Source organism: Melozone crissalis, unplaced genomic scaffold (assembly GCF_028551555.1).
Source record: "Melozone crissalis strain CALT ecotype California unplaced genomic scaffold, PUWL_Pcris_2 ptg000033l_1, whole genome shotgun sequence".
NCBI classification, from domain to species: Eukaryota; Metazoa; Chordata; class Aves; order Passeriformes; family Passerellidae; genus Melozone; species Melozone crissalis.
Window position 1 is genome coordinate 15070892 of NW_026535811.1, and position 70462 is coordinate 15141353.

Below are 70462 nucleotides of genomic sequence, written 5' to 3' on the forward strand. Positions count from 1 at the left end.
GAAAAATAGGAATATCAAATGCTCTGTCACAGATCCTCCAGACAAAGATTCTCTTTGGCAGGCTTATTCAGCATTTACAAGGGTCACACTTCAGCAAGCAGAATTAATAGTTTTCCCATACCATTCCTTCCATTTTGGCTTTCCAAAACCTCATCACTAGAGCTTGTTGGTTCATTTCAGTATCAAAGACTAATTGGTTCTTCTGATGACAAGTTTAGATGCAATCCTCTGAAGACTGAAAACAAACATTTCAAAAGTAAAAAGCAAAAAGCTGAGTTATTTTCCTAGACATTAGTGGCAGTTTCACCCAAGTGCTACTATATTAAATGGAGTCTTCATGCTTTGGCAAAAATACAAGGCATAATTTTTATCACCAAAAAATCTCAAAGTACATGCAGGATGTTTGCTTAAGAACTGTTGGTGTTCCTTGTTGGTAGATTTACTGACTGAAGGAAAATATAAAACTAGTATAGGTAGGTAACACAGATTTTTTCACACACAGATGAGCATTACAACTTCTAAAAAGGAATAGCTCTGCCACTACACCTTTCCCAGACAGAATAGTGTTAGAGCACTTGCTTTTCTGGGACCAGAGTTTGATTTCAGTTTAAGGCCAGCAATGTAAAATGAGCTGTAACAGGATTATTCCAGCTCCTTCTAGAGGAATTTACATCCTTCTTTTCTAGAACACCAAATTAGGTCACGTTACTTGCATGATTCTTCTTTAGAAGCTGCTGGCAGAGGAAAAGAAAGTATTTGACAGTTCAGCAAGAGATGTTTGCTGGGTCACTTACATGGCTTCCTGCAGCATGCAAGACTTGATAAAAATACTAAGCTGAGTCTGTTCATTACACAGTGACTTTACAATTATCATGAAATAGTGAATATTCCTTTGGTACTCTGTGAGAATTTTAAATTATGCAGTTTCCCCAAAACAGAGCTTTTCAATCTTTGCCTTTATTAAGCTAAATAACATTAAAAAAAAACCAAACTGTGAAGACAGAAAATGATTTGGGTAGTAATTGGCTTCCAGGTTCTCCAGTTTTCAGTGCAGAATTCCAGCAGTACATAGGAAGAAGTTTCTGATTCAAAGCCAGGTCTGCCAGGATCCCCATGATTCCCACAGAGCAGGACTGTGGATTTGGAAATCCCACTACCTGGAACCCTCACCCCTACAGCTGCTTTGCTGTGAGCCCAGTGCTTCTGACAATCCTGAGAATCCCAATCCTGAGTTCCTGACAGGACTTTCCCTGTGCCCATGGAAAAGCTGCTTCCAGCTCCTGAGTCCACAGCTGAGTTCCAAGATTGTCCATGATGGGGGAAAAGCAGCTCCAGGGTCCCCCTTATCCCCCATCAGTGGGCTGCAGGAGGTGTCTGATTGGGGTTTTTTTTGATTGGATTCAAGTTTGTCCCAAGAAATTTCATACCTGCATCTTGAGCTGTCTCCCTGGCATTTTTGATTAGTCATAAAATGTTAATGAATAAGCAGCAAATTTTATCTGTATAACAGCGTCCAGAACACTTTAGTGTTTCTATAAAGTTGTTCATATGATAAACTTTTGAATGCAAAGTCTGGAAATAAAGCAAAAAGTATAAAAAAAGGAAGACCTAAACTTCAAAATTTCTAATTGTTGCCACAAGTATATATTAAGTTTTTAAACATTTCCACCATCTACAAAATGCAACAGGGTAAATGTTTGATTCAAGTCTTTCATTTTGCAGCAGTAAAATGAGGCAGTAATACACTTTATTCCAGGGTCACTATGACAAATTCCAAAGGTTATTGTGACGTGCTCCATATTCTTTTAAAAGTCACTAAGACAATTCAGCAAATGTTTGTAGAAGGCAGAAGACCCCAGTCCTAGCATAAGCTCTTATTGCTAGTACCTATTTTTGAGAATCACCTATATATTTCTGTAGATTTCTTACAAGTTATAATGAATGACTTTCAGATAAAGGGTGAGGAATTCATCATCAATTCTGTGCTGAAACAAAACAAGAGGCCAAAATCAGCTGCTACCAGCCAAGAACAGACAACATTTATCTTTTATTACAACACAATTCTTGAAATTGCAACAAATGCCACTTTGGGGCCATGAGTCCATAGGAAAGAGACGTCCTAGTCCAGAATCTCCTTAATCTCATCCTCTGCCAACAGGATACAGGTTAGTGCCTCACAGAAATCAGTGCTTGGAGGTCAGAGTCAGTGTGGAGGACACCCTGAAGATCTGTGGCAGCATGTTACTCAGCTGGTAAAACATTTCCTCTGAAATTGTCTGGGGAAAAAAAAACAACACACAGGTAAGCTTTGTCTTTTTGTAGTTTGGAAGAATTAAGTCTCTCTCAATTTTGTTTCTTGGTATTTAAGAGAATTGCTGCTATTCAGAAGACAACAAAATAATTTTCAAACTATGTTATAATCTGACTGAATTCAGTTAAAAGACTGACCTAAAAAAACTGGCTGTATATTTATGTGACACCCACATAACCATTTCCAGTAGATTTCTTGTTTCAGGGATTGATTACTTCTGCCAAACATAAGCAGGACAGTGCTGCTTGTTATCTACGGACTCCTTCGTTCTGCATTTCAAGACTACCTTCAAATTTAGAATTTATTTGTGGCTTCTTCCTTGCTCAGCAGCTTTTAATTTGTCAAGAAATACATGTTACTCCTTTCCTAACATTAATTCTACTTTTACTGCTTTTTAGAACAAACCTCATGCTGGGCATCTTTGGATAACTTCCTGTTTCTGAAGATCAGCTAGAACTCCAAATTAAATAATTTCAGAATCTAAATCAGAACTAACTTCAAATACCTGGAGTAATTTTTTTTTTGTGAAAGCATAACTGAACTTTCTGCATTGCAGCTTTCCATGCTGTTAGACAATATGACTAATAAACAACTCAAGTTATGTAACACAAGGCTAGACCACTGGAGTAATTAACAGAAAAATGTAATTAAGTAATTAACAGAAAAAAGTACCTTTTTCAAAGGTGATGCATTCACTACTTGTAAAGGTGAATTTCCCAGTTTGAAATTTTAGCATAATCTCAGAAAATACTAGCGGGTATTCAAAACTATAAACTCACCCTTACTCCTCTTTTATAGGCAAGGAAACAAAACCAGACAGATTAAATTAAACTCACTCAAAAGGGGCAGGCAAAAGCAAAAAAATTACAACTAGATCTGCTGACATGTGACTTCTTACCAGCAGGCTCCTAGATTGGGTATGACTTTGGTTTCACCTACCTGTGGTACCAGGAATTGTACAGTCCGAGAAATTCCTCCGTCCCATGAGGCCATTTCCATCATGAAACCTAAAAAACCAGCAGTGACAGAGTCTGGATAACCTGTGCAATACTTCCCAGCAGTTACAGCAAGAGCAGGCAGTGAGGGAGCTTTCACACACAAGTAGGATGGGAACTGCCTTCATTAGGGATGTCCTCAACTACCTTTAAATCAGACCTGGGCAATCTGAATGAAACTTAGAAAAATCTAATGATGAGTTCTGCAGAATAGCTACACTGAGGACAGAATTATCAGTCCTTCTGTGCAGCACAGTGATGCACAGCAGAAGTGAGGGTTGCTCCAAACAGCGTGCCAGAAGTTCTTACCATGGCTTCCTTTCACTGAGAAACAGGGGTGACCTCACTGTGGCCTCCCAGTGCCTGAAGGGAGCCCACAGCAAAGATGGAGAGAGACTCAGAGACTCTTGACAAGGGCTTGGAGTGACAGGACAAGGGGCAATGGCTTTACAGTGACAGAGAGGAGGTTCAGACTGGATAAGAGGAACAAATTGTTCCCTGTGAGGGTGCTGAGGCCCTGGCACAGGTTACCCAGAGAAGCTGTGGCTGCCCCTGGATCCCTGGCAGTGTCCAAGGCCAGGCTGTAAGAGGCTCTGAGCAAGCTGGGACAGTGGCAGGAGTCCCTGCCCATGGCAGAGGGTTGAAAGCTTTAAGGTGCCTTCCAACCCAAACAACTCTATGATTCTATGATGATTCTATGAGGAAAAAGCTCAGCACTAATTTATTGCTCAAGTAATGAACTGCCAAAGGCCACAGGAATCCTCTCATGGCACGTAAAGACACTCAGAAAAATACTTGTTTAATAGAAGTGGATGATATAGATAATATATCCATTGTGAACTACTAAAGGTCAGTTACTACAGGAAGAGGTTCCTCAAGCAGGTGGTTGAAAGAAAGTGACTGGTTCAACTATTTAAGTGCAGCTCTAAAAATGCAGAAAGTAAAAACAACACTTGGAAAGAGAGAAAACCATGCTGAGTCATGAGGACTATTTTTTCCTAATATCCAATCTAAACCTCCTCTCTGTCAGTGTGAAGCCATTGCCCCTTGTCCTGTCACTCCAGGCCCTTGTCAAGAGTCTCTCTCCATCTTTCCTGTGGGCTCCCTTCAGGCACTGCAAGGCCACAGTGAGGTCACCCCAAAGCTTCTCTTCTCCAGGCTGAACAATCCCAATTCCCTCTGCCTTTCCTCCCAGCAGAGCTGTTCCAACCCTTTAATGAGTTCATGTCCCTGCTCTGGCCAGGCTCCCCAGATCCCACTGGGGCTCCACTCCCCTACCTTTGACGCACTTGAACACGAGCTCTGCCCTCTTCAGGCACCATGGAATGGTCATCTCCTAAATGAAGAAATAAAAAGCCTCAATGCCCCACAAATCTAACCAGCAACAATAGCAGGAGAATTATTAAAAGCAATACATTTTTTGCTCTAGAACATAATTTTCAAGCAGGATTTGGGACCTAGTTTTCCTAATATTCTAGGCAGGTGTACACACCTTACAGGCGACCATAAAAACACCACCACTCCTTATTGCTAGGACAGCCAGTGTCAGAACAATATTAAACATTTTTAAACTGAGGTGTTGAATAAAAATGTTGTCAAACCCACTGGAAACTAGGCTGTTTGATTCCCCTGTGGAGCTCCAGAAAAAGTCTAATGTTCAACTGATAATTGCCAGTTTCATGCTTCAGCAAATCAAAGGCAGGCTCCTGATCACATCTTAAAAGCACAATGATGACTTCTAATTTCTTGATTTTGTTTAATATTTCTTGGCATACCCACAACCTTCAGTAAAACCTTCTCTCTAATACTGGAACTGGAAGAAGTCCTTCCTCCTTTAGATGCATTTATGGTAAGAGGGAGAACAAACAAATCATCTGCATGTGATGAAGGAGTTTCAGATAGCAACAGCCAGCAAATCCTTACCTAAACTTAAATAGCAAAACATGACATGAAAACTACAGTGGTTTAAGATATGGCTACAAGCACTGGGGTAAAATTATTTAAGATTAAAGTTCATGAAACATTTTTTGGCTGTATACTAGAAAGCCAATTACACCATGATGATGTAATTCCATCAGAGACAGAATGACTCACTGCAAACACTGCTCAGGAAGAAGAAAACAATATCTGTTTGTTTCTGCTGTACTCTTCAACATGAAGATGAGCACCTCCTACTCTGAATACAGGAATATAGATGTAGAAACTCATTTATCATTCCAAGTACCTTTTCAAACTTAAGCTTTACATATTTTTCTATTCACTAAAGCCAGTCTCTATTTTGCAATGTCAAACACACAGTGCAATCTGCTGTTATCACAAAGTTTAATTTCAGGATTAAAGAAAGTTATTTGAGATGCAAGGTTATCTAAGAATGCTCAGTGATAACACAACTGATAAACTGGATGTGTGGCTTCATTAAACAACTACTGAAAGCCAAAGTTCCTCCTCAGGTGGGAGGATCTCCTGCAATCCCCCAAAATACACTGTATGTTAAAAACTGGGTAAGTTTGAAATATCTTTTCATAAATCTTTCATTATATAATCTCATGCTGCTTTTAGGGTATACACCACAGTAATCAGAACAGTGATGGACAAGTTTGGGTTTGTACTTTTGTTATGGCTGCCTTTTGGCTTTTTTAATTTTTAAATATTCTGGAAGCAACACTTGGTGTTTATTATGACTCATCTGCTCATGTGTGCTTTCTGTCACAAGTAAGGTTTATAGCTGGTTTTGATCACTGCTTTGGCTTAGTAAAAAACAAGTAACTAAGAAGAACATTCACATTCCCTCTCAGGAGCACCTTGAGCAATCAGTGATGGGAACTGAGCCTTAAACAGACTGATCAACACAGCAGGATATGACACCATTCCTTGGACTATTTGAGAGGAACAGAGTTTAAATTTTGTGGGCATCCAGGGAAATAACAGAATGTTGCTCCATGCAAGCCACAAGAACTGAAAATGACATAGCAGTGATTCAATTCTAATCCATCTTCACACACCAAAGTTCTCATGAATTCACCACATCACCAGGAGTTTTCTCTGGTGGGGAAATGGAGGATCAGCTAAGCAACAATGCAAAATACAGAGAAGGACATTAGAAAGCAAAAAAGCAAACAGCCAACCTTTTAGAGGGAGTTTGGTATAATAGCATTCAAGAAAGTTTAAAAAAAAACCCCACCTGGAACTTTGGGTGTTTTTCACTAGCAGAGACACTTCAACCCTTTTTAAGATGCAACAATTTTGTCCAATTAGGATTTCTCTGACTCATTAACAAAAAAAACAAAAAAAAACAGAAGAGAGGGAAGAGAGACCAGCTTCACTGGTCTTTCACATATTTTTCACAGTGAGAAAGATATGCTGCAATCCTTTTGATTTTATTTTCATTTAATTTATTATAGGCTCACTACATAGGTCTGCTTAGGGCTTGAGTCTTTGCAGAACCATGTAGTAATCAAGTAAGTAACACAGTAACATCATGTGGAAAAATATTTCAAAACTAAAATTCAGTGGGTAATTTCAGTAAGAATTAGCAAGGTATTTAACTTAGTGCATCTGTGCAAATCCTAAACACTGGATGAGCAGATTAAAATTTAAAGCCAGGAAACTCAGATGAGAAACATCTGAGATCAATACACCCATCAGTAACCTCTCTATGGACATAAACTATGTTCATAAATACTTGTTACACAGCTTACAGTCCTTTCATTTCTACTTTTTCAAAAAACAGTTTTGTCTTAATTTATGGTAATAGAGATAACTGGACTGAGATCACTGAAGAGTCAAATTTTTGTCACTGTTGCTATGTGGACAACAGCAATGTTGAAGCTACCAAGGGAGGGTACCAGCTCTGGCATTTTTAGCTATGCCCTGCTGTTAGAGCCATTTCATTTCCCAGTTTATAGCAGATTCCAGTGATCAGTAACACCTTACTTGGCCTGAAATCAAATTTATCTGCTTTTGCCTTTCTCAGGTATCAAATCCAGTTTCCTTCCTTCATTTAATTTAAGAGAGATCTGTTTTGGTTGTTCTTGCCGTAAGAAAAACAGAGGAAAACAAAACTCTTGATTTTTTTTCATAGAAATAATGAAATCTAACAGCTTCTTTGAGATCAATACAGTCAAACTGACAGACAGCAGGTTTAGATTGGAGGGTGGTGAGGTCCTGGCACAGGTTCCAGGAAAGGATGGATGGAGTTTGGAGCAACCTGGGAGAGTGGAAGGCGTCCCTACTCATGGTGGGTGATGGGACAGGATGAGCTTAAAGTCTCTTCCAACCCAAAGCAGTCTGTGATACTGTAATTACTTGTGTGAGGCTATAAACACCACTCATCCATCTACATTAGGAGAAAACCTTTGGAAAAAGCACAGAGAACGCTGCTAATGAATGCTTGTCCCAGGGAAGCATGGAAACATCTCTGCAGCTGGGCTCCTGGTTAACCACCTCACAAAAATGTTCTTCTGTGGGTGGTAAATGCAGAGTCAGAACTGTGGCTGCCAAAGGCACCGAGTTCAGGGCAACTTTCAGAAATCTGTCATTACTCACTTTTCCCTCAACAAGGAGTTACAGATTTGTGTGTTTCAAAGCAGGTCAGCCAGCTGCCAAGCACTGTAATAAGCAAGCTGCTAATGCAAGTCATACAAAGCACTTGTGCCTAAACACACACAGTTACCATCCAGCTCACCTTCTGCTTACTCTGCTAAGACTTAACAGCTTAATACAAAAGGTAAATTGTTTTACCAGGACGTTTTAAGAATCCAGCACTAGACAAGAAGGTAATGCTTCAGTTTCACACATCTCAAGGCATGTTGAACACTTGGTCATGTGCTTTATTTGTAGTTTAAAATACAGATATGCAAGCAGAAGCTAAAACTAGCCAGGTTTAAAAGAAACAAAAACCAGAAGAACATAATCAGGTGGCACCTCGATTAAGAAAAAGGTCAATATATTTAATAAATGTCTGAAACACAGCAACTGGGTCCCATGAGTGACCCAGGCTGCTGTCCTGCATGTTGATTACTTGTATTTGTGTCCAAATAAAGGTCTCAGTACAACCGATGAAAAATGACATAAATAATCTAATCTATTCCTAAAAGTCTACTTTTATGTATGGAAACACAACCTTTAGAAGCTTCATTATTGTCTTTTTACCTTTTCACTATGATAGACCCTGATCCTGCAAAAAAGGACGACTTCTACTCTGTGTTCCAGTAAATTCTATTACAAAACCTGTCACTGTTAAAGGTAATCCACTGGCGAGCATTTATCTGAGTCAGCCACTCTCCACAAAGGAAAGGCAACATTGAGTCTAAAAGTGAAAATCAAAGGGTTATTTAAAATAGAAACCTCTCCAACAGACTGAAATTATTACTGATATCCTTGCATGGATGACAGAATTATCTTCTTTTTCTCATTTCTTTAGGTTTACAGCTCTTCAGGATAGGAGGCATATGGCTGTACTCCCTGCCCATCACTTCTTTCCCTGCCTTCCCACCCCTTTTCTTCCCTGTGAGCCAGGTGTGACAGAGAAAAGAGGCTGCCAATAGTTTTAAATTGCTGTGCACTGAGAAACGTTACAGCTGATTGAGAGACAAGCCCTACACCAGAGTCCCACTACAGAAGAAAATACAAAACTCAGCACAGTAAGTAAGAACACAGAGCATCAGCAATATGCTACCTCTTGCCCAACCAGTATTTGAGGGGACTTAGAGAGGAAACAGGGACAGAAATTAGGCAGCGAAGGAGGAGAGAGTTCAAAGTGAAGGTGAAATTTGGTTGTTCCTGTGTAGGGCTGAGGTGGTAGAAGATTTACAGAACTCTAAGCCAAGCGTTCTGCTGCTCCCAAAACTTAGTTTTAATGTTTGCAGCTAATGATAATTAAAAGAAGGGATCTGGTATCACTACTGCATCAGCAACTCTGAAGGTACAGTTTCTAAGCAAGAACTACCAGTTGTGTAGTCCCATCTTCTATTAATACTTGTACCACTGCAGTGAGATGGATCTAGGAAGTGAATTGTCCAAAAGGAAGGGTTGGAATAAAAACTTTGAGTCATTCAGCTGGCTGAGATGTTTTTAATTGGTCTATTAAAAACATGGCTCCTTAATTTGGGTCACCATGTATATACAACTACCATGTGGTGTGGCAGAGGCCTGTGAGTGAGGAAACCATCCCATTTGGCCTATATCAGCATGAAACACACCATCTGCAAAAATCCAAGGATATAAAACCAGCCCAAACGTTTCCATTTACTTACTTCTGACATTTCATGCACCAGCAGGAGGGGAATGCTGATGGTGGTGATGTCGTGTGTGCAGCACACCTTGAGGATGTTCCTGAGCCCCATGATGGCCGGGTCCCGGGCAGTCACGTTCACAGACCTGACATTGTCATCCACGCACAGGTGAAAGGCAACGTGGATTTCTGAGAGGTTTGAGTGCCTTGTGATGTAGAACTCTCCTGCACAGTAAGGCAAAGCAGGAAGGGAAGAAATCATAGTAGTGATGTGTACTGAAATCCAATTGTTTGGAAGTGTAAGAAAGATAAAAGGCAAATACAAATATACAGCAGAGATGAGGACATGCACAGGAGATCTAAAAATCTCTTGGACTGTCACTGTTTTACATCCATCCCACACTCTCTCCCCTGCTTTAATGGGTTCCACTGGCATCATGGCCACATGGTGTAATGAACCATAACAGTGCCAGTACAGGATATGATCTCTATATAGCACAAAACAGAAAAACAAACCCAGAGGAGGTGCAATACTCAAAATACACAATGCAAGCACGGAATTGCAGACAGATGTGGGAGGCGGAAAGGCCAAAAAAGGATGGGTTCAAATAAAGGATGCACAGAGCCTGTGGAAAAAGATAGCGGGTTATGTAACAACTGAGATATGGCACTGGAACACAAAGGGATCAGTGACCATTAGAATTTAAAATAATTCAGAGTAGTGGGAAGGTGAGTTACAGAGTTGTTTGAAAAAAGGAACCAAGACATCTTGTTGGGGATATTTTTAGATTTAGTATTCATTTATCGAAGGTGAGAGGCAGTGAAATCCAGGTCTCTCCATCGGTCCTTTGCACTGGAGATCCAAAGTCTACAGTACAGTCAAGGGAAAAGCAGGTGTGCAATGCCCCCACTGTTTCAGTCAACAAATAAACATCTTCCTTCAAACCTATTCCCACTGGCCACTGAAGTTAAGATCTTTTCTTTGAACTGGAACAGCTGCAGAATGGGTCTGTACTCCTTCTGGATGACTGAAAAGCAGGCAGGAATCCCCAGCAGTGACCATCTACGAGCAGTAACACAAGCCACTGCTACAAGACACCTGGATTTATCTGGTCCAAGTTGATTTATAATCCACTCCCACTAAAAATATTTAAGACAGTCATGAAATCAATTTTAATAAGCCCTCACTCAACCACAGGTTGTACGGACTTAACTCCTTCCCCAACTGCATATTCATCTTCAAATTCAACAGCAGCTTTCCTTACTAAGCATCACAATATACACAGAAGATACTTCCCCTGAGAGAGGGATTTCTGAAAGCTAGAAAATCCACTCAAATCTGCTTTTCTCTACCACAGCAGTGATATACATATAGCCATTTTCAAAAATAAAATTAGCTAATAGTATTAAGTTTTACCTTTCCTACAAGATGCTCAGAGGTTTATTTTTTTTCACCCTCAAATTCCAAAAGGAAATTTTAGGCAAAGAGAAGTGATTTGTCCCATGCCATGTGATGCAGTGGCAAAGCTGGGAATAGAAACCAGATGTCCTGACACCCAGTTCTCTGCCTCAGCCACAGGAACATCCTTCTCCTCTGATTGAGGTCAGCTTGGGTTCAGTTTATAATTTATGTTCTGACTTTAGAGCTAAAAATGTGGATGGTATAAAACACAATTTGCTTCAGGAAGAGGGGGTCAATGCCACACAACTCACCTGGCAAAATGTTCGACTGGTTTCGTTCGATATTCTTTAATTTATCTTCATTCCCACTGATTTTGTTTTCTGCATATGAACACACGGAACAAATATTAATCATATCCTCTGTTAATTACACTTGGGCATGAAAAGGTTCATGTACTGATATCTGGCTTGAATTTTGACCATGAAGTCCTCAAAATGCAAGGGGGATGGGTAGAAGAGTTTTTGCTGTCTTCAACACAACCCAAACAGAATCCTACCTCAAATCCCTGCCTTTCTTACTTACCATCCCATGATATTTCTTCATTTGGACAACAGCAAACAGTATTCTCAGACATAACAAGAAACTTTGGAAGCTGCCCCCACAATCATGTAGTATCTTGCTATCACTCTTAATTTCAACAAATTAAAACAAATTTGTTCCTAAGAGATTTACATAAATCAGCAGCATAAAACCAGCTTTCACCATTTCCCCTGAGATGCAGCCATATGCAGGTTCTCAAGGGGACTTGTTTTTCTGTGTACTCATATTTGTTCATGTTCTAGATGCATTTAGATCACATAAGTAGCTCTCTGGAGGGAAACCAAAGTTACATGATGTACAACTGCACTGCCTAAACACCATGTGGTCAGAGCATTTCCCAGCCACTTGCAAACACAAATGTAAGGAAAACCATTCCCAAACTTTGGCCAGCACAAGAGAGCTAAATACACATTTAGTCTATTTCTTATTTGGTTTTCAGCATTCACTTTAAAGTAAGGGGGGAAAAGTAGTAAACTCCTTTTTCTGCAATTTTTATGGATTTAAATGTAAATGGCAATAAAAAGATAAAGACAGAAAGTTTGTGCTGCTACAGGCAGTTCAGGAAAGCAGAATGGCCTGATGTACTTCCCATGCTGTTAAAATGTAACTTTTATATGTTGATTCATTTTAAAGGAGCAGCAAAGACAACACTCGAACACCACATTCTGTGAATTTCACACAGTTTCTTGATGAACCCAAACATTCCATTTTACAGATGAAATAACTGCAGAAGAGCGACATGGACTCTGCCCTGCCCACAAACATCCCTCTGACCACGGTTCTATTTCAAGGAGGGTAATTTTGGTTGTCACTGACCGTGGTGTCTTTTTGTCTTGCTGCTACGCTGTGCTCTGGCCTTAAGTACAACCTTCTGGACAATTTCAAGTTGTTCTTGGATTCCAGGAAAATGGAAATCCGTGCATTCTTGGCAAACGGTTGCGAAATCTAGGAAAAAAATAAAATTGAAATGCATGTCCTGAGGTTGTGCTCAGTAACCTTATGTAATTCTACTCTACCGATCAAGTAAATCCAGCTATAAAGGCAAACTCTCCAAAAGTAGATAAAGCCCTACTGGATTACTCTTCCAAAATTTATTGAGGGTTATATTTGACAGATTGTGACATGGTCCCAATACTTTCCCCTCTACTGTGGCTACAGGACCTAGTTGGTGGCTACAAGATGCAATTTTGTGTTTAATGGCATTATTTAAATTTCTGTCTTCTCTCAATGGATAAAATTTAGTGTAAAACCAGATACTCTCCTTTTGTTATTAATTTAAATACTTAAACAGTTAAAGTACCTGCAAAACAAGTACAAAATATTATTATTACAATTAAACTACTTGGAAACCATCAATAGCAACCAACAAATGCAACTGCAGTTTTTCCTGGTTCACTTCCCTCTCCTTCTTGCTACAAGCCTGATTCCAACTGTTTCCCGGAAATATCAAGCACCATTGTACATTTTTTTTATGGCATGCAAGAATAATGACAAGTAATAGTCAAAAAAAGACATTCCAAACATATTTGTCACAGCATATGTCACAGTTGAGACAGCCAGGATACACAGAGTACCACCATACAATTTCCAAAGGCTTTATGCATCAGCCCATAGAGGATAACACCAGATCACTTCAGAAGGCTGCAAGCATCCTCCCTTCTTGTTCTTCAGCCCAACCTTTCATACTCCTCACGTTCATGCATTGCACCTGTGTGCCCTCTGTTCCCTTTTGTGACTGGTCAGCACACCTGGGCACTCCATGGCTCAGTGCCTTCAATGCTGTTCCCTGTCCTGCACATTCCCTGTAACCCATTGGGGATGAGGCTCCTAATTTTGGTATTAAACTTCAAGACAGAAGTGGGAGAGTCAACCAGGAATAAACAGAAGTTTCTTTGGTTAACCTTGATAGAAAACACCATCATAGTGCCCACTTGCTCAAAAGACACTCAATTCAAATTAATCAAATTAATCAAACTTTCCAGAAGTAGGGAAGTCATATTCCTATTGTTCATTTTTAACAGAATTCACAGTATCAAAAGGACATGGTATTTTTATATATTTACCTATCACTTTAAAATCTGGGCATATTTCTTTTTCATTTTTGCAAATAGGTTTCATTGTGATAAGCTGGTATTAAAAGAGTTAGAAACTCCTATAATAAATTTTTCTAAATCAATATTGAAGGGTCCTCTTCAATATTGTTTGTTACTTAGACACAAAATGTAGGGAAGAGATGAGAGGTAACAGCACACTATCCCCCATCCTCATCCATATCTCTTTTTGCATTTGTTACCCTTTTGCCATACTATATGCAAAACATGACTGCCATCCACTGAATTTTAATTTTACAAAGAATATTTTTCTGTGAGAAAAGACAGCCAGATTTTATTCTAATTTATTATTTTATTCATTCTCCCTGACAATGCCTCCCATTAGAAGACTCACCTCTTTTGATTCCACTGTAGGAGCTGATCCTGTTGTCCACCAGCAACACCAGGCCACAGAGGGAGGTTGAGTAGAGGGACATGGCAGTCTGAAGCCTGTGCAGCTTCACCCCACTGCGCTGATTGCGCTTGTGTTTGCAGAAATCCAACATATCAGCTCTCAGCAGCCTCAGGTTGTGCATGGTCTTCAGCTGAGCTCCTGCACAGAGCACACGTGGCTCAATCCCAGTGGAAGACTAACTTAGTGCAGTACAACATAAACTCAGAACTCAGATTGAAATAGAAGGGCACAAAGTGCTTCCCTAAAGATCTGGAAGGGAGCTGTAACCAGTAACACCCAGAGGAAGTTCTCAGCCACTCATTCAGTTTTACAGACACATCAGCAATTCACGAAGTAGCGATAAAAACGCAGTGTTCTCACAAAGTGAGGCTTGCCCATGCCTGAAAAGAGCCTTGTTCCCACTGCAGAATCACAGAATTATTAAGCTTGGAACAGACTTTCAAAACCAAGTCCAACCTGTGCCCAATCCCCACCCTGTCACCAGCCCACTGAGTACCATGTTCAGGCATTCCTTGGACACTTCCAGGGATGGGGACTCCAAACCTCCCTGGGCAGACCATTCCAACCCTATCTGTGAAGCAATTCCTCCTGGGGAGTACTGCAGGGCTAGGGATGAAATACCGATGTGTGGTGGTGTATCCTTCCCACCCTCCCCAGAACCACTCCACAAGCTCAGGAACTCCTGCTAGGCCTTAGCATTTGTGCAATGAGCTGGGTGCTGAGGCATCCCTGGGCCATCCCAGGAACTGCTGTGTGGCTGAAGTGGGAGCTGCTTGGAGGGGAAGAGATCATCAGTCAGCCCCTGACAGCCTGGAAACATCCCCTACCTGACCATGGCCCAAGGGGAACAGCACCATTGCTGCTGGAGCTCTGGAAACTCCAGCAATTCAACCTGAGGATGAACACTTTCCACATGACTCAAGGCAATCCTCTCACAACCCTATGGACCATGGTCCTAAAGGAGCCCTTGGAGCTTTCCTGCACCACAGCAGGCTGCACCAGCATCTCCCTCTGACAGAGATGCCTCTCAGAGCTTGCAAATTCCCAAATTTGTGATACTGGGAAGGATTGTTGCTGCCCATCTCTGCCTAAATCATTTTAGATTTGGTTATAATCCAGTTTTCCTCTCTGTGTTTTATCTACATAGTAATAGAGTGAACCTTGACTTTGAACCTTTTTGCTCTTTTGCAAATTTGTATCAAACCCCCTCTGGCTGATGCCTTTGCTGATGATTTTTTAAGTGACCTAAACAACTCCTGCACAACATAACACGGTGAAAACAGCTCAAGAAGACTCTACTGCACAAACAAAAATACAAATTGCAAGTATCTATTCTACTGTCAACTGATCTCAGGAAGTGAATTTCGTAAACACATTTTTCTACCACATGTAAGAAAAGTCAAATCATCACTTTTAGGCAATACACTTTGCTGTTGCTGTGCTTTTCCACATGAGTCACCCAAACAAAATGGGTGAAAATTTGCTCCTAGAATTTTCTTAATGTTTTCCATTAAGACTTCCACCTATTTCAGACATTGCTTGATACAGTTTATGCTGTTCTCTTACACATGTAAAGAACAAACACAAAACAACTCCAAACTATGGATTATCCACATTGAAAGTTAAATAGTGTAAATAATACATGCTTTGGATACATTATTAATTACCAGCTTTACTTGGGTTTACTCCACTTACCTAAATGAATAGTAAAGCTTTCTTCCAACAGCCTCTGCTCTTCATAGATTCTCCCACTTCCTTCCACAGATTCCCTCAGCTGGCTGGGCTGAACTTTAATTTCATCACTGAAATAGTAAGAGAAGTACCAAAAAGTTAATCCTAATTTTGATTCAAGACCAACAACTTTGGGAAAGTTATCCCAAGTTTTCTCAGCTGACCTGTGGAAACCAGGAGACCAAACCTATGAGCATGAGCTCCATTCATGAGGTTTCACCTTTGTCTTCCTGGCAGCAGGAAGAGGAAACTTCACTGTTAGATTTACATTATTTAGCCCATTTGTAAAGCATTCCAAGACTAAGAATTAAAAATAAGTCACAATACCTAGTTATAACATAGTAAGAATGTAAGAGTAAAAGGAAAACAAAAAGAGTTCTCTTTAACCTATTTACAGCAGGCAAAACCTTTTTTATGAAGTTATTAACTAAAGCACTTCCTTTCTTCTTCCCACACAAAATGAGAGATTAAAAACCACCTTATCAAATGTTCCACAGTGTTCAAACTCCCAGGAAACATTTCAGATATCAGTTTTAATATTTTCCCTAAATTCAACTGTCTGGTAGTGATACAACAAATACTGTTCCTAATACATGAAAGAACAGCATTCAATTTGTCACTGCATTAGTGAGAAGTTTCTGTTTTCAAAGTGCCTCACCTCCAAAAATCTCTTATAAACTTGCAAGCAATTCTACTGATTTCAACTGCCAAGCATCAATCTCTTTCAACTCTCTCCACAAGCGCGCATGCTAAAAAATTCCACTTTTTAGCTGCCCAGTGCCATACATACAGAAAGAGAAAATAGGCTTGTTAATTCAAACCATTGTTACCATTTTTTTAAAGTACCATTATTCTCCAGAACATGCTTAGGTGGTAACAGAAAGGTTTGTGAAACAGTATTTAGGACAGATATAGGAGAGGAAGGCAAAACAGGAGGAAATTCCACTCATGTTAAGCTGCACTTTAGTGCATTACAACACTTTCTGGTACAGAGGTGTTGTAACATCACACAATGAAGAAACTCCTGAAATTATACATATTTCTTTATGATGGTCTATTTGCCTTTGATTATCCTAAGCAAATTATTTATAAATATTATCATATCATAATAAATAGGACTATAGTACCCTATTTAGAAGATTATATAAACGCAAATACTTTGAACTATTTCAGTGAAATTCAGCATCACAGAGGAATTAAATACCTGACTGAGCTGTTGTTGGGATTCTTTAGGTCTTGATGAAGCTTTATCACCCACTCCTGATATTCCTGCTTCTGGATAGCAGTAGTCTGTTTTAATTCATTGGTCCATTTGTTCTCCAAATCCTGACAGGAGAGCAGTGATAATTTGAGTGGTGTGGGTGTTCTTTTTAAGGTGATTATGTGCATGGCATATTCTAGTTACCTGCTGAGACTCAAAATGCTGAGCTGCTAAGGAATTCACATCCTGGTCAGTCAGTGACTTCCCAAGCTCCTGCATCACCTTATCCATTTCAGCTCCTTGCCTGAAAGAGAAGCAAACACAGATTTCAGAAGTCTGGCAGCAGAACAGCCTTTGCTGTGATACAACAACAAACTTGGTTGTTTGTTACTGACAGAATGAACAGTCACAGATTTAGCAATGAAAATCCACAAAACAACTGGCCTTAAGGGTCAGGTCAGTCAGCCCCTGTGTAAACAGAACATCATTTACCCTCATTTGGGACAGTCTCAGCTGCCACCAACACAGGGATGTGATAAATTCCAAGAGAATCAATAGACAGCTACATTACACCTGAGCTCTACAACAATACTGCTCTTTCTTCTGTATGCATGCTTGAGAAGAGACAATAGCAGCAAAAAGATTTGCTAACACCCTACTGGCAACATTGACCCTCAAACCAGAAATACATACAATTCAGTCCATTAGAAACCATAGCATGAAGTGATTTTGCACTGTCTAATGGGAGCTTAAACACACGCAGCTCAAGAAGAATATTGCTACTCAGAATGCTAAACCAGACCCACTGGAATTACTTTGAAAAATCCACACTCGACGTGTTCCCTCTTGTGGATAAAGGAGTCACTTGCAGCTTGCAGCTGTGGAAGCTTATTCCAGAACTCCAGACTCAAACTTGTCATAGAATATATTGTGGTTGAGAGGACCACGACACACAGAATGCCACCATGCCATTTCAGAAAGCTTCAACCCATACAGAGTAACATCATTTCAGAAAGCTACAAACATCTGCTCATCTTGGCCTTCAGCCCAACCTTTGACACCCCTCACCTCACATGCATTGCACCTGTGTGCCCTCTGTTCCCTTTGGTGATCAGCACACGTGGGCACTCCATGGCTCAGTGCCTTCAATGCTGTTCCCTGTCCTGCACATCCCCTGTAGCCATTGGGGATGAGGCTCAGCCACAGCCCCATTCCCAATTACCACAAACTGTGTGCCCACACAAACTCAGCACTTTCTGGAAATCAAAACTTACATTCTCTTCAGTCACTGAAAATAACAGAAGGTCACCAAAGTAATATAAGGTACCTGACCCTAATGGCATCATGGAATCATGGAATGGTTTGGGCTGGAAAGGACATGAATGCTCATTTCATTCCAACTCCGGCCATAGGCAGGGACACCTTCCGCCTGACCAGGTTGCTCAGAGCCCCATCCAACCTGGCCTTGGACACCTCTAGGGATGAGGCAGCCACAGCTCCTCTGGGCAACCTGTGCCAGGGCCTCACCACACCCCAAGTAAAGAAGTTTTTCCTAACACCCAATCTAAATTTTCACTCTTTCAGTTTGAAGCCGTTCCCCCTTGCTCTAAATACTCTTGTGCCAGCCAAGTGTTGTCTGACTTGGGGTTTGCACAGACAAATACCAGCTACACACCTTGTCCTATGACTTTACACACCCAGTGGCATGTACCCCTACCCAATAAGAGAAAGGAGAACCTAAATAATAAAAAAAGTAATACCTTTCACGTAGCTTTTTCAGCTCCACGTCCCTTTCACTTATTAATTCTGAAATGCTAACAAAATAATTGTGTTCCAGGTTTAACAGCATTTCAGAAGCTGGAGAATGGATCAGATCATGATAAACATCTGCAAAATCTTCATCCCAGCTGGTTTCTTCAGGCTTGGCATGTTCTAATGTTGTCTAAAGAAAAGGTAAGAGATTTTAATGGATAAGATTCCTCTTAGGACATATAAAGATCCCTCATAATGGTGGAGCAAAAACCATGGGGGCCCACACACAGCCTGTACCAAACTTAAATTATCTTCCCTAATTTAAGCTTCCTGGCATTCTACTTTAGCTTTCAATTTTCTCCTCTCCCCTTCTTTATCTTTCAAAGCAACTAAAGTCAGAATCATTAAGGCTTGGACTACAGTAAGGAATTACAATTTTCACACAACACCAGCTTGGAAAGAACAGCAATATCCACAATAATATTTGCACCTGATGAATTTTAGATAAGGCCCAGAACACCAGCTGTGCAAACAAAAATGCTTTGCTAGTGAGGATGACTAACTGCTGATGTCACTAAGAATTCCATCAACAACACTGATTCAAGAAAAGCTATTTTTATTGAACAAAGAACAGCCCAAGAATGCCAGTTTTTCAAACTTTTAATGGGATTTTTCACCTTTTTCTGTATTTCATGAGAAGCAAATTCAATTCCTATAAACTCTTCTTTAAATACTGCAGGTTTTTCATTAATTTTTTCTTTTCACTAGGACTCCTCCAGTTCTTTTACATTCCACTATTTTTAAGATCCCATGTGAAACTGGAGACATTATTCCAACTAAAGCCTCCTAAATAATCCTTCCTAAATAATATGAATCCAAAAAATGATCTGAAAAGTCTCTCTCAACTATACACTCTCTCCTTCTAGCCTTAATGACTGTTACTGAGTTTTAGGATAGGACTGTCACTTCATTACCTCTTGCTTTAATTCTAAGCCACTATGAGCCTTATGCCTATGTTTTGTTTGAGTATCAACTGCTGAATGAACAACAGTTTCAACATTCCATTTTTTGCCTCTCCATTTTCTATCTTTTTACTCTATTAAATTTAAGAAAAACTTGACTAAGAACTTGTAGGATGAAGACTTGATGCTCACTTTAAGAAAAAGAGAAAAAACTGCAAGAATTGCAGCGAATTTTAGTGTAATAATTAATCCTCACAATTGTGACTGCACACACACACATACTGTCACAAAGCAAGCCTTGAATATTAACTTTCCAGCCTTAATCTTACCTCTTTATAAGCTTTAGCCCAGGTATCTGCCAGCTGGTTGATGTCTACTTTTCCTGATTTCACTGCTTCCAGAGCCACTTCAGCTTCTCTGTCATAATCTTTTATGGTTTCCTCTTCTACAAATTTACTAAGAGATTGCTTCAGGTCTATTACAAGAAGAAAATGGTCCATCAACAGAACACATCAACAATCACCCAGGAAACCTGTAAGTACAGTTTTTCACCTGAAAACCTTTTCCTTGCTAGCACTTGCTAGCACTGACAGTAATTTTCTCTGATGTTCTGCTGTTTAAAAATCAATTTTGTAAACACTGTTCCAGTAAAACACTGTTCTTTTGGTTTCTTAGAGCAAGCTGTAAGATGCTTGTGGACAAGGATACATGAGATTAATTTAAGAAACCAATTCATACCATTTTCTATAAAGCATGGCAGATTGTGCAGAACCATCAGCCGTCCATGCAAATGACTGATATTCTCTTGCACAGGGAATTTGAGAGGCACAGTAAGCACGAAATGTTCATTTCCAGCACTGAATTCGTACACATAGTCTCTCTCTCTAGTTATAGTCTTTCCTTTATTAGGTTTCATCCTCTTGAGTTTGTTTCCTGCAACAGAAATGGAAGTAACAAGAATTACATTTTCGTAAACTCATAAGTAAAAAATGGTAATGAAAAGCCATGGTTTTGCTCATAATTAACAGCCAAAAATACTTAACTCCCCAAATTTTCATAGATACTCAGTTTTGACTTCCAAATACATGCATCTGGAACTGAAGCATAAATACCAGTTTCCAAAATATCAAATGCTTCTAAAATGTATTTGAGTGTGTCAATATATAAACTTGGGTAAGTGCTCTTAAAAATTACACTGCAAAATTTCCTGACTTAAAAGCAGAAGCAAGGCAGATGGGAATCCTGATAAATAGAAAATTAAACAAAACACCTTAACTTCTGTCATGGATGCCTCAAAAGCTGAAATCCTGCAGAGTGCACAGAGATTTTATTTCCTCCTTTCTGCAGGTGCAAGGCCGGGGGAGTGGGGGAGCGGATGTTTGAAACGATTTTTAGAAAGAGCTGATTTTGTCTTTTTGTAACCTACATTAAAAATAAGCCAAAAGAGATGCAAAGGGGGCTGTGTAGAGTGAAAATACAGGCTGAGATAACCGTGCTGATATTTTTACCCTCCACAGGGTTCCTCTGCTCATTCACATCCCTCTGTTTTTAACATCACCTACAAAGCTGGACACATTGATTCAGCTGAACCCTCCCCAGCGCTAAAAACCACACCCCGAGGAAAAGAAAAAAACAGTAAAAATAAAAACTTCTACAGCAGAATTCACGGGTTTAGGGTTCGGTGGTTTGTTTTGGTTTTGTTTTTTTTTGGGGGGGTGGGTTTTTCAGTGAACAAACCTATGTGTTAGACACAGACGAAACAAGTCAGTTTCCAAAACATCTCAGGACAACCAGTATTGATGCGAGTCGGTGTCCCGGCCTGTCTGGCAGCGGATTCAAAGGGAAATCCTGGGAAACACAAACCCGACCACACTCTTTCTGCTGCTCCCCGACGCAGCGAGGAGGTGGGGAGGGAGCTGATAGAGAGGGAGTGTTCCAAAGAGGATCGGAAATCGCAGGGCTCAGAGCCGGCAGGACACGGCCTGCGGGAGCCCCTCCGCGCCCTCCCCGCCGGGGCAGCTCCCGGTGCCCGCATTCCCTCCGCTGCAAGCGGCAGCGCCCGCGGGCACCGGCACCCTCCCGGCCGTGCCCCGTCCGTCCCGTCCCGGCTCACCTGGCTCCGGGCGGGCAGCCGCGGGTTAACCGGGCCGCGGGGAAGGGCGAGCCGGGATGTTCCGCCTCCCGCTCCCGTCATCGCAGCTGCGCGTCCGCAGCGGCACTTTCGGCGCTGCGCCTGTGGCGAAGGCGCCAAGCGGCGCCGGCAACGGCGGGGATGGCGCGGCCGGCCAGGAGGTGCGTGTGCCGGGCTGGGGGACCGGGGTCCGCCCGATCCCCTCGGGGCCTCTGCGGGATTCCAGGGTGGCCCCTTTCTCTTCCAGCGGAGCGGTCGGGATCAGTGGCACAGGGTCGTGTTGAAGGCCTGGCATTAGTGGTGTCCCCCTGGGTTCTCTCGTAGAATGGTTTGGGTTGGGAGGGACCTTAAAAACCATCCAGTTCTAACCCCCTGCCATGGGCAGGGACAGCCTCCACTATCCCAGGTTCCTCCAAACCTCATCCAGCTTGGCCTTGGACACTGCCAGGGATGGGGCAGCCACAGCTTCTCTGGACAACCTGTGCCAGGGCCTCACCAGCCCTCACAGGAAAAAAAATTTCCATGTACCCAATCTAAATCTCCTCTCTGTCAGTGTAAAGCCATTGCCCCTTGTCCAGTCACTCCAGGCCCTTGTCAATAGTCTCTCTCCATCTTTCCTGTGGGCTCCTTTCAGGCGCTGCAAGGCCACAATGAGGTCACCCCAAAGCCTTCTCCTCTCCAGGCTGAACAATCCCAATTCCCCCAGCCTTTCCTCCCAGCAGAGCTGCTCCATCCCTCTGCTCCCCTTGGTGTCCCTGCTCTGGCCTGGCTCCAGCAGCTCCCTGTCCTTCCTGTGCTGGGCCCAAGGCTGGATGCAGCCCTCAGGGGGGATAGTACTGGGCTCAGAATTGTTTAAATTGCTCATCCATGATTTGGAAGAAGGGTTTGATGTCCCCTCAGCAGTTCACAGATGACACAAAGCTGAGAGGAGTGGCTGATACCCCAGAGTGCTGTGCAGGCCTTGAGAGGGACCTGGACAGGTTGCAGAGATGGGCAGAGAAGTGTCTAAAATTCAACAAAGGCAAGTGCAGGATTCTGCACCTGAGGAGAAACAGCTCCATGCACCAGCACAGGCTGGGGGTGACCTGCTGGCCAGCAGCTCTGCTGAGAAGGACCTGGGGGTTCTGGTGGACAACAGGCTGTCCATGAGCCAGCATGTCTCCTGGGAGACAAGAAGGCCAATGGAATCCTGGAGTGCCCTGGGAAGAGCAGTGCCAGCAGGTCAGGAGTGATCCTGCCCCTCTGCCCAGCCCTGGGAGGCAAATCTGGAATGCTGTGTCCAGTCCTGGGCTCCTCAGCATAGCAGGGACAGGGAGCTCCTGGATTGGAGCCAGTGGAGCTGCAGAGATGATTCAGGGCCTGGAGCATCTGTGGCAGGGAAAGGCTGAGGGAGCTGGGGCTGTCCAGCCTGGAGAGGAGCCCCAGCTGAGAGGGGCCCTCAGCCCTGGGTGTCCCTGTGTGCAGGGAGGGCTCTGAGCAGGGCCCAGGCTCTGCTCCAGGGCCCAGCAATGGCACCAGAGGAACGGGCAGGGACTGAGGCCAGGAGGTTCCACCTGGGCAGGAGGCAGAACTTCTGTCCTGGCCAGTGACTGAGCACTGAACAAATTGTCCAGAGAAGGTATGGAGTCTTTTACAAATCTACAAGCTATTGCTAATGAGCCATTGTGTGCAGTTGCATTGGTTGTAGATTTATCTCTGCTCTCTCTGCCCAGGCACAGGATCCAGGGAACAGCTGGAGCTTTGCCAGGGGATGGTCAGGGTGGATATCAGGAAAAGGTTCTTCCCCCAGAGAGTGGTGGAGCACTGGAACAGGAATGGTCACGGCCCCAAGGCTGCCAGAGCTCCAGGGGTGTTGGGACAATGCTCTCAGGGATGCACAGGGTAGAACGGCTGGGGTGTCCTGAGCAGGGCCTGGAGCTGGACTGGATGATCCTTGTGATTACTGTCCAACTCATGGATAATCCATGATTCTGTGATTCTGTCCACCTGAACATGTATTGCTTTTTTTTTCCTTGTCAAACAAGTTCTACCCAAAAGTGTTACCAAATCAAGTTGCTCAGTCAGAAAGGATTGATAGTGTATTTATTTTTTTGGCCACAGGAACAAGAAAGTTGTTGATTATTCTCAGTTTGGGGATTTGGAAGATGATGGTAAGTGAGATGTTCTTGTACATCAAGAATTTGAAATTGCCTCTTACATAAAAGCACATGTAAGAGAGAGTCTGTTGAATTTTCATTTTAAATACTTTTAAGGATAGTGCAGTTGTTGTGTTCTTTTAAAATAGGATTAATTTCCAGAAAAAGTTATCTTGATATATTTTCAGTGTGCAATGAAAATGATGAAATTTAAGAATATAGGAAAACTCATGAGAGCTTGTTGCTGTTTTCCAACAGATGAAGACTTTGCACCTTCAAGCAAAAAGTCCAGAACACAACTCAAAGATTCAAAGAAGGAGAAAAAAGAGAAGTCAAAAAAGCCCAAAGAAGTGACTCCATCACAGACACAGACACTTAGTAAGAGGTAAGAAATGTGGTCAACTCTATGTAAAACTGGATTTTAATAAGAATATTTGGGTTTGGTTTCTTTTCCCCTAGAGTTTTAAACAGCTGAGAACAAACAAGTAATACATGACTGTAATAAAGATTTTGAGCTGTATTAATGCACCTTCAGATAACTCTAAAAATTCTGAGTTTCTTAGGGACTCCTAAACCAGAGAAATATAAAGACAAATTTGATTTCTTCTAAAAGAACATATTTAAAGGAAGATAAAAAGTCTGTGTCAGTGAAAAAGAGAAATCTAATTTTTATTAGTAGAGTTATGTTTAAATATTACATTTTGATGTGGCATTTCAAACAAAGGCAATCACTTTTGTTTTTCTGTAGTAATGCCAGTTAATAGTTCATATATTTATATATATGTATATATATGCACACATACACTGCTTTACAATCATAATGCTTTAAAGTATAGAGTGCTTTAAAAGTTAGTGTATATTTTGTCTAAATAATTTCAAAACGTGATATTTGTAACAAAATATGCTATAAAAATGTATTGAAATATGAATCTCTTCACAAGTATCTGAATTTAACGAGTTCACTGGGCAAGAAATAGTTCTATAACACTCATGTAATTGTTTTATTATTTAACATGTTGTCATTCTTTCCCTAGGTTATCCTTGGATGAGAAACTTTATAAAAGAGATTTGGAAGTTGCCTTAGCCTTATCTGTCAAAGAAAAATCTTCTGATCCCCAAGAAGTGCAAAATTCACAAGAGCAAGGTTACTTTACAGTTCCATTCAACACTCTTTGTTTATATGCAGTGAATTTGAACATGGGAATTTATTTTACACTGAAATAGATTGAAAATTATATTTTATTTTAAGATGTCATGACAAAAGAGTTTCTAGGTATTGTCTGTTTTCTTATGTTCTTGGGTTTTTTTTCTGTGAGAGAAGTAACTCTTCTATAAGATTTTCCTAATCTATACTTGGATTAGAGACAGATAAAAACTTCAGCTATTTTAATTTCTTGCTCTTTTTACTTTTTATAATGTGTTTTTGTACAGTATTTTAAATTTTTTCCCCTGGATCTTAAAACAGGTAAGAATATTGAGTCAGAAAATGCACAGAGGAGACCTCCTTTTTCCAACTGCAGTGTAGACAGTGAACTTTTAGGTAAGTTGTTCTCACACTCTTTTCACAAAAAACATTTAAATACCTTATGTCTTCTTTGTTTCCATTGGTTTATTTTGTTTTTGTTGTTGTTGTTGTTGATGTGGAAAAACGGGTCTTTATCTTAAATAAAAGTTGAAGGATGTGTCAATTCTTTCATTAAAAATTTGGCCCCAGTCTTAAAATGAGGACACCTGTGGATTGGTGAATTTTTGGTCTTTGTTTTGATTGCCTGATTACAGATAAAAGTTGATAAATTTGATAATGAGAAAATAAAATGAGAAGCACATGAAAACAGGCGTCACTGATATGTTTCTGAACAGTATAACTTCATATCACCAAAATTAATTTTGGGCACTCAGATACCAAATCATTTTAGAGGAAGAAAATAAATTTACTGTGAATTTAAGCTGATTGAATCACTTTCTGGTTTGTAGGTCTCAATCGGGTTATGGATGAGGATGCACCTGAGGGTGATGGGAGGCAAAGGACAGCAGCAACCAAAGTTCCAGCACATCACAAGTCACTGGTGGTTGACAGTGATGACAGAGCCCATGGTCCTGATGATTCTGACCCAGAGTCTGTACCCAGTAAGCTCTTCTCCACCAAATCCTCTCCTTACATGTGCTTTGGATGTGATGCATTATGTTTAGTTTGGATTTTTAGTGAAATTCGTGCTGTTTTGACTGCATTTTCCCTTACTCCCCCTTACTGAAGCATTATTTCCCCATACTCATGACATCTCATTTGCACTTTGACAATAAATTTACTCACTGGAGCTTATTCACTCCCAGACCAGCAAAATGTCACTGCTTCTCTGCATTTGTATGTCAGGAGAAATTCCTTCTGCCCTCCTTGTCCAGGAAAGTTTCATCTCTTTAAAGATCCTCTGTTCATTTTTGCAGTTGTTTTCTGGGCTTTGTGTCAAAACAGTGATTCTGGGGTAGTATCAGGTGTTGGAGCTTTCACTGTTGGCTTTGTTTAAGCTTATTTTAAAAAGCAAGTAGCCTCCCTTCTTTCCTTCCTGTGACTGTCATCTTTTGGAAGAGCAAGCTGCATCCATGTCTGTGTCATTCCCTAACAGACAAGGTGTCTGTGTAAATATTTACAAACTTCAAGATGGGACAGTCTAGTACCATCCTCATTTCTGCTATGCAGTGGTCTGTCATCTTAAATGATGATTTCTTTGCTAAAGAGCATCTTTCTAAAGTAATTTTTTTCCATCCCAGCATCACCTATACTTTCTCCTTCCTGGATAATGGAAAACAACTCTGAGCCAAGGCAGAAGGTGATGTCCAGTCCCTTGGAAGCAGCTGGGAGGCCTCTACATGCATCAAGTCCTGTCACAGACAAAAAGCCTAAATGGACACCACCAGGTATGGGTAAGGCTGCAGCTATAAGACATATACATGAATTGACTTAAGCTTTTAGCAATCTCTCCCAAAAAAAAAAAAAAAAAAGCTATTCAGCTATTCCAGGAAAATGCCTGCCCTATGTATACATTTTATAGAGATTTTCTTTAAAACAAAAAGGAGAGAAAGGAAGAGAAGCTATATCTATGTTTCATTTGCAGCATTATCCTTTACTGCTTTATCTGCATGGGATTTACAAAATGTTTTCCAAACTGGGGATCAGACCTTAATCAAAAGATCCTTTCATGTCCATTTCTCTCTTATTTAGAGTTTCTTTATTTCTGGCATGTGCTAAATTATTATCTGTTCTAAACAAAGAATATTTTAAAAATGCTGGAATATTTTAGCTGCACTAATAAAGCAAATGCTTGAAAGCTTTATATTCTCAAGGTGTTTTAGCATGTTGCTGCTGACTCCTGATTCTTTGATTTTTCTTCATACTTGCTCTTCTTTTCTGTACATGTTTCTTTCTGTTTGGCTCCTTTCTCTCAAGTCCTTGTTTCCCCATTGGAGTTGTGTTCAGTATTTCTCTGTGGAGTGCTTGAAAATGCCCAGGGCACCAGGAACAGTTTCCCAGTGTTGCTGCAGTGTGTGGCTGGGTAATTAACCTGTGCACCATTCCTGCTGCACTGGCTCCCAGAGGGAGGAATCCCTGGTGAGTGATTTCCATGTGCCCCTGTGCTTTGGACCTTTTTGCACTCTCTTCAGAATGCTTCTTTTGTCCTGCTAGGAAAACTACTAAAAGATAGCAGTCATATGATACCTTTTTTCCCCCTTTAAACCTCTAATACCTTCTTTTTGTTTCAAAATCATCTCCAGCTCCCTCAGGAAGCAGTAATGCCTCAGTGAAATGTGTTCCTGTTAAGTCACCTACTCAATGCCTAAGGCTTGGGCTCTCCAGACTGGCAAGAGTCAAACCTCTCCATCCCAGTGCTACCAGCAGTTAATGGTTAGTGACAAAGTGCCACACAGAGGAAAAGACTGTGGAGAGGGTTTTGCTGATAAGCACAGGGTGGGCAGCATCCTGGAATCATCCATTTTGGAGGACTCTTACTACAGATGTGTCTCATGTTAAGATGAGTTTTTATTCTGCAAATTGCTAGGCATCTTTTAAGTGCTACTGAATAATAATGTTGTTTAATCAAAATGACATCTGGCCACCAGCTTTTTGCTGTATTATATTCAGAGATGTTGGTTTATGATAATTTTAATTCTTTAATACCTAAAGTCTTGGCATTAACATAGTCTGGACAGCACTACGGCGGTATGATGATAGGGAAAAGATTTTTAGAATTTTGTATTTTTAAAAAAAATTAAAATAAAATATTTTATAATGTCTAACTGTATTCCTTGAATGTATTAATTTTGAAGGTCACTTTAAATGTTGGTTGCAGTCTGGCAGATATTTTTGTCTGTGTATGCTCTTACTAGAAGTCAGCAGCATTAGTCAGGCTCAGACAATGAGGAATTTCCTTGGAACTCCTGGGGTTTCATTGAGGATCATGATACCATGCTAAGGTAGGGGTTTTGTAAAGCAGTAAAGTGATTGCTACTGGTTAATGAAACTGAACTTTTACTGATCCACAGTATCAGTAATTTCCTATCTAAGCCTATTGATTACAGTGGATGTTTCCCCTTGTCCCCAAATTCTATTTGAATTCAGTCAAGGACACTTACTCAGATGTTGGGAATTATCTCAAAAGGTTCTGGCAATTACATCCTTACCAACACAGCACCTTAATTCTCTCCTATGTAAAATTGCATTCGTGGCAGCAGATGCATTTCTCCATGTATTACTTGTGACTCAGGGAATTGCATTAACAAAGGAATAAAATAGAATCATGGAATGGCTGGAGTTGGAAGGGACCTTAAAGATCATCCAGTTCCAAACCCCACCATGGGCAGGGCCACCTTCCACTATCCCAGGTTGCTCCAAGCCTCATCCAGCCTGGCCTTGGACACTTCCAGGCATGGGGCAGCCACAGCTGCTCTGGGCAACCTGTGCCAGGGCCTCAGCACCCTCACAGGGAACAATTTTATCTCAATACCCAATCTAACCTACCTTGTGTCAGTGTGAAGCCATTGCCCCTTGTCCTGTCACTCCAGGCCCTTGTCAAGAGTCTCTCTCCATCTTTCCTGTGGGCTCCCTTCAGGCACTGCAAGGCCACAGTGAGGTCACCCCAAAGCCTTCTCCTCTCCAGGCTGCACAATCCCAATTCCCTCAGCCTTTCCTCCCAGCAGAGCTGCTCCATCCCTCTGCTCCCCTTGGTGTCCCTGCTCTGGCCTGGCTCCAGCAGCTCCCTGTCCTTGCTGTGCTGGGCCCAGGGCTGGATGCAGCTCTGCAGGGGGGCTCAGCAGAGAGGGGCAGAGGGGCAGAATCCCCCCTGCCCTGCTGCCCACACTGGGGTCTCAGCCCAGCACAGGGGGCTTCTGGGTCTCAGCACACACAGCCAGGGCAGGGCCAGCTCTTACCCACAGCATCCCCAAGTCCTTCTGCCAGGGCTGCTCCCTCTGCTCATCCCCAGCCTGGATTGATCCCCAGTACAGCACCAGCACTTGGTCCTGTTTAGCCCCAGGAGATTCCCACAGGGCCCTTCTGCAGTGTCCAGGTACCTGGGGACCACATCTCATCCTTCAGGTGTAATCCATGCCTTTGCAAAGCCTTCTGTTAATGGTTTCAGTGATTCCTTGCAGATTGCTTGTCTGCTCCTGATGCATTATAAATCAGGTTATTGTAAGGCAAAGATCACTGTTCCAGCTTTCATTATTTCTGAAGAAAACAGAATTTTATTTTGATTCAGAACCTCTTAAGTGTGTGACTAAGTGTGTAATTCAAAATATCCCAAACCTTAATTTCCCAGGTCTGTATTGGTTATCCTCAGATAGTCTGTTAATATGAAAATCTGTATTTTTAAGTGACTAAATAATAAAGATGTATCTTAATCCTCATTCAGAGACATGAGATTTAATTAGGGAAACAAATCTTTTCCCATTATTTTCCTTATAGAAACAAAATTGCCCAAATGCTATTTCCTGAGATCAAGTGCATCAGGAATTCCATAAACTGCTGTTTAATTTTTAGCAGAGGGATTTGGTGTCATTTGCTCTGAGCAGATAAATTTATTCTGCCTTTCATGTCAAATCACTTTTGTTGGTCCAACTTTCATTAACCCAACAGACTCGAAGCGTATCAGTGCAAACCACAAAGATGAAAACAGGATGTAACCACTTCTGGTGACCCTCTGAACAAAACCCTGCTCTTTGCATTTAAAACACTCTGTCCTGCTGCTTACAAAGAATTTCTGTTCTGTCTCCACTCAGGTGTGACATTATTCTCTTGAGAAGAAGCCAAAAAGCAGTGATGAAAAAAAGAACTTTTTTGGGTTGAGGCTGTTTCTGCTCTGCTGAATCTGTCTTCACACCCCCAATATTAATAACACTTATGTACATTTAAATGAAGACTTGGACCATGAGTTTTTCCTGTACATTTGGGATATTAAAAAACTGAAATTTCTTTTTCTTGCCTTTTGTATTTTCCCTCATTGTTTGGTTTTTTGAAATTGTTTTTGAATGTAACTCAGAATTTAAAGGTTAATTTTTTCCAACCTCAGCTGAATAAGAGCATGGAAGGACTTAACTGGCCTCGAGTGTAAAAGAATCTACATGGTCCTTAGTGTATTAAAGCTCTGTTTAATGCTCAGGTATCTCAATTCCTTCACCAAATTCTTTTTCATACTGACAGCCCTTGGAGACATCTACAACACTCCAATGTACAAAGAAATCACAAGAAATAGAACTGATTGAAACCCAGATGATATTTATCTGCTTGGTGATAGACCATCTTGTAGAGCCAAAGATGACAGATTCTCTTTCTGTTTTCCTCCTTGAACAGATGAGAGATTTGTTACACATTATTTTACTTCCAGTAAATCTGTGTAAGTTGCTTTCATTTTATTATCCTTGCAGGATTCATTAAGCTGAAGATTCTAAAGAGTTATAATCAGGCAGTTCTTTCAGAAATACCTTGTGAACCCCATCCCAGCATAAAGGTTAGTAGGTAGGTGTATATTTTTTAGAATGTTAAAAGTCTGTAACTATGTAGGAAGTCAACATTAGAGGGCATAGTAACATCAAGTTATCATTCCAGTGCAGTGGAACTGTGTGCCTATCACTTGTATTTGCAGTCTTTGCATGTCAGAGGGTCAGATGACAAGTGTGAGCAAAAAAACAAGAACAGGAAAACAAATGTAGTAATTTAATAAGCCTTAACCATCTTAACTTGTCAAGTATTATCAACAACACAGCCTCACTAATATATGTTCACAGATCAGTGACTTATAATGTTAGTAGGTAATTCTTGCATTATTTAATTCAGTTATAAGCTTAACATATGGTTCTTCTCCAGATGTTTGTTATATTTTTTCTTGAGCATAAGTTAGCCCCTCCCTGGGTTAAAGTCATGTTGATGCAATTTGTGAGTGGAGTTCACAACTGCCACTGAGTCTCTGTCATGATGTCATAAGGAGCAGAGCTGCCTGTAAGTCAAAAATGTAAGAATGGGCAAGACTTACCCAGCCCTGGGAGGCACATCTGCAGTGCTGTGTCCAGTCCTGGGCTCCTCAGCACAGCAGGGACAGGGAGCTCCTGGACTGGGGCCAGTGGAGCTGCAGAGATGATTCAGGGCCTGGAGCATCTGTGGCAGGGAAAGGCTGAGGGAGCTGGGGCTGTCCAGCCTGGAGAGGAGCCCCAGCTGAGAGGGGCCCTCAGCCCTGGGTGTCCCTGTGTGCAGGGAGGGCTCCGAGCAGGGCCCAGGCTCTGCTCCAGGGCCCAGCAATGGCACCAGAGGAACAGGCAGGGACTGAGGCCAGGAGGTTCCACCTGGGCACGAGGCAGAACTTCTGTCCTGTGAAAGTCTTCAGTGACTGAGCCCTGAACAGATTGTCCAGAGAGTGTGTGGAGTCTTCGTCATTGAGAACATTCCAGAACCATCTGGACACAACCCTGTGCCCTGTGCTCTGGGATGGCCCTGCTGGAGCAGGGAGGTGGGACAAGATGACTCACTGGTCCCTTCTGGCCTCATGCTTTTTTCTGGGATTCCTTGATCTTCCCCAGCATATCTAAGTGAGGAAAAAGGATGCATTCAGGACAACAAAGTTAGGAGAGCTACAGAGACCCCAGAAGATAGAGGCATAAATGGAACTCTCCAGGAACTTACAATGTTGAGGTGCTTCCCTGTATTGAAAATATGCAGCAATTGGCCAGTTTTCAGGAAGAATTTCTTCACAGAACGGGTGATTGGACATTGGAATGGGCAGCACAGGAAGGTGGTGGAGTCACTATCCCTCTGAGGGTGGTGAGGCACAGGTTGCCCAGAGAAGCTGTGGTTGCCCCATCCCTGGCAGTGTCCAAGGCCAGTCTGGATGAGGCTCTGAGCAATCTGGGATAGTGGAAGGGGTCCCTGCCCATGGCTGGGGAGTGGAACTGGATGGGCTTTAAGGACCCTTCCAACCCCAGCCATTCCATGATGCTATGATTCTTTGAGTATTATGGTGAACCTGCTGTGTCCTCACACACGTGAATACAGAGTTTTAATACACATCACCATCCTCACAGGAAAGAATTTCTTCATAATATGCAATCTAAACCTACTTTCTTTCAATTTTAAGCCTTTCCCCCATGTCTTATCACTCCATGCCCCTGTAAATAATCTCTGATAACATCTAGAAGTCCTGCAGTAATTTTAGGAAGAACTCAATTCCCTTGTAAAAAATGTTCCCTTTGGCTGTGTTCATGTGGCTGTGGAGATGTAACCATGAAACCACTGCCAGGTTTTGGGAAGGCAGCCCAGCTGTTTTGCTTGAGAGAAAGATCATTAACTGAAACTCTTTTAAGCTCATTTCCCTGCCACGTGGATGGGTTCTGGTGCTCCCATCTATTCCACCTGCAGTTCCACCTGCACAAAGCCTGTTCTAGGAGGGCTGAATCTTGCCCATAAATCACAGGCAGATGATTTATATTTACCCAGAGTTGGCTGCAGTTAGGCTACCTGCAGAGGAACTGCAAATGTGGAGAGCTGCCAAAGATCTTGGAAACATTCAAACCAGCAGGAGAGATATGTAGCACTGAATAGTTTGGAAGTGATCATTTTAAGAAGAATCATGGCCAGTTGGAGATGTGTTTTCCATCTCTGATTTGAGTGGGGGGTTGTGTATGGAATAAAATCTGATTCTCCTCATCCATCACCTTTGTGCTCTGTACCTTCACTTGCCCCAGTGAGGTTGCAGTAATAAGTGATAATGGAGAACACATTCCCTGCTGAGCTATATCCCCTTTGGAGCTTGTCTGAGATCAGCTCCTCCTTCTCCTTTCCTCATTTGCTTTGATTCATCTTTCTTGCCAAAGAAATTTGGAGGCAGATTTTTCCAGCTGCTCCCAAAAGAGTGGGAAAGCGTGTTATTGAAGTTGAAGGGAAGCATTCTGTCCTCCACACATCACAGCCTGTTCCTAAGTGGGAACACTGCCTAACTCCCAAATTTTCATCCATATCATTCCTGAAACATGTTACCCAGCACTTACTGCCAGTCGCTCCTCTGTACACTCTTCATTTCTTCTGTGCAAAGGAAAAAATGGATTTATGAGCAAATTCTGCATTTGTTAACATGTGATATGATTTATGACTGATGATGACATTAGTTTGCACTCTGTGGCTGAACATGCAGGAAGGTCTTACAAAGGGTGTAAAGTGAGTGGTGTTGTTCAAAAAGTGAGACAAGGCTGGGGTAGCACTCCTCAAAACATGGCTGGTGTGGTGAGAGTGACACTGCAATATCACTGTCACAGAATTGTTTAGATTTTAAGGCACTGCTTGAGATCCTCTACTTTAATTCTAATTATTCTTTGTGCAGTAATGAAACAGTTCTCCTTTGAAATCTCCTTAATATGCTGCGAATTTATAATGCACGTTAGCAGAGCACTATTAAAATATTTTCTCACTATTAAAATATTTTCTACAAATAATAGGAAAGCTCTTTCAATAAATACGTATTTCTCCTGAAACACCACTGGGGGATGATTTCTGATAAATTCCTCCTCCCCAAAGAGAAAGCGAGGCAAAAGATATACTTGAAATCTACTGTTTAATTAAGGACAGCAATACACATGTGCCAGACATGGACTTTTTGGCCCATTTATTGTCAATATATTGAGATTACTGTACTAAAATTCAGTGTATGTAGATACTGAGATACCTAAAGAGTGAGTCCTGTGAGGAGTGACTGGGGGTGTTCAGCCTGGAGAAAAGGAGGCCAAGCACATTGTTCAAGGCATATTTGAGTATACAGCATGTGAAATGCAGACAGCAGCCTGAATCCCAGGGGTTTCCAGTGCTCTCCACTGCCTGGGGGTGGGAAGAAGTGGACAGCAGTGAGCCACTGCACCAGGCATGAACCTGCATTCCTGGTATGCCCAAGTGCCTGCAGCACTCCTGAAAACTGGCTTTTGGCCTGTGCAGCTAAATGCAGACATCTTGCAAGAGCTAAAAGTAGATTACAGCAGAAGGCTGTCCGGCCTCCCTAAACAAGATCCCCGGGATTCTTGTTTAGAATCCCAGATGGACAGAGCCATCTAAAACACTCAGAGCTGGTCTAGAGGAAAATATAAGCACAGGGATGTCCTGTGAAGCTGCATCCTGCCTTACAATTCTGTTCAAAAACCTATGGATAGTACTATCCTTGCTTTTTTTTTAGTAGGAGCCATGTAATTGCAGTTGTGATGACTGAGGTTATAAGTGAAGTGAGGTTTGGAGAGAGAAGTGATTTCTTTCATGAACCAAATTCAAAATGTTGGGAAGCCACAGACTTACTTCTTTTTTTTTAGTTGTTGTTATTGTTTGTGCTGTTTGGTTGATTTTTTTCCTTTTTCTGGTAACAATTAGGCAGCTCACTTACACAGCCAAAGTTCATTCCCATATTTATCCCCTCGTTCTGATTACATTTGTCATATGCCTTTTTTATTAAATGGTTCACTGGCACTTACATGTCAATAGAAAGCTTTCCTCTGGTTTTCCTCCTGTGAGGAAAGGCTGAGGGAATTGGGATTGTTCAGCCTGGAGAAGAGAAGGCTTTGGGGTGACTTCATTGTGCCCCTCCAGTGCCTGAAGGGAGCCCACAGGAAAGATGGAGAGAGACTCTTGACAAGGGCCTGGAGTGACAGGACAAGGGGGAATGGCTTCCCACTGACAGAGAGCAGGTTTAGATTGAATATTGGGAAAAAATTGTTTGCTATGATGGTGCTGAGGTTGCCCGGAGCAGCTGTGGCTGCCCCATCCCTGACGGTGTCCAAGGCCAGGTTGGATGGGGTTCTGAGCAAGCTGGGATAGAGGGAGGTGTTCCTGCCCATGGCAGGGGTTAGAACTGGATAATCTTTAAGGTGCCTTCCAACTCAGGCCAATCTATGATGCCATGATTTAAGGATCTCATTTATTATTTTTTAATTCCAAATCTACTGTGCCTTTATTGTTTTAAGGCTGGCATTGCTCCTCTGCTTTTAAAAGATTTTTCTTTCACTTTAATAAAATTTGTGTAGCATTTTTTTCTGCATTTTTTAAAAAATATAAATTGTTTTGTTATTATCACAAGAAAAGTAAAGAAGATAAGGAATTGAGACTAAGCATTAGATATTTCCCCATGGAGTCTGCCAGGAATACTTGAATAAAAGACCACTGAGGTCCATTCCTTTAATATTCCAAGCTGAGGCTGCTCCAGCTGCAGGTGTTTTGCTGATGGAATATCTAAGGGTTCCATAGAGGATTGGGGTGTAAACAGAGACAGGACTACATAGAAACTCTCATTTCAAGATTGTCCAGAGTTCTGAATGCTAAGGGGGAACTGTGAGTGTGGTGCTCAGGGGCACTGCTGGGATTCTCAATAACACTGGGAATTACCTTGGATTTACCCTCATTAGGCAGTTCATGTTCAGAGCAGGTGAGCTAAAGCTGCAGCTCTGTCTTTGAAAAAGAATTAAAAAATAACAGAAGGAAGGAAAGCAAAGCAAATGAGGCACCCCAAGGGATGGGTTTGCAGTGCTGCTGAGCCTAATTGACAAACATGTTGTGCTGGTGTAAAGTCCTCTAAGATTTCATAGAGCATCAACTTCCCAGTTCAGCTCAGTTTGGTTTGTGTCATTGCTGGGGAACATGGTAAAACAGCCTGGGACTTGATTCCAGCCAGCTCACCCTAAAAATCATCAGTCAGCCCAAGCTTTTATTCACAGAGGGGCACAGGTTGGATCAGTGTCAGGTTTAACTCACAAAGAGAACAATTTAATGGAAACTGATTTAAAACACGGAGCTTTGTCATTATGGGAAAAGCAAGAAAGGAGCAGTGAGAGCTGCTGTGATTTCAGCTTCTTCAGTAACTCTTGTTTACAAGTGAGAAGAAATAAAAGAGTCCAGCCTAAGGTAATCATGGTTGGCATTTTTTTTATTGTTTGATGTACAAATGTTTGTATTAGGTTGTGACATACCTGTTGTGAGGAACTAAAAATAAACCGAAAGAAGATAGTTCAGTCCGTTGTACCATCTGTCATCAATTCCATATGATATTTTTATTGCATTAACCATTATTTAAATTTCTTTGGAGAAGTAGCATTAAGATGTGTGATTCTTGAGACTGTCCTGTGCAGAGCTTCAGTGATCCTTGTGGGTCCCTTCCAGCTCAGGATACTCTATGAATCTATGATTTATGATGGCAATTTTTAATGAAAGCAGTATCATTAGTATTGCTGCAAAGATAAGAAATTAACATTTTTAACTTACAGGGGGATCTTACAGGTTTCTGCATAAATAGTAAGCAAATAATTAATTTATGGAATCTCAGATTACCTAGGGTTCTGCAAAAGATTTCAGATTGACCTTTAGGTTTAAGTAAAAGTCTTTGTGGTATCTTAAAAGTATATGTATATTGCAGACAGCTGGTCTATTTTTTATTTCAGAGGGAAAAAAATTGCTCTATAGAAATACTTACAGTAAGTTGCATTACTCTGAAATCAGAAGTCTTACATTATTTTTTCAAAGTGTTTCTAAGTTTAAAAGTAACACATGATGCTTTTGTTTAAAGTGACTTTCTAGAGAAAAATTACTGTGAGAGGTCACTCATCGCTGAGGTACTGATTTCATACAGTGTAACCCCTCTGAAGTGATGAGGTTGGGAAATTATTTCCCTGGTTTTCCTCCTCAGAGGGCATTATTTAGGAAACATATCTGAATACACAGGTGAATGTGTGGTGTCAGTAGGATTTGGGGAGGTATTTAGTAACTGTAGTTATGAACTACACAGGTTCTGAGAGGCCTTGGTTCTCCTGGATTGGCCTCCAGCTTCCACTTGAGGCAGCACAGGGATAACACAGGCGCTCCCCACATTTCACCTGCAAATGGGTAGAAACAGATGGAGCTCTTTCTTGAAGGAAAGTTCTTGCAAAGCTTTCAGACCTTCACAAGCAAGCCAAAAATCCTTTTCCATCGTGATCTTGCCAGGCCCAGTATCGCTGGCAGAGCCAGTGAGGGGATTGTTCCATTCTGCTCTGGGCTGGGTTGGCCTCACATTGAATATTGTGTGTGGTTTTGGGTGCCACAATATAAGGAAGATCTAAAGCTGTCAGAGAGCATCCAAAAGAGGAACATGAAGATGGTAAAGGGCCTGAAGAGAAAGCCACACAAGGAGCAGCTGAGGGCACTGGTCTGTTCAGCTGGAGAAGAGCAGACTGAGGTCAGAGCTCACAGCAGCTCTGCGGCTTTCTCACGAGGGGAAGAGGAGGGGCAGGCCCTGATCTCTGCTCTGTGTGACCAGGGACAGGACCCAGGAACGGCTGGAGCTGTGTCAGGGGAGGATCAGGGTGGGTATCAGGGAAAGGATCTTCCCCCAGAGGGTGCTGGGGCACTGAACAGGCTCCCCAAGGATGGTCATGGCCCCAAGGCTGCCAGAATTGCTCCAGGAGGGTTTGGACACTGCTCTCAGGGATGCACAGGGTGGGATTGTTGGAGTGTCTGTGCAGGGCCAGGGGTTGGACTGATGATCCTTGTGGGTCCCTTCCAACACAGGATATTCTATGATCCTATGATAAGTTTGCCTATCAAATTTTGGGGGTTTTTTTTCCTGCCTATGACTTACATTTCAACAAGCTTACCTAGACCTACATTTCATCTGTGCACCCCACTCAATTTAGATCAGTTTATCTGGTTCATGTCCAATTCCTGCTTCTCATGTGATTCCTCTTCAGTTTGTGAGTCCAGGAATAACCATATTTTCTGTTCTTGGAATAGTCCTGAGAACAGATTGATGCATTAGAGAAATCAGTTGGATCACTGATTTCTGGGCTGTCATTTCTTTGCCCAGTCTGTTTTCTAGAAATGATGGTGTCGCTGGGGTCCTTATGGCTTTGTACAGTCAGAGAGCTGTTTGGAAAATCCCCATGTCCCCAAATTCTATTTGAATTCAACAAGGACACTTACTCAGATGTTAGGAATAATCTCAAAAGGTTCTGGCAATTACACCCTTAGCAACACAGCGCCTTAATTCCCTCCTATGTAAAACTGCATTCATAATTCTTACCCAGCTTTTGAGCACATTTAGAACAAACAGCGTTGTATTTTTTTTTCTTGTTTGCTAGAAGAAAGAGCAGATCTTAAGTGTGATAGGAATTGTTATTAAACTTTAAAGAGCCAATTTACTAGCAGCTAACTTAAATGTTAGAATCTTGATGTTATCATATCCCAAGCTTTTCCACTCTTCCGTGGAAGAAACATTCTGAAGGAGCCAGTCCTCATGACTGGCTTTTCTATTTCTATCAGCCTTGGACTGATTGGTTCATCTGGTGGGTTCTTTGCCCAAGTGAATGTATGCAAAACCTTAAATCACCCATTCCCTTTGCACTGATTTTGCAAAAGGCAAAAAACGTGCTTCCAATGCTTTATTAGAACAAATAGAGCAGAAGTGTTTTAATAAGTTTTCTGTCAACACCACTCACTTTGGAAATTTGGTATTTACCTTCCCTGGTTCAGCCTGCAGTGGCAGCATTGGATGTTCCCTGTGGCGCTGCTCAAGCCTGGATTGGTGCCATAGCACAGCACTGAGACAGCTCAGTTCATTGCTCCTCTGTGCTTTTTGCCCTCACTCAGATCAGGAAGACTGAAGTGCAGGAGTAGCAGAGTAAGTGCTATAAAGAGTAGAATTAATCTAATCTAATTCTAGGGATGTAAAAGTTTGGGATATCTAGTCTACATTACTGGAACAGGCTCCTTCTCAGGAAAAGCCAATAAAAAGACAGGAGTGCTTCCACAGGGAGATTTGTTTACCTTGAATGTTTAGCTAAGATGGAATGAATCCTTTTCCTACTCCATTATGCAGGGGGTTTTCTTTGCAGGGAAAGCTCTTTAATTTCCTTTACCACTAATACTATTCTACTTCACAGAGATGTTGGCAAATTTAGAAATTTGGTAAAGATATTGTCTGTATGATGATCATGGGCAGCGATCACATCCATAAGGAATTTATGTACAATTGCACTTAGCTCCTTTAATTAAATGTCTTTGTGAAGTGGGTAATGAAAAAAAATTAGTTACAAAGATAAATCTTTCCTTCAAACTTAAAAAAACCTACTTTAAATTTATAGCTGAAACATTTCATGTACTCCTTTTTACTTCATTGTAGCATGACTGAAACTTAGTAAGAATCCTAGTGAGTTTCTCTTGCTTTGAGACTATTGTTGAGAAATGGAGGGGAAAACTGTATTCAATGCCTTATGTCATCAAAAATTAGTTGGCCCTCTTCAGATAATATAAAAGAATGATCCTGAATGTTGTTTTTATTCCTGCATGACTTATCACAGCAAATTTGAATATGGTTACAAGAATGTAATAAAATGAAGAGGAGAGAAAACATTGCAAAGAAAGGAAATAAGGAAAATAAAATAGAGGATGTTCTTCTAAATGAGGGATGGCTTAAACCTGGGCAAATCTGTATTGCACTCCTTTCTATGGAGGCTATGCTGGGACTGCTAATGGAGAGAGACTATTGACGAGGGCCTGGAGTGACAGGACAGGAGGAAATGGATTCCCACTGAGGGTTTAGATGAGATTTTGGGAAGCAATTCTTTGCTGTGAGGGTGCTGAGGCCCTGGCACCCTCAGGTTGCCCAGAGCAGCTGTGGGTGCCCCATCCCTGGCGGTGTCCAAGGCCAGACTGGATGGGGCTCTGAGCAAGCTGGGATAGTGGGAAATGTCCCTGCCCATGACAGAAGGGTGGAACTGGATGATCTTTAAGGTCCCTTCCAACCCCAGCCATTTTAGGAGATCTGCATGCCCCCCTCCTGGCATGACAGCCTGAGTGGTTATTTGGTGAGAGAAGAAGTTTCTCTTGCACATGACGTTTATAATACCAGGGAGGATTTGTTGCTTAGAGGGTTGCCAAGCTTGGATGAATGGAAAAGTGGGAGTGATGGAAGTGGGAGCAATGTGTCTTTTGGTAAGGTGCAGCCCAGCAATTACATCAGGAGAGGCTTTGCAGAGACCACCATGGCTGCAGAGGAATGGCTGTTTGTCTTTTGGCCATTCCAGCAGCATCTGTAAAAGCAGCAGCCTTCAGTGGGTGAGCGTGTATTTTCCTCCTTGAAAACCCTGGTTTCTGAGTGAAAGTAGAACTATTCTGGGTTGTTGACAGATTTCAGACCATCAGGGAACATGTCATTCTTTGGCTGTATGAAGGAGGAAGACCACACTGTATTTTTGCTCTAGATATTCCCCTAAGACAGCTGGGGAATAGGGACGCCTCCATCAGTGCCCCATCATACATGTACAGCATCCAAAGGAGAAAGAGGAAAGACAGGAGGGCAGCTAAGTTCTGTCTCATTATCCACACCAAAATAATCCACACACTCATTATCCCACAGGGCAGAGCAGCTCTGCACCAATGCCCTCAAGAACCTCAGACCAAGGTGCCACACTGACACACAATGCCCAATGAGAAACCAACCCTTAAGGAATTAATTAATTTTCATTTTCCAGTCTGTCAGTCTTGTTGAAGAGATTTTGCTCAGTGTATAGCAAGGTCGCTGTGACAAATTCTGACAAAATCCAAGTTCAAGTGTTTTTTGGTTTCGCAAGCACATGAGCTCAGTGAGAAAGAACAGACTGAGATGACAAGGAGAACAGCCAATCCTGTTATATTTGTCTTTCTTATTACTGACTTGCCATGATAAATATGGAAAATTATATTTGGCTAGAAGGAGGCTGAGAAAGGGAACAGATGGCCACCAAAAGAATACTAGAGCAGCTAATAGTCACTGGCATATTTCCGGGAGAAAAATTTAAATCTGAAGCCAAGCAGAAGCATTATCCATTTTTTTCTGCTCAGGGCACTGTGCATGGAACTGCTCCTGCTATGCTCTGACTAGATGAAGGTGGGCTTCCTGAAATGCCTTCCCTGAATGGAATAAACAGCTCCTGTCCTGCACCTAACAGCTCTTGCAGTAATGCTGACAGAAATAGTTGACAAGGTGGGGAAAATGTTTGTGTTCCTACTGTGTTTTGAGTGAGAGAGTGTATTTGCTATGGCTTTTTAATGTATTGCATGGTTTAGCACCTGTGTTGTATTCTCTCCATGTATTGTACAGCCTTCATTCAGTTTTGAGAACAGGGGGAAGAGATTGCCTATGTGAATGAAGGGGTCTTTTTTTCATGTAGTTGTGTATTTAAAAAATTCCTAAATTTTAATGCATTTCTGATTTCTATGGTTAACATGGTACTGAAAAAATACTCTGATATTTTGAGAATTATGGAAGTGTGTCATGATGCCTGATTTTACAGAATGCTGTAAAGCTAAAACTGTATGACTGTGGGCTAGGTGGGGGATGAGTACCTTGTTCTGTTTCTTTGGTGGTAACTGGAATGAGCAAGGTGGTCCAGGATTTCCAGGGCTGGAATAGCAGGAGATGATAGTCTGGGATTGCAGCATTGGAGCTGTAGGACAAGGCTGAGTGCCACAGGAGCAGGGAAACCAGGGGTGAAATGGAGTGGAATAGTAACAGGTGCTGCAGTTTTTCTTTGGAGTGCATCTGCCAGAATGAGCCCAGCCACAACAGCTCAGCTGCAGAGCCCATAGGGCAGCTCCAGGTTTTGCTAGAGCAGTTCTGCTGGGTCACTTGGATGAAGACCATCAAATAAAACCACTGTGTGGACTGTCCAGTAAATCCACCTGCTCTCCATTCAGCCACCAGCAGGACTGGTGTAAGCACAGATCAGTTTTTCTACAAAGAGAAGTTTGTTATTTTCCCTTTTGGGGGAATTTTATGAAGGTTAGTCACTTACTCATTTTATTGAATAAATTGCCTAAAGAACAATACAGCCTTAGTAAGTAGGTTTTGAGAAAGGGGGACAAAGAGGATCACAGATTTCCATGGTTAAAAAAAAGGCATGGGCTGATTCTGCTTTTACACTGTAAAAAGAGAAATGTCCACCTCAAAGTCTTGGTAATCTTTCCCCACTGAATGGAAATTAAATGGATTCCAAATCCAAATTCTGGCAGCACATCTTGGAGCCCACTCACATTCTTCCTTAGCTCTTGCTTAGTTTAAAATATGTTTTTTAAATTTTTCATGCTCTGCTGTTAGTAAATCTACTTTAAAAAAATGTAAGAATTTAGACATAGCTGCCTAGCTTTTTAAAAGAATTGCTAAGAAATAAAATGCCATTTTGGAGTGAAGATTCTGCAGTCTGCACAGGTATGTGAAGTCGTTTCTTTGGTTTTCAGTGATAGTTTTTTCTCTATAAAATCCTGGCTTTGTATTGACTTGTAGCTAGAGAAGCATGAAGCAGTTAAGAAACTACCTTGAAATGAAATGTAATATTTTCATCAGCTCCAGAAACTGAAAATCATAGCTTGCTGGGAAAGAAGTATGGATGAAGTGTGAGGAAAAAGTATAACATGCACAAAAGTTAATAGTCTTACTAAGAGCTGGGCTGATATAATTAGTAGAGTTTTGAGTGTGTATTCCAGACTCACCTTCATAACAAATGTGATTGTCCCTTGAAATGCAAGATACGTAGATTGCATAAGATTGTCTGTAGATTATCTGGGAAAATACTCTGGCACTGAGTTTTCCATGGAATCATCATCTAAAGAAATTCACACAAGGATATTTGGTGCTCTGGGCAAACTGTGTCATGCTCTAGGACACTCCTGTTTAGGATGCAGTAGTCTAGTGACCTTCTTCTGTGGCATTTTCTGTGTTGGCACTGGTAATAATTTAGATTTACAGCATATCATCCCTTATCCCTGTCTGGGTGATCTCCAGTTCCAAAGATGGGAATTACCATGTCCAGGTTTTAGTAGTTATCCCTTTTCTGCCATTCTCCTGTGTTTCACAGCCAGCCTTCATCTCACGCCAGAGCTGTTCTCAGTTTGTTCTAGATCTGAGATTTGCCCTTGCAGAAGGGTTTGTTTATTCATTTGTTAACAGGAAGAGCACACACAGAGCACAGTTATTTCAGGGGCAGTTTCCAGCTGGTCTGATCAGCTTCAATGGTGTCTTCCTGGCTGATGGTGAGACAGCTGAACCTGTCAAAAGGCAACATTTCTTCCATGTGGTCAGGTAGATCTGTACACAGAGATTTAGCTCCACATTTAGTTTAGAAAAGTCTTTTAGAGTCTCTAATCTAAGTGCATGTGCAAGGGTGGATATGCTACAGGCTCTGGAGTCAGTTGAGAGGAGGCTGTCAAGATCACCAGAAGGGTGGAGCAGTCTGCTGCGAGGAAAGGCTGATGGAGTTGGGATTGTTCAGCCTGGAGAAGAGAAGGCTTTGGGGTGACTTCATTGTGTCCTTCCAGTGCCTGAAGCAAACCCTCAGGAAATATAGAGAGAGACACTTGACAAGGGCCTGGAGTGACAGGACAAGGGGGAATGGCTTCACACTGACAGAGGGCAGGTTTAGATGGGATATTTTCCCATGGGAAAGGAGAAAGAAATGGGAAGTGGGAGATGGGAGGAAGAAATTGTTCCCTGTGAGGGTGGCAAGACCCTGGCACAGGTTGTCCAAGAGAAGCTGTGGATGCCTGGAGTCTGGGGCTCTGAGCAGCCTGGTCTGGTGGAAGGTGTCCCTGCCCATGGCAGGGGTTGGAACTGCTTGGTTTTTAAAGTCCCTTCCAACCCAAACCAGTCTGTGATTCTGTTCAGGGCAGGATGTGCCAGAGCCATTGTTGGGGTGTGTTCAGTTTGATCTCCCTGTTTGCAGCAATGCTAATGTGCCCTGCCTATATCAATGTCACAGTGTGTGTGCGTGGATCAGTTTGCCTGCAAGCATCCCTCACCCACTACAGCCTTTATATAAAAAAAATATATATACACTTATGTTTGTCTATGTCTATATATGGATATCTGCAGTATATTGGCACAGGTGCAGCATCTAATCTGAATTGTCCTGCCTCTTCCAGGCTCAGACAGAATCTTTCAGGAGCCCTTTTGACCAAACCCAGTGGGGTTCATTCCAGCCTATAGAGCAGAGCTCCAATCTGCTTTAGCCGTGGAGCTTTCTCGGTCTAAATTATCCTAAAGATTTCTTCATTTCATTGCAGTTTGTTATTGGGCAGAAGTGTACAATGCTGCTTAGCATGTTTATTGAAAAACTGCTGAAAGCACCAGCAAACTCTAAAATGGTGAGCTGCTTAGCACTTTCCCCATGGATTTTTTTTTTGTATTTATTGCTAATACTGTCTGCCCATTGGAGCCAATGGGGTTTTTCTATATTTCAGTAAACTTAAACCCTGATTTTATTTTTACAAAATCTGTACCAGAAGCTGAATCAGTTTAATGCTGCTTTTAGCAATGTATGGGCTCACAATCTACCTCATGAGGCAATTTAAAGTTGTTCTTCCAAGAAGACTCTCTACCAGCTTCCAAGTACATATTTAGGGATTGCAGAGGCCCCTTTCCCTTGGCTGAGCACAGGGCCACACCAAGCATCTGAGAGGCATAATAACAAAATAAACTGTCTCTGCTCCAGCCCACAAAACAGCTGCTCAATTGAGAAAGGCATTGCCAGAGTGTAACATGTTTTCAGCAGCTTTTGTGGGCCTCTCTCACACCTTCTGTAGGCACAGGCATTGCCACAAAGGAGGGAAATACAGAAATCAGGCAGAGTTTCCATAATTTTTTCCTCCAGAATAATTTTTATTAAAGCCTCGCTTTATGTTTGCAGTCTTCCCATGTGGATGCTTTTTCTCAGTCTCAGCTGACTGTTCAAGAGAGGGATCATCTGGGCTCTAACAGAGTCTTCCATCAGGTATGTGACTCTTCAGCTGACTTCAAAAATACCTGAATGCTTGTTTTTTAAGTGATCTCTTATAATAAATTAATATGGGCAGAGGCAAGTCTTCTATTCCTTGTCCCCTTCCATTTTCTCTGTGGCTGTATGACTGTCCCAGATGCCTGAAAGTATTTTGGTTTTGCTGTGTTCAGTAGCATTTGAGGCATTTCTTCTACCACATCACTTTTGTTTCTTGAAGCTTTTGGGAAAAGTCCACTGGAATGCCAGTTCTAAGTTTTTAAAGGCTATTCCATTATTTATTGGAGTAAAAAATGTACTCATTAAAGTTGATTGGCTTCAGACCATTGCTCTTTGCTTTTTAAGAAAATATCAAACCTCACCTTTGTTGTCAAAAGCTTGCCAAATATGTTTCTATGCTTCTCTGAGGAGAAAAATTTCACAGGTTTATGTGGGCTGTAGCTTTTGCTCTCTTGACCTTATTCTGCATTTCACTGTGCACAGTTGATCTATTTCAGATCTATTTCAAATAATTGTTTTATTATTTACCAAAGAAATAGTCTACCTGAAAGAGTTTTCTTTGTTGCTAAGAGTTTGACTTCTCTGACTTGAGATATTCAAGACACTGATAAGACATACAAGACATTCATAAAACTGTGCCCTTTAATGACTGACTGCAATTAAAAAATTACATAGCCGTGTTTTGCAAATAATTAATGGAAGAAGTCAGGAAGGACTAGTAATCCTGGATTATTTAAATGAGCATTAGCATTTATTTTTAAGCAAAGTTTGCTGAGAGCTTGCCTTTTCCTCACCAGTAAGGAGTGCAACAAAGGGGTCCAGTCAAATGGAGCTCCATGGGAAATGAGGGGGAAGGAAATATAGAGAATCCAGTGCAGGGAATACTTCCCACTGTCTCCACCCCTGGTGTTTGGCAGCACTCCAGTCCCAATTTCTCTTCTGCCACTGGGAATAGTTAATGGTATTTTCTGCCATTGACACTTCATGCCTACTTATTACCCTGTGTGGGCTTTATTTTCCCCACTCACAGGAGTCCTGCTGCCTGGAATGGCTGCTGGGCTTCCAAACCCAGCCACCCTTTGCAGCTGAAGCAGTCACTGCTCTGATGCTGGATGGAAGTGTTCTTGTGAGGAGTCTCATTCCCTAAATTGTGCTGGATTGCCTGGATAACCTCGTGCTGCTGTTAGTACAGCTGGAGCTGCCTTAGCATCTGCTCATTTCCCCTTTGCCTTTAGGTGTCAGAAGTGAACCACACACATTTTCCAAGGAGTTGCATCCCTCTGCTGTTCATAGGCGTGACACAGAACTGCTTGCTAGGTCGTTAAGTGACATTTCCTTGTGCTTTCTATTTAGAGAGTCAGTCGTGGTGTCCTTTCCCTCCCACATCTGGAAGGTCAAGTCAAGCATGGTCTGGCTGCAGATGCTGCAAACCCTCCCTCCTTTGAGAGCAGCCTGCCTCAAATAGCAAATAAGAGCTTGCAGAGTGTCCTCCCTTCTTTTCAGGTGAGTTATAAAGCTCCTGGACATCTCGTTTGCCTGGTGAACCAGCCTCCCTCCAAGTGCCACTGAGAGAGTGTCAGTGGCAAACTGTCACAAGTGTGTAAGTGTGGGGGAAGAGAGAAAAAGGGTCAGAATTAGAGACAAGTATGGAAAAAAGCTTCATTTTGAAAAGAACCCCTTTTTACTTGCACACATCCTTAACTCAAATCCCACAAGCACCAAGATGCTTTTATTGAAGGGGTACTAATCAGGACTTCTTGCAAGGATGTGGTGGACCAAGCTTGCCCAGTTGTTAGTCCATATCCCATCCCCTGGGTTCGCCTTGTCTTGGCAACCATGTGCTGGTTTTGGAATATGGCTTTGGTACCCTTCTGACACAGACAGACACTGAGCTGGTTTTTGTCTCTATCCAGCGACACTTCTATGAGGACTTTCTCAAAGGATGAGAAATAAGAATATATAAGAAATAAGAAATAATAATACTCTTCCATTTAGTTTGGAAGAGTCCTCTGAAGGACATCTGGCCCAACCTCTCACTACAAGCAGAGCAGACTTGGAGCAGGATGCTCACATTATGATCCATTTATCCAGTTCATCTCCCACTCACTGGTCTCCAGTGTCACAGGCCCTGCTCAAGGCAAAGTCCATGATGCTCACTGCTTTTCTCCCACTGGCCAAGCCCATCACTTCATAAGAGAAGACAACAAAGTCTTTCAGACACCATTTGTTGGCATATCCATACTGGTTATTCCAAATCAACTTCCTGCCTTTCACTTGGTTTGGCTTGGTTTCCAAGAGGGATTGTTCCACAGCCCTCCAAGGCTGACCAGCATTGGTATACATAGCATTTCTAGAGAGTCCATATACTGAAAGGATCTGGAAGATGAACTTCCTTCTCTCATTTATAGAGATGTATCTTTCCATGGTCCAACAGCCTTCAGTGCTTTTGGCAGAATTTGCAGTCTGAATAAGCAGGGTGTCCTAGTGCTCAAGCTTGCTTGTTCTATCTCAGCACAAAATTGACACAGAGATTACTCAACTAATCCAAAATAAATATATTGCAGCTTTGTCTCTGTGAATATAGCAGTTTTTAATTTTAATTTTTTTTTCTGCTTGGCAGGAAAATGGAATTCAAGGCAATTTTCCTCAATTTAACCTTCCAGACAGTCTTCCTGAGAGTGATACCAGAGTCCATACAAAACCAACCGAACTGGAGAGCACCAGCATCGGTGTCAAACTGCCTATGACAGCTTCAGGTAGAATATCCCTGGATAAACTGAAAGGACTGGAGTGACAGGCTGCCTGCACAGATGAGCAGTGTGTATAGTCAGGACACTCAGGGACCAGAGGTGCCATGTTAAATGGCTGTTGAAATATTTGACAATTTAGAGCACAGCAATATGGATGGAACTCAGTGATTTCTGATTATCCAGCTTGGGGAAGTACCCAGTAAAGGAATGATTTGACTAACACAAATACAGAAGAAAAACATGCAGTATCAAAAAGAATGTGTATTTACCTAAGACTTAGGTGGGGTAGGTGAGAGCAATATACCATTACAGGGATAAAACCCTTTCCCACTTCCTTGTGGCTGTGTCCCATTTTATTGATGTGGGCTAAATTGCATTTTGGGAGTTCTGAGATCTAGAAAGTTTCTGACAGAGTTAATCTATTTCTAGAAGGAGTCTAGGAAAAAAAAGTAGTGGCCTTTTGCTTTGAAATTATTTAGCATCCCTGCATTGCTGGATGAAGATCTGCCACTGTTTAACAAAACACCCACACATGCATGCAACACATAGATTTATAATGCTCCTGTCTGAATATATATCCACATTTAAATTATGGGAGTGGAGGTGTTAGGGCAGCTGAAATTTTATGCAGGAAGAATCAGAACTAGGAGAAAAGCAGATTTGGACTCCATTTAATTCCTAACCTCAAGCATCCGACTGATGATTTTTATCAGAAAAACAAGTACTTGAAAGCTATGGTTAACTAGACATTACTGACATTTTATAAATATAGCAATCAAGCCAATAAAAATGTAACTTTTCATATAAGTTATGGAGCCTGAGGGACCAGATAGACAGCAGATAGGATTTCCATAAAATCTATGCACATAACTTCCCTCACAATTAAATAATTTTAACCTAAACTGTCTTAAAAGTCTTGCTGACAGATGATGAGTGCTTTATTGAACTTAATACTGCAAGCCAGAAAAAAAAATAAATAGAAATTTGTATGAAATTGTAGAAAAAGAGAAATCTTAGTTGGAAGGGAACTCTAACAGCTTTTCTCAGCATCCTGCTCAAAGTGGTGGGCTCTACTGTGAAATGTTCCATTGTAAAAGCACTTTTCCATCAGGTTTCTGACATTTTATTGATTTGTGGTTTTACGTTCTTGTTTTCTGATTTAGAAGCCTTGAAAAATTTTAGAAACCAGTTAACAGTCTATGAGCAAAAAGAAATTTTCAATTATACAGAGCTCTGGTTTCTTGGCCTGGAAGCTAAAAAGATTGAAGGTTTGCCTGAAACCCAGAATAATAATTGTTATGATGATGAGCATGGTTCCTACTTAAAGGTAAGTGGAAAAATTATGGTATTTGTTTTGAGCTCAGTAAGTTTGTAGTGATTTTATGCCAGCTCTTAAGTGTTGTCTGTGAGATAAATGTTGTTTCTAGAAGATAAATGTTCACATAGTGAAAAAATGCCTTTTAAAGCTGAGGGGAGAATTCACTTTGCATGTCATGCAGGGTTGATGCAAGGCAGCTGGGCTATGGAAGCATCACTTGGGATTGTCCTTGTTACCCTTATTTGATGTAGCCTTCACCTGCAGCTAGCCCACCATCTGTCATGGAGAGCAGACTCAAACACACAGGAGCTGCTGGGAAGCCTGATCTTTGTTGTACTCCTTGAATTTGAGCCCTTTGTGTTCTTTTGAAGGTTTTACATGACCACATTGCCTACCGCTACGAAGTCTTGGAGGTCATTGGGAAAGGGTCGTTTGGGCAGGTGGCCAAATGCCTGGATCACAAAACCAATGAGTTAGTGGCATTGAAAATAATAAGGAATAAGAAAAGGTGAGATATCTGCTGACTTTAAACCAGTAAAATCACTCCTCTTGTATACAGGCAAACTGTGACAATGTGAACAAATCAAAATCAAACCTCATTAAACACAGTGAGGGCAGAGTAGGAAAGACGATATCAGGAACTGGCCTGGACCTGGAGAAGAGAGAGCCTAGGAAAGTAAGCACAGTTTCTCCAGGTTCACAGGGTCTCTCTATCCCTTGCACAGTGAATACACAACCCAGGTAACCAGCTGTGCAGGACTGAGAGTAGGGGCCATCCCCACAAGGTTCCAAAACCACAGGAATATGCTGGAAGGCACCCATCACTTGCTTGAACATGAAGAATTCTACACTGTGGTCCTAAGCAACCTGTTCCTGTTAAGTGGCTGGTTACAAATTTGTGAGCTTGAGACAGAGTCAGTGAAACAGATGTTCAGCTGTTCCATTTTCCCCCTCACTGAACACTAAGTGTGAAGATGCTTTTCAGAATCCCCTGTCTGACTGTGGTAGGTGTGAAACATGTTCAAGGAAAGTGAAACATTCCTATAGACTTGAGAGCACCAGGATTTTAGTCTAGATGCTCACTGGAAACCTTTTCATTTAAAGGTTTTCTCAGACAAGTCAAATTAGGTACCCTGAAGTGTTATGTAAGGCCAGTGTATTTAGACTAGGAATCAACAGTAAGAAATCCAAATTACAGTGGTTAAAGAGGTCGAATGAAACATTTTAATAATTGTCCCACCTGCTGAACTTATTATAAACTCATGGTGTTTGTAGCATTTCCAGAAATACAAATGCTACCCTGAGTTGATGTCACCATTCCCATGTCATGTGATATTTCAGATTTCACAGCCAGGCTTTGGTAGAAGTGAAGATCCTTGATGCTCTGCTGAAGAAAGACAAAGATGATACTCACAATATCATCCACATGAAGGAGTACTTCTACTTTCGCAATCACTTCTGTATCTCCTTTGAACTGCTAGGGTAAAGTACATTTTCCTTTACATACACCTTGAGGAGAATTGTAGCTCTTGTGCCTTACAAGATTTAATTTTTATGTCTTCTTCAGAAGAATTGGCAGCTAGAAAGCAACACTGTCTAAACACAGACTGCATAACTGAGCCTTTGATCACCCAAGGTGAACTGAAAAAGGCCACGTTCAGACTTCACACGGGCAATGACATGATCCATCCCTTATTTTCTGTGCTGGGTATTGAAGGCTTCTTCCCCGAAAGACCTGTGAGGAAAAGAGTAAATGCAGGACTGGTAAACTTCAGGGTATATAAATATGAATAATATCAAATAATTTAAAAATAAAACTGCATCTTACTTTTTATGAATCTTTGCTGCAGGGCATCTTAGGAGGAGTTCTGGAGGAATTTTGGTGAAGTCAGATCATTTTATTCATCAGCCTTCTTGTAATCAGGGAATCGAACTGGAATTATCCAGGTTACCCACACTTCTCCAGCCCCTAGAGTAAAGCCCCCATTGGTGCATGTGCTGCAGACCCTGCTAAAGATTCAGCATGATATGCACAGCTTGATCCCAAAGAAACCTAAATCCCTCGTGTTGCTGCATGTGAGTCTGTCACTTACAGGCACAGGGGTTGAGAGGTGACTCCTCTCCAGGCAAGTCACAGACCAGTCTTTTCTGAAAGCTTCTATGGAAACACACAGGGAAATGGGAGAGCTGCTATCTTTAGGTCTCCACAGAGGAGTTGAAGACTTGTTGTCATAGAAAAATGTTTGTCTGGTAAAATTTTCATTGCCTTTAAAATACCATGAGAAGCCTTTGATTTGTGATCTTTTCCGTTAAGTCTGGGCAACTTTAATTCCAAAGGAATGGGCTGTGCCTGCCACCAGTGGACACTCCAGTGAGGAAGGCAGAAAGCTCCAGCTGGTCATGTCCTTGTAGACATGTGCTAGTGCTGAGGACACCTCTCACAGGGAAGAATTTATTCCTAATATCCAATCTAAACCTACTCCTTTTTCAGTTTGAAATCATTACCCCTTGTCCTGTCACTATCACTATCAAAAATCTCTCTCCCTCCTTTTCATAAACCCCTTCAGGCACTGGAAAGCTGCAATGAGATCTTCTAGAGCCTTCTCTTCTCCAGGCTACTGAGCAGGGCCACTGGAAGTTGCTAAGATGTGATGGTCACCAGAGGGATATAATAACCCACTGAGACCTGATTTGATGGGGGGGTTATCTAGAAATATTTACTGCTGGTTAAAAACCTTTAGACAGAAATTATTTACTCAAGACACCAAAGCAAAGAGAAATGACAGCAAAAGGAGACAGAAAAAAATTTTTTTTTGGTTCCTGAATGATTATTGTACTTGGTAAAAATCAGCACAGCTGCTTAACAACAGAGAGTTTAGCAAGGAAGTTCAGAGATTTTACATCTGCTTTAGATCTGGGAGGTGTGCATATCAAATGCAGGGCAGCATTTGCAGGAAGGAAAATAGCTGTCATTTTCCTCTGCATGAGTCCTCCATGTGGGAAGACAAGCTCTTAATGCACTGGAAACTAATCACGCCTTTAAAAATAAATTCTCCAATCTCTTATCTGCTCTCTGTCTGCTGCTTCTTCCTCCCCCACAGAATAAATTTGTATGAGCTGATCAAAAAGAACAATTTCCAAGGCTTCAGCCTGTCGTTGATTCGCCACTTCACTCGGTGTGTGCTGAGGTGCTTGCAAGTGCTCTACCAGGAAAAAATCATTCACTGTGATCTGAAGCCTGTAAGTACAATCATTTCATCACCTGGTATTCTGTACAAAATAAATGAGCTTATCCTATTCTTTATTGATTGAGAGGAACTGTCAGGAGAAAACCTAAAAACCCAGTGTGATGTTTGTACAGAAGCTGTGATTTACTTCAGATTATGTTCATGCTACAGTCAACTCATTATTACCATTGATTCAGTTCATTCACCAAAGCATTAAATGAGATAATTTGGTTGCCAAAACATATGCAAATATAAATCAAATTCAGATAATGACTTTTTGCTTAGAGAAAAAGAAAAGTACTTGTAAAATTAAATATTTCAAGGTGAGGGACATTGTAATGCAAGGAATATTCACAAGGCAGCCCTTTTCAGGTTATCCTCTGAAGTCTATTTAATTTCTCAGGCATAACTATAAAATTAAGTAGCCTAGTAATGACAAAGGAATTCTGTGGAACAATATTTAGGATGTTTGCCTGTTTTTGGAGGAACATCTGTCCTCCAATTCCCTCTGCTGTATCTGCTAAGCATTCATTGAAATCATTACCCCTTGTCCTGTCACTATCAAAAATCATTTGATAGTAAAACATTTCCATTTTCCTTAAGCCCCAGATTTAATATTTTGCAATTTTCTGAGATTTCTGAAGGACTTTAATGATATTTTCACTTCAGATGAAAGTTTCTCTTGATTTCCTTCTCAAAAGGGCAAATTAACCAATAAAGAAATAAATAAGTTCTCAGGTAAAAATGCTAAGGATAAAATTCTGCTCTCACTTTGCTAAATGTATCTTGATTTAGAATTCTGAGAAGTCACATATTGTCTATACCCATTGTCTTACCAATATCTTTGCCAAACCAATTTGCAGTGAGGAGAAAGGCTTGCAAGATAACACCTATATATGAATCAAAACCAATTAGCCCAATGGGAAATCTGTTTCCAGGCAGCCACTGACAAGGAATGACGTTGGCAGCATCAATTAGTGTAGTCTGTATTTAAATAGAGCAACATGTTAGTGAAAATGTAATGAGTTAACTAAAAGACAATTTTGTTCTCATTCAACAATTGTACAGTTTCATGAATTTATGTTGCCTGAAACTCACATCTGTTATCCCATCTGCCTCCTATGATATTTCTCAGCATTAGGTAGAATATGGAGTTTCTCTGGCCTTTATGCTAGGTAATCACTGCCTCCAAAGCCTGGTTTTTCAGTCAATCCTGGTTTTCCAGTTTTGATCATCTCCCTTGCATTGTGAGGGATTCAGTATAAGAGACAGAGTCCTACCATGAGCATGAAGGGATAGGAAGCTGCAAAGATGGGATGCTGCTTCCCTTACCACAGCCAAAAGCACCTGGACTGTGAAAGTCAGTCCTTGTCTTGACTTTCACCAGTAGCAGCTTCTCCTTCCTGGCACACGAAGCATTTCCTTATGAGCTAATTACCCAGGAAACCACTTCATCATTATTTGGCATCCACCTGGGAAGTGTTCAGTCCTTCAAAGCCCTGACATATAATCACTGTAAAACTGGTTGATAAAGGTAACCATCGGTCTGCTGAGACATGGAGAAGGAAATCCTTCATTTAGACAGACTTTTAATGAGGATAAAACTCAGCTCTGCAGAAATGAGCTGAAGGCTGTGTTTGCTCATCAGTGCACACACATATATCCCTGAGCTGGCTGTTTAAGGATGACTTCTCCAGCTGGACTTGCAAGAATCCAGTGCTGTACCCACCTGCACCCAGCTAAGAATCCACAGGACCCTGCCTTGTCCATTTATCCCTCCCTTGAGATTTGTGCATCACACAAGTGGGGAGGGGTGAGCTGACACAGAGTCTGGGGCAGGCAGGGCAGGGGAGAACTGTGCAGTGTGGCTCCTTCATGGGCCAGGGGCTTTCTGTGCTTACAAAAGGATGGTTCTGGTTAATTCAGCACAGCCCAAAGCCAGGTGCAGTTTGGCTTTTACTAGATAAGCAACCCTGAGTTTTAGGGAGCTCCCTGGTGCCCTTTCTGTCTCACCTGCAGCCTGCATACCAAATCTCCCCTCTGCTTTGCACAATTGCACATTATTGGCTGCATCCTCCTGTTAGCAAATGCATGCCATAGGAGGTTGGATTTTGAAGCTCTCATTATGCAGAGAAGTCTAAATGTGATTTGCATTCTGATTTTCTCCAGCTTAATATGGTGCTAAACCCCTCTTTTCCCTGTGATTTTTTTTCTTTTTAGGAGAACATACTATTATACCACAATGGGCAAGGTTCAGTCAAAGTTATTGATTTTGGATCAAGCTGCTATGAAGACCAAAGAGGTTTGCAGAAAAGTCAAGTTGATGTAATTTTCTTAATAAGCTTTCTTAATTTTAAATAATGTGGAAAAACTATTTCTTGGATTGGGCTAATATATTGACCTATGCCTCTAATTAGAACCTGGTGAACGGTTCAGCCACTGGTGGTGGAGAAAATACTGGTAGAGACAAGTAAGATATTACCATTCTTTTTCTTTGTCCCAAGCCCAATCAGCTCCTTTGCTCCTGTTGAAATCAGAATTGCAGTTTCAAGAGTGGTTAGCTGGAACAAACTTAAGAGGATAATCCAAATATTTCACTTATCAAGGAGTTTGTCAGGTCCAGAGAACCTTTCTCTGTGAGATGGTTAAATTATAATTGGTACTTTTTGTATGAATACCACAGGGAGGGAAATGGGAACTGTACTTTTAATTTAGGAACTGTTGATTGATGCAAATGGAACACCTTCAAATAGGAAAATGAGCATGGATAAACTGAATCACAGCATTAGGAGAACAATTTACTTCAGTGAAACTTGTTGAAAAACGATTTCTAAATAGAACGGGGGAAAGTGTACCACGGGATTAGAAAATGTTTCCAGAGCCTATGTGAGCAATCTGTGGATAGACAGATTTATGATTCCTGAACATATGCCTCTTTTCTGTGAAATCTGCAAATTGACATTTCAGTCCCAACTGTGATTTTTGCTTCTTGTCTGATTTTTGATCCAGTGTACACCTATGTTCAGAGCCGCTTTTATCGCTCCCCTGAGGTGATTCTTGGTCATCCTTACGCTATGGCTGTTGATATGTGGAGCTTAGGCTGTATCATAGCAGAGCTTTACACAGGCTACCCGCTCTTCCCAGGGGAAAATGAAGCTGACCAACTTGCCTGCATCATGGAGGTAACTTTTGGGGTTGGTTTGCACACCCATTTGATAAACCACACCACCAGAAACAAAGAGAAACCTCAAGCAATAATGAAATATGATTGGTTATGGCCTGGCCTTCCAGAGGGAGGTTTATTGCAGCCAAATGGCTCTTTCAGAAGGGCCCCTCTGAGCCTCTTTTCCTCCAGGCTGAGTCCCTTTGCCAGCTCCCTCAGCTTCCCCTCATCAGACTTTTGCTCCAGCACCTTCCCAGCTCTGTTCCCTTCTCTGAACACACTCCAGCCCCTCCATGTCCTTCCTGAAGTGACAGGTCCAGAACTGGACACAGATTTGAGGTGTGGCCTCACCAGTGCCAGGGAGAGAGGGACAATCTCTGCCCTGGCTCTCCTGGCCAAGCTATTTTTGATGCAAAAATGTGTACAGGCAGCACTAAGGAATCCCTTAATTCCCTCCACAATAAGAGGAAATATTTTGCAGACATTTCACAGTAAATTGCAACATTCAACTTCTTTTCATAAGGAGGGCAAAATGCCACACTTCACCTATTGGTTGTTGAGTATCTTTATGAAATGAGGAGTAACTCTATGAATTAATTTTCTATGAAGGTATTGGGTCTTCCACCAGCTGATTTTATCCAGGCTGCATCAAGGAGGAGAACATTCTTTGGTAATTTCTTCTGATTATTTGTCATTTCTGGATCCCTCCCTGGTCATCAATCACTAATTAATAGCACTGGTAGAGAGTAGGGTCAGAGATCTTTAGCTAATTCCTACCTGATAAAAATACTTCCAGGAAGAGGTATGGAAAAAAAGTAAAAGGATAAAATGAGGCCTATAAACAAACCTGGAGCTCTGCTCTTCATGTCTTATGGGCCTCTAATTGCCAAAGTGATAGAGATGTTGCTCTTTAAAAATATCATTGCTGAAAGGAATGCAGTGGGCTCTGGGAACTAATTTGCATTTTTCATTTCTCTGTGTATAAATTTGGTTTGGAAATTGCTCAAAGCAAACAAACCAAACAAAATGTAGGATATGGTCTCTAGGATGTAATCAATCCTGTTTGCCACAATTCAGGTAAATTAGCAATCCAGCAGGGCAAAACTGGTATTAGTGGGATGGATGTGGATCCTGTTTATGCAACTTTTTAAGGTATTTAGTGAAGGTTTTTAATGTAATTTTTGAGGATATCTTTTTTTTTTTTTCCCTAAGATTCCAAAGGTTTTCCTAAATCTGTAACTAACAGCAAGGGGAAAAAGAGATGCCCTGACTCCAAGGATCTAAGCACAGTGCTGAACACCCATGATGCTGGTTTCTTGGACTTCTTGAAAGGATGCCTAATGTGAGTTCATACTGTACACAACAAGCTACTTTTGACTTTGCTTTCATTCTTTTGTGCCTTTAAAATCCTGGTATCTGTTGTGTTTGCTTGTTTTATTTTTTGGTGGGGTGTTTTGAGTTTGTTTTGTTTTCCACGTGGCATCATTTGTATAACTATTATTATTGACACTTTACTATATCTTCTTTAGCAGTGACTTCAAATTTCTTTCTAGAAGTTCAGTAGCACTTTCCTAAAGAAATTCTAAAGAAACTGCAAACTTGTGATAACATGGGGAAGAAAGAAAGAATCATCCCACCATGTTTCACAAGAGGGTTGCTTTCAGTGTTCTCTGTTTGCCCAGTCTGTGTGAATCATGGATTCATTTCGGTTTGCAGGTTGAATCAGAATTTTCAGAAAACAATTTCAGTGGAGCAAAAAACCAAACCTTAAACAAGAATGTTGGGTCCCTACCCTAACAGAAGCAGGAACTGCATGTTAAAAATGGTTTGGTGCTGCAGAGGATTTGATCAGCACAGTGCTGACGTAAATAGGTTTTGAAGGCTGGAGAAGATCACAGATTTTTCCTTGGTTTTGGGATAAAAAGAAAATTATCTTGTTTCAAAAAAATGTCCTCGTGACCTAATTTTCAACAGACAGGGCTGAATCTCTTGCCTCTTACTAATTTTCACATAGAAATAGTTGAATAATGATTTGTCTCATGGATTTAAGGTGGGAGCCCTCCCTGCGCATGACTCCCGATGAAGCGATGAAACACGCGTGGATCCAGGAGCCCAAAATCTTCCGGAAGCCACAGGCCCCAAGGAAGATGAGTGATGGCTCCTTCTCTCTGCTGGAAAGTAGAAGAGAGACTATTCGTAAGCATGTTCCACCTCAGGACTAAGGGCATTTATAACACCAGTGTTTGGGGCTTCTTTGTGTTCAGTGTCATCTGCGAGGGGAGGTGGCAGTGTGGAGATAATGGATGGCCCCTGAAATGGGGTGGGTACAGGCACCATTCCTCACTTGTGTAGAACTGCATGCCTTATGTTTTAGTTCAGCTGCCTGCAAGAAGACTAGAAGCGCTGAAGATTCACACAGAGAGCTCTTTTCCCTGCTGAGAGAAAACAGTATCTGACACCACACCACAGTGCATGCCACTTTCAGAGCAAAAGAATGCAGCAGTGGGGGTTGTGAGATCCCTGAGAAAAACTTTCACCTGATTTGCTAGGAGTTTTTGTGAATCCTGTGTTTTATGTGCTGTTAAGAGTCTGCAGTCTTAACCCTCTCATTTTAATGATTTTTTGTTGCAGAGAATCTCTGGAAAAATGCAGCTGACAAAGTGAGAAGTGAACTGGCTGACAGACTGACTCCTTTCACAGGCGTAGCAGAAAGTGATGTGCAGAACACAAGGAAGCATGCTATTCCAGAGAATTACTTGGAAAACCACATGGAAAAGCCTATTAAATACGATCAAGCAGAAGACAGTGGTGAAAGGGCTCTTCCAAAAACATCTCTTTTTTTCCCACCGATTAAGTAACACAGAGCACAAGCTAAGATTGGCTCAGTTGCATACCTAGTGTATTTTGTAGGTATTATTTGTACTCAGGAATATAAGCTATATCTGTCTGTTCATGGGCTGTGCACATTGTAAGTATATTTAATGTTCTTTTTACCCTGAAATCATCTAGTCAACCAAAACAGAATTTGAGAACCATTCATTTTCCTCATCTCCATCTTTGTGATCAGAGATTCTTCACAACCAGCAGCAATAAAATGGAGACTGTAGAGGTGGAGAGTGGCTTATTCTTGGTGTTCTAACAGACTTTTGGATTTTATATTTTCCTGGATCTAAAAGAACAGATGTGTTGACTGAAAAATCTGAATCCTTTTTCTTACAGCAGCATAAGTCAGGAATAATTCATGGATAAGATTACTGAATTTACTTATGTATAAAACAAATAAGAGAAATCAAACCCAGCATCCTCATTTTCCTCCTGCTACATCTTCCTCTTTTTATAGTGAAGCTGCTAGATGAAAACCATTGTCACACCTTCCTAGCAGATTTAGAAATGCAAATTATGCTCTTTAGCTCTCTAGCAACAACAAAGCAGAGTGGTATTCTGGGCCCATTTCTGCAGGGACTCAACAGGAAGAATGGATTAAAGCAAGCTAGTTTGATTTGGGAAAATTGTCCTTCACGGCAAGTTTAACTTAATACTCTGAAAAAACCCCAACAAAAACCAAACTAATTTCTATGATCCCTCTGGCTTAATGTGTTTAATTTAGGTATTTCACTCTTCTAAAGGCAGACTATTTTTTCACTGCATTTGTAAAGCACCCACCTCACTACACCTCTTACATTTACTGGAGCTTATAGCTAGAAATTCAGTTGAAAAGGAATAATGAGAAAATTGTCCTACCAAAAGCAGCTGCTACTTTAGCAGTGACACTGCAGCAGCCCCAAGGGAAAGAGGTGTTCAGAGGTGTTTAGAGTCACCATAGCAGCAAGCTCCCACAGGCTCTTTTGCAAAAGGAAAATCCACAGGATATGGAAATGGTCCTCAAACAGTTCCAGTGTTACAGGAGTAAACAAGCCACCTGACAGGTACAGCTGAATCACTTACTGGTAGAAGTCACCTCAGGGAGAATGAACTGCTGTATCCTCCCCTCAGCTTCAGGCAAATCCTGGGACTCCTGAAGAAACACCTGGAAAATGAGTGATCCAAGAAGGGCAATAGCCCATTATTGAGGGCAATTGAGCAGAGAATTACAAGATTATTTTGGCAGACAAATACCATCCTGCTGTGATGCAGGCATTCCTGACAAGCAGGCCAGCTTGCAGTGCCAGAATTATTTGTACCTGTGGTGTCAGAGAGACTCCTTTGCAGCTGAACCCTCATGGAGACCATAAAATGCTCCCATTCCCATTCTTTAGCAGAATGATGTACTGGGAAAAGTGAGCTCTGTTCTGCAGAGGGTGGGTGCACTGCGGAGTGTGGACAGAGCCCTCATCACATTTCTCAGACCCTTGGAACAAGAATTTACTAGTTTGGTGCAGTTGCTGCTCATTCTTCATCTTCTCCGTCACATTCCCTTCCCAAGTTACAGTATCTGATTCTCACAACTGTGCACTTGGGTTTTTGTCTGTTCTACCTCAGGGGAAAAGTTTGGGATCAATTATATTGAGATGCCCTTGACCCCTGGAATGGATGTCACCCTAATGAAGGTGTAAACCTCATTTGATAAATGGCCTTCTATGCTGGAGCTGTGTTTTCTTCACAATTTATTATATTTCAGTAGCTCTTTGTAGTAAGCATCATCATATTATTTCTCATGGCATATGCTGGTGGGTTTTCCAAGGCATTCAGTGTTGAGGGAAAAGTGGCAAAGTCATCTGAGCCTGTAATTCAGTTTGATCATCCTTCCATATAGAAGGCAGATAGATGGCATTTCACTGTAGCTGCCATGAATTTGCTGTCTTCCCTTCCTTGCTGACCTGCTGTTCTGTTTAATTCCTGCAGCCTTCATGGCGATCTCCATCTTCAAACTCTTTCCTAATAAGGGCTCTTGTGGATAACTGTTGGATTTTTTTCAGAGATGACAAAAATAAATAGAAATTACTTGGCAGAAATATCTAGCCCTGAGATATAATCACTGTTTTCACATTCCTCTGCAGAAAGAAGTCAGTCCATCAGACACAGGTAGCATCCTCATCCCTGTGCCATTTGAAAGCAGATAATGAGAAAATTCTCTGTGTAAGAGGGCAACCTACAAAATGCTGAGAAGAATCCTCTGACTCATGCTCAGCTGGAGCCACCCTCAGACTTTCCATGACGCAGTCTCACAGAGGAAAGAAGCAATGATAATTTCCTTTCTTGAAAAGCCCAATCCATGCATCATAATTAGTTTCTCTATGTATTGCCATTTTTAACCACATTTGCCAAGAAAATGAGGTGGCTGCTTTCTTGTCCATCTCTGCATATTGGCCTGTTTGTCTGGTCTCATGGAAGGTGTCCCTGTCCATGGCAGGAGGGTTGAAATGAGATGATCTTTAAGGTCCCCTCCAACCCAAACCATTCTATGATTTTATGATTCTGTCTTCCAGTTGTTGGGCATTTTTATAGCACAGATAAGTGATTTGGGGTGTGAGGTTGGGAGGAGTATCACAATATGGAGAAGTTCTAGGAAGTCACATCACTGAGTTGAAGATAACGTTCAGGGGCCAGCACGGTTGCAGCAGTGGGTATTTACAGGATGTCAGATACAGATCTTCAGATAACCGAGCTGTGAGGACACAAAGGCTAGGTGACCAACTGTTAGAACATTTCTGTCTCTGAAACCTCATTAAAAAACTGTTTGTAAATAACAGCCTTTCTGGAACTGAGTGCTTTCTGCATAGTTGCACTTCAACCACTGTTTCTGGGAGGGTAAAACTGCAGTACATCAAATGCACAGCCATTGCAGAGCCCACATCAGTGGCCTTCAAAAGCAGAGACTCTCCTGATTGCTCCTGATCTACTGTGCAAGGATTTACCAGCAGGCATCAATTTCTGCAGCTCTGGGTGTGCCTGTGCCCTCCTGTTTCCTATGTGAGACAAGTAAAGCAAATTTATCAGCCTGGGAACTGCTCATCCTTGACCCTCCCTGTGCTTCCAGTGCTCTGAGCTTTCAGGTGACAAGTCTGTCCAGAAAATGGCTGTGTAGACACTGGTTATATTTGTTCCAAAATGCCTTTAGCCATCACCTGAGGTGCCCCTGCCTTCAGCAGTATTTTTTAAAGGTTGAAAAGGGAAAGGGGGAAAAAAGAACTGCAATCCTACAATTCCCCATTCTGTAAATATCCCTCACATGCTGATGTATCTGTCCCTGCTAACCTGCTTAGCAAATTACTTATTATAAAGAGAATCTCCACCTCTCTATGCTCAGGTTTTTTGGGCATCCAGGATTTTCAGCCTGTGAAGAAGGAAAGAGCTTTTCACAGTTGCAGAGGGACAACTCCTGGAACAGGAGGATTTGTGCAACACAGCTATGGATAAATAAGCCCAGAGCAGTGAAAGACCTGAGAAATTACATTAAGTAAAGGTGAAGTCCTTTCACAAGGCAGCTTGTGAAAAAATCTCCCTTATTCCACCCCCTTGCCTTCAGAATTGCATGTGTTATTCAACAAGGAGCTTTACAGCTCCTCTGCTGCTTCCATATGATCCATAGGATTTGGAAGAAGTAGTCCTGCAGATGTATGGCAAAAGGTGAGTCAGCTTGGCACCATCTTCCACAAGGGCTATAGCTTTTTGAAATACAGAGAATCTGGGATGGATTCATGGAAAAGAGGGCTGTCAAAGAAGTGAATAGCTGAATGTAAGGATATTTTTTAGCCTGGTTACAATAGTTTCAAGTTACCACTCTGTTAAACAGCTATTCAGACGTTTTTAAACCCAATTTCTTTTTAAGTTGAATTTTTGGTTAAAATTTGTCCTGAAAGAACAGAGGTATTAAATAACCTCACCAGAATGCAAATACTGTGAAATGATACTGACATTGCTTCAGCTGGCTCTATATAACAGTATTCTGGTGCTTCCTGCACTGCAAAAGGGAGCTGCTGAGCTGGGGAGATGTGGGGTGGAAGTTGGCTGTGAGTCGGGGATGTGTGTGCTGCCAGCAAAGGATTTCAGCAGTGGAACAATCAGGGCTGTTTTGAGAGTACTGGGTATAGCATTTTCCTTCTTCTCCACCTTTTGAGTTTGTTGCATGTCATCCTAATCCCCAGAGAGAAAACTCAGTGGAACTTCACTGCTTTCCTCTCCTGTCTGTCTCTGTCTTTTGCCTGAGGCAGATACTCAGAGGTGCCACTGCATCCTGTAGTTCTGACTCTCTTTCTTTTCACACTTGGCTCCTGTAGGAACATTTAGTTTTCTACAGGAAGCAGATTTTATCTTCCTCCGTCTTCTCAGGTCATCTATAATTTAAAATTCTTCTTTGGCACTCTGCTCACTGCCAATCTGTGGTATCTTCCTGCACATCTCTCCCACGCCCCTCAGCAGTGCCATGCAAACACCACCACATCCTGTTCCACCCAAGAGACCATGCAACTCCAATCCTTGTCACACAGCCAAAGCACTTCTCCTTGTAATTCCAGGAGAGTTGCACATTCCAGCAGTGTCTCAGTTGCATCCTCCAATCTCACACTCTTCTCCATGTGAGGAAAGGATTTTCTGCCTAAAAGGGGAGAACTAGCCACAGTGAAAATTTCTCCCATGGGCAGCTCTGCAAGATGCAAATTCCCTTGCCTTTTTCCCTCCCCACTTCATGATTATTTCTCTCTTTGGTTCATCTATCAGAGGGGCCAAAGTCTCTCAGTTTTGATATCCCTGTGCTGTCCTAACCTCCAAATACTCAATTTGCATTACTGTATCCCTCAGCCCTCATTTCCCCAAAAAACAGTGTCTTGGGCCTCTCTGGAGCAGACAGTATAAAAAGTGTCAGCATTTTATTAGAGAACTGAAATAAGAAGACGTAAATATACTTCAGGACTATACAGTCCTGTCTAAAGCAGGACTGTCAACAACATGACCTGAGATTCAAGCAATCTGTATGCAGTTTGATCTCTTTAAACCCTGTGCCTGAGGATCAGATCAGGTAATTCTCCTTCTCGGTTGTTCATCTGTTCTTCCAACACTTGCCCCAGAAAAATAATACAAATGGCTTTTCTACATTTTCTCTGAAAGTTAATAGGAATAAACTACCATGTCCTGCAGAATCCATAGATCTGGGATAAGTTTTGTAGTGGGTTATGCAGCTGGGCAAATTGGAGATGACGGACAAGACACTTCCTGGGAGAACTGGTCAGAAACCTACTGAGGGTTATTGTTTTTGTGTCATTAGCCTGAAAGGTCTCAGGCAGCAAAAGAGATAATGCACTTTTCTCCAATGACTCACTCTCACCAAGGTATAGCACATGGAACAGAGGCATTTTTCTTATTCTACTCTTCCAGATTGCTATCACAGGAGCCCTTTCCATGTGCCACTACAGTCCTTCTGATAAGCCATGGCATTAAGGCTTAGCTTCTTTCCTACAAATTTGTCCGTAACCATCCCACAAGAGTGGCAGAACCGGGATTCATTTTAGAATCTGCAGTGGCAAGACAAGTTCATCAGAAGTGTCCCTTTTCCTTGGTGAGAAGAGCCAACATTCACCCACCCTGAGCAGTACTGGGTAGGAGGTAAAGACTTGGCTGCCTTGTTTTGGGTCTGTAGGACAAAACAGCTGTTAAAAATGTTTAAAGATGTATATGAGATGGCTTAGTACAGTTTCACTCAGGCAGGGTGCCAGGGCATGTTATGTAAAGTGTTGATCTTTCCTACATTTTAAATTGAATATAGAACAGTTGGGTTCCAGCCCTCCTTCCTGGCAACAGGCCCAGCCTTGGGCACTTCCATATAATCTGGGCTTCTCCTAGCTGCCCAAGGTATCAGCAAGACTCAGAGACTGCAGAGATGATGGTGATGTTCTTCTCAGGAATAAAGAGAATGCTCTTCCTGTTGTTCCTCCCATGCTTTTGTTCTGGCCAGCTTGCATTTTCCACTGCTGCGTTTCCCCACCTTCCTGGATCCTTCCAGCATGTTCTGCCTCTGCCGGGACCATGAGGAACAGGAGCTGATGGGGCTGAGCTGCACATCCACACTGGCTGGGTGGCATGTGGATTCAGCCCTCATGGAGAGCTGTCTGGATCTGACATTGTGCCAGGAGGTGCCTTCTGAAATGGCAGCATCTGCTTCTCCGTAAGATGAACAGATTCCCTCTTCATCCCCCTTTGCCAAGGGTCATGCTCCAAGTATGTTGGACAAAAGGTATATTGAAAGGCTAAGAGGATTGGGAATCTTCAGCCTGGAAAGGGAATTGGGATTGTTCAGCCTGGAGAAGAGAAGGCTTTGTGGTGACCTCATTGTGTCCTTCCAGACCCTGAAGGGAGCCCACAGGAAAGATGAAGAGAGACTCTTGACAAGGGCCTGGAGTGACAGGACAAGGGGGAATGGCTTTCCACTGACAGAGAGCAGGTTTAGATGGGTATGAGGAAGAAATTCTTCCCTGTGAGGGTGCTGAGGCCCTGGCACACTGAGATATGTCAGGCATAGGATAGGACATCCTTGGGAATTCTTGTTTTTTCCACTGTCAGGCAACCACTAAGTATAGATGTCTGATATTAAAGCAGCTGGAGTTTAGAGGGGGAAAAATGCCACCAAGGCTGCTAAATAAAAACCAGACTGTTTTGTTTTCTGTTAAATATAAAAGAGAAACTGACATCTTAATTTTATCCAGATACAGAGAGAAAGAGTTTATACCAGTTCCAGTGGTTTTACTTTGTTCAGCTGTTTTCAGTTCCTCTTTCACACAATAATAAAATGTATGTTGCACAAAATATGTCACAATGTTTGTCTAAAAATGGGTAAACTTTGGAGGGAATGAGGTAGCCATCCTTCCTTATGGTCATGAGCTGGTTGCAAAATGATTCTTGTTAAAACCACTTTTTAAATCTTTCTTGGATTGTGACCCAGACAGGGACCTTTTGGCTGTGAATTACTGCAGGAAAAACTAGAAGAAACACTTGTTCTTATTTGTTTAATAATGATTTTTAAAAAGTGATTTGGTGTAAACCCAAAGCATTTAATTTCTCCTAAAAGAACATCCTGAAAGGAAAAATTTAAATGTTTGATTTCAAAAGTGTTAAACATTCCATTATTTTCAGAAAATATATTTAACATTAACAATGATTTTTTTCCGCCTTGGTAGCAGAAACTCTTTGTTTATATTAGAAAATAATTTTGGTCCCAAAAAAGTTACAGGTTTTTTCAAATCCTTTACATATCAGAAAATATCTCCCAATTATTATAGGTCTGGATACAGTTAGCAAGCACATTAAATCCAGAAAAATCCACATTTGCTCAGCTGTCAACCACATCCACAGAACCCTAGCAACAGATAGCTTGAGGGAAAGACATCCTAGTTACTGTAAGTGGAATTTTAGTGAGGTTTTCTATTTGAAATCTTTCTTCTAAGCCTCTCTCTCTCACATGCTTGGTTTTTGTTTCAATTTTCCTTTTTACTACAACCAAATAAAAGTCATTATCTGGAATTGTCAAGTGATGAAAAACAGCCCAAAAGGCTTGCTTTCCCAAAGGAGGGTTGTTTTTCCAAGTGTTTACTGCATTCTTTGTTCATAATGTATATTATATTTTAAATATTTTATCCATTTCAGAATAGATGATTTGCAGATCACTTATCTTTGAATTTGGATCTTGTAATGAAATCTTTACCAAATCTGTTTTCTTGATGAGGTACAGAGACACATAGGACTCAACTGACCCCAGAAGATTCTTCAATTCTGACCTGAGGTAGGTTAAAAATCTCTCTTTCTTCTGTCTTTCTTCATCATGGCCACACTGAGTTTGGGATTGCAGAGGCCAAAAGATGGACATGACTCATCTTGGAAAAATGGGAACAGAGCTGGCAAGAGTAGGAGTGAAGTGGGAGTGTGAGGCCTTCTCTGTTAGGAAAATGCTGTCAGATGTTGCCCATGCCCTTAGCTAGTGTTTAGGAAGCCAAATTAATTAGGTGCTAAGAATGATTATCACAGACATCTCATTATTAACACAGACATGCAGGGCCATTGTCCCACCCACACATACTCACAGGAAAATATCTTTAAATTACTGAAGATATTTACCCATCATAGTTTTGTGGGAAATACACAATACCACAGAGAAAAAATAAGTATACATTTAAATGCTGAAAAGTGTGGCTAAGTGCTCAGAAATACAATACAAACTGCCCTGTGTGCTATCTCCAGTATTAAGTTATGCAGCAGCTCAGTATCACATAAAAAGATTTACAAGGGGAGCTGGATCCCTGTTTTAACTTCTCCCCCATGGCATTTGCACCATCCTTGTCAAATGGAGTTCAAAAGCATCAACTCAGTGGGGTATTGCACCTTCCTTCTTCAAGCAGCACCAGCCCACACAGTCAGCACTCCCTCAAGATGCAGCAGAACCTGCTGATGAGCGTAGGCAATATTCCACAGGAAAGAGGGGAACTATTTTTATGGCAAAATTTGTGGGATTGATGCTATCATGTGCTTCTCACTCCAAAAAACCAGCAATAAAAACCAAAAAAGTTGATTTAAATCAATGGATGTTTCCTACACTCAAGTCCATGTTACAACTGTCAAATTAGCAATAGCATTCCCTAATAAAAAGGAAAATTCTGAATGAAAAAAGGAATTGAGACTTGGTGGAGCTGAAAAATTACAGAATACTTAGGGTTGCCCTGAGAAGCTGTGGCTGTCCCATGCCTGGAAGTGTCCAAGGCTGGGTTGGACAGGGCTTGGAGCAACCTGGAAGGGGCACCCCCATGGCAGGGGTTTGGATGATCTTTAAGGTTCTCTCCGACCCATTCCACCTTTGTGGGGATGTGGAATGGCTTCCCAACTTAGTTGTGACAGTAGGCCATTTTTTATACTCTTAAACAAACAAACTGACATTAATAATTTCTAGTTTCATTCCCCTATTGGATTTCCTCCAAAGGCTTGTCAAGGGTTCAAGGGGGAACCAAGGGAATTGTCTTTGATTGTGTACACTCCTAACTAGGACAGATGTGGCCTTATCCAGTTTCTGGATGTGGAAAGGTAAACACATATTTTGCCAATAAACAAACACATACAATTAATTTAACAATATTTCATTAATGAAATGTTATGTTATTATATTAATGTCATTTATTAACAATAGCTCATTAATGATTGAATATATATATATATATATATATAACATTTGGTTGGAAGGTTCATCTAGAGGCAACTTTGGCTCAGAGCCTGTTGTTCAGGCCTCAGTCAGCGTCTGTTGTTTAGGCCTCATTATTTCAGCCTGCCACAGAATTTCTAGACACATCTCCCTGTCAGGTCTGAGGGCCACTGCAAACCTTCATTTAACTGCAGTACAGACTTCTGAGTCATCAACCACCTCAGAAACCGCTTCACTTCCTCCTCTTTCTCTCACACATTTGGTGTTTGCTTGGCTTCTCTGGGCCTGTGATTATGGGACATGAGGCACAGAATACCAGAACACATCTCTGGCTCTTTGAAGAAGCCTCTGCCATGACCACTGGCACCAGAGGGTGTTCCAGATCTGATGGCCCTGAGAGCATATATCCATAATAGAAAATTGTCTTTCTATTGAAGAAATAGGTTCAATCAGAATTGGTATTTATATTTTTAAAAACCACTCAACTTTTTCCTATAATTTGTTTTAAATGAGAAAAGCAATGTGTTATGTTTCTATTAAGACAGGAATACAGCAATCATAGAATCATAGAATGGTTTGGGTTGGAAGGGACCTTAAGATCTTCTCATTTCACCTTCTCTGTCATGGGCAGGGACACCTTCCACTATCCCAGCCTGCTTGGAGCCCCATCCAACCTGACCTTGGACACTTCCAGGCATGGGGCAGCCACACTTCTTTGGGGATCTGTGCCAGGGTCTCACCACCCTCACAGAGAAGAATTTCTTCCTAATATCCCACTTAAACCCACTGTCTGTCAGTGGGAAGCCATTCTCTCTTGTCCTGTCACTCCAGGCCCTTGTCAAGAGTCTCTCTCCATCTTTCTTGCAGCTTCCTTCAGGCACTGCAAGGCCACAGTGAGGTCACCTCAAAGCCTTCTCTTCTCCAGGCTGAAAAATCTCATTCTCTCAGATTTTCCTCATGGCAGAGGTTCTCCAGCTTCTCAGTGCTTTATTGGCCTCATCTGGACTCTCTCCAACAGTTCCATGTCCTTCCTGTGCTGGGACTCCAGAGAGAAAAGAGGTCACCCCTCAGCCCCCTTTTCTCCAAACTGGACAAACCAAGGAATCCTCAGCTGCTCCTCACAGGACATTCCTTCCAACACTTCCACCAGCTTTCTTCCCTTCCTGTGAGCCTCCATTCAAGGACCTTCACGTTGTTCTTAAATTCTAGGGGGCCTGGGCTGGTTTTGGCTAGGATAGACTTCACTTCCCTCATAGTAACTGGTATGACTACATTTTGGACTTGTGCTGGAACAGTGTTGAGACCACAGGGATGCTTTAGTTCTTGCTGAGCAGAGATTAAACAGAGTGAGAGACCTCTGTTTGTCATCCCGCCCCACCACTGAGGGGGCTTGGGGTGCACAAGGAATTGAGAGGGGACACAGCTGACCCCAACTGCCCAGAGGGATATTACAAACCTAGAAAGCCAAGGAATAGTTTTGTTTAGGCTGCACTATTCCAGTTGCTGCCTTAAGCATCTTTTGTGCTTCCCAAAACAATTGGCTGGACCAATCCCTCTTTCTGACCCCATTTTGCCTCCAGAATTCCCTTTCAGAAAAGCAGACAATGTCTGTGAGCTACACAGAGCCCACAGAGCTCAGGACACAGCAGAGCAAAATGTTTTGTGTGTGAGTTGGTGAAGCTTCGAGAACTCAAGATACTTCCAATCCAGAACCACTTCCCAACACAGGTGACCTCAGGGAGGCCATGAACTTCTATTTCCTCGTGTTACTGACATAAAACCATGTGCCATTAAAAGATAAAGTAGAAATAGACTTCTCTTTTCATTAGAAGTTGAGGTGTGACCGGAAGAGTCAAGAACTTCCTGCTGAAGGCTTGAGAGGGGGGGGAGCTCTGAGTCGTGCCCAGCCCAGAGTGTCACTGTCACAGCAGCCGAGGGAGGGAAAAAGGAGAAGCGGGAACAAGAATGGCAGAAAATGTCCTTTATGCTGACCTGAACTTGTCTGAATCAACCAGACCCAGAATCCTGACAGTCCCTGATGACCAAGGTAGGTCCAGTGCTGGGCACTGAGCTTTCTTTGCATTCTCCACTCTCTCTCCCACATCTCTTGAGAGAGTTCCTTGCAGCACCAAAGCCCCAAAGAGCACAAGGGAAACCTGACGGCCAGGGCTGGAAAACTGCAGGTGGAGTGTCCAGAGAGGGCTATTTTCAAAGGCAGGTTGTTGGAAGATCTACTTTGCTCTTGCTAAGGCACAGGTGTCAGGCAGTGTCTCTGGGGTGAGATTGAGAGTCCTTTTTATCCATTTTGGAGAGCATTCCAGAGCTGAACATCCATTGCTGCTGGCCCTGGCCTGTTGTGCCCCAGCAGACTGAGATTGCTGCAGCAAACTGCTCAGGATGGAGTGGCTGCTGTTGCTGGTGCTCACAGCAGTCTCCTGCACAGCTGCTCCTGCTCCCTGAGCACAGCAGGCACTGCCTGGGGGCTTCTGCTCCTGCTCTGGCTGTGCCAACTGCTTGTTGAATGCACCAGCCTGAAAAAATGTTTCATGGACAGCTTTAGTCCGATTTGAGATCAACAATTGCAAAATTCTAACCAAGGATTTCTCTTTCTTTAATGAGTTTAAAGTGGTTGCATGTATGTTTTCACTGGTTTTGC

The 70462-nt window shown here is 41.8% G+C and overlaps 3 protein-coding genes across 7 annotated transcripts; 2 read left to right on the forward strand and 1 right to left on the reverse strand.

Annotated features, from left to right (window-relative positions):
* Nucleotides 1-1344: 1344 nt before the first annotated feature.
* On the reverse strand, nucleotides 1345-21874 carry CUNH12orf4 (chromosome unknown C12orf4 homolog). Of its 3 annotated transcripts, none has more exons than XM_054281993.1 (14): nucleotides 21805-21874; nucleotides 20430-20624; nucleotides 20021-20166; nucleotides 18738-18919; nucleotides 17182-17281; nucleotides 16981-17102; nucleotides 15741-15847; nucleotides 13986-14183; nucleotides 12357-12485; nucleotides 11252-11320; nucleotides 9561-9763; nucleotides 4585-4642; nucleotides 3251-3318; nucleotides 1345-2276 (listed from the first exon to the last, which is right to left on the reverse strand). In XM_054281993.1, exons 2-14 carry the CDS (start codon nucleotides 20605-20607, stop codon nucleotides 2184-2186), a joined length of 1653 nt encoding a protein of 550 aa, XP_054137968.1. In that variant the 5' UTR covers nucleotides 20608-20624; nucleotides 21805-21874; the 3' UTR covers nucleotides 1345-2183. The 3 variants fall into 3 exon arrangements, with proteins under 3 accessions (XP_054137968.1, XP_054137969.1, XP_054137970.1); XM_054281994.1 differs by lacking the exon at nucleotides 21805-21874 and adding an exon at nucleotides 21429-21733; XM_054281995.1 differs by lacking the exon at nucleotides 21805-21874 and adding an exon at nucleotides 20962-20980.
* Nucleotides 21875-21910: 36 nt separating this feature from the next.
* RAD51AP1 (RAD51 associated protein 1) lies at nucleotides 21911-28086 on the forward strand. 2 transcript variants are annotated; one of them, XR_008483298.1, is made up of 9 exons: nucleotides 21911-21983; nucleotides 23923-23972; nucleotides 24216-24342; nucleotides 24992-25101; nucleotides 25423-25497; nucleotides 25932-26084; nucleotides 26724-26870; nucleotides 27400-27561; nucleotides 27726-27814. XR_008483298.1 is itself a non-coding variant. In XM_054281996.1 (8 exons), the coding sequence occupies exons 1-8, from the start codon at nucleotides 21964-21966 to the stop codon at nucleotides 27851-27853; spliced, it is 810 nt and encodes a 269-aa protein (XP_054137971.1). In that variant the 5' UTR covers nucleotides 21911-21963; the 3' UTR covers nucleotides 27854-28086. The 2 variants fall into 2 exon arrangements, 1 of the variants encoding a protein (XP_054137971.1); XM_054281996.1 differs by lacking the exon at nucleotides 27400-27561 and having other exon boundaries at nucleotides 27726-28086.
* A 13065-nt stretch (nucleotides 28087-41151) lies between these two features.
* Nucleotides 41152-58800, forward strand: DYRK4 (dual specificity tyrosine phosphorylation regulated kinase 4). 2 transcript variants are annotated; one of them, XM_054281844.1, is made up of 14 exons: nucleotides 41152-41452; nucleotides 45150-45233; nucleotides 46590-46739; nucleotides 47857-47992; nucleotides 49150-49313; nucleotides 49676-49812; nucleotides 50646-50786; nucleotides 52406-52544; nucleotides 54752-54833; nucleotides 55541-55713; nucleotides 56304-56364; nucleotides 56907-57036; nucleotides 57745-57890; nucleotides 58326-58800. In XM_054281844.1, exons 1-14 carry the CDS (start codon nucleotides 41429-41431, stop codon nucleotides 58550-58552), a joined length of 1794 nt encoding a protein of 597 aa, XP_054137819.1. In that variant the 5' UTR covers nucleotides 41152-41428; the 3' UTR covers nucleotides 58553-58800. The 2 variants fall into 2 exon arrangements, with proteins under 2 accessions (XP_054137819.1, XP_054137820.1); XM_054281845.1 differs by having other exon boundaries at nucleotides 41162-41452; nucleotides 49216-49313.
* Nucleotides 58801-70462: the final 11662 nt, after the last annotated feature.

Bases quoted from the DNA above. Each gene is read 5' to 3' on its own strand.
- DYRK4 (XM_054281844.1), top strand. From the start codon at position 41,429: ATGCTGACAGAAATAGTTGACAAG. The intron at 49,314-49,675 runs GTAAGTGGAAAA...GTTCTTTTGAAG, and splicing joins AGCATGGTTCCTACTTAAAG to GTTTTACATGACCACATTGC. The intron at 56,365-56,906 runs GTAATTTCTTCT...TTTTTCCCTAAG, and splicing joins AAGGAGGAGAACATTCTTTG to ATTCCAAAGGTTTTCCTAAA.
- RAD51AP1 (XM_054281996.1), top strand. From the start codon at position 21,964: ATGGCGCGGCCGGCCAGGAG. The intron at 21,984-23,922 runs GTGCGTGTGCCG...TTTTGGCCACAG, and splicing joins ATGGCGCGGCCGGCCAGGAG to GAACAAGAAAGTTGTTGATT. The intron at 26,085-26,723 runs GTAAGCTCTTCT...TTTCCATCCCAG, and splicing joins TGACCCAGAGTCTGTACCCA to CATCACCTATACTTTCTCCT.
- CUNH12orf4 (XM_054281993.1), bottom strand. From the start codon at position 20,607: ATGAAACCTAATAAAGGAAAGACTATAACTAGAGAGAGAGACTATGTG. The intron at 17,282-18,737 runs GTATTACTTTTT...CTTCTCTTTCAG, and splicing joins CTGAAAAAGCTACGTGAAAG to GCAAGGAGCTGAAATGGATA. The intron at 14,184-15,740 runs GTAAGTGGAGTA...TGCTCTGTGCAG, and splicing joins AAGCTTTACTATTCATTTAG to GAGCTCAGCTGAAGACCATG.